This window comes from Mercurialis annua, linkage group LG2 (genome assembly GCF_937616625.2).
Source record: "Mercurialis annua linkage group LG2, ddMerAnnu1.2, whole genome shotgun sequence".
Taxonomy (NCBI): Eukaryota; Viridiplantae; Streptophyta; class Magnoliopsida; order Malpighiales; family Euphorbiaceae; genus Mercurialis; species Mercurialis annua.
Genome location: NC_065571.1, coordinates 4,613,042 through 4,685,130, shown reverse-complemented (window position 1 = coordinate 4,685,130; position 72,089 = coordinate 4,613,042). Strand labels below are relative to the sequence as shown.

Sequence of the window (72,089 nt, the reverse complement as noted above, 5' to 3'; positions counted from 1 at the left end):
CCGAATTAAACATCCATGATAACAAACTCTGACAGTTTCCCCTGACACTTAAGAAGATTCTATGCGACGCATATCTCACTCGACAAACGAGACGTACCAAAAAGAAACCACGTCAGGTAACCGATTTTGTGGGGACCAAAAGAAGAGCAGGGATCCACTATGGAACACACGTGCCAGGTAAACCTATATAAACCACCTTATCAAAAATCCTAAAGGTACTCTTTTTTCTCACTCTACACTCTTTTCTCTTCTTTTCTCTTCTTCTTTCTTCTTCCCCAAGTAAATACTGACTTGATCGTCGGAGCGAATTACCGGTGACCTCCACCGGTTCTTCGTCTGACTTTCTGTGTTCTTGTTCTTTCAGGTTCATCTGATCGGTCCAGGCGTTGGTGATTCATCACTTACATATATATTTTTATTAAAATTATAGATAATAGAGTTAATTACATATAAAATCACCATTTTTACACGAAATCTTAAAAATAACACGACTAGTAAAACGCGTCAATTCAAATATTTTATAAAATAGTAATATATTCAAATACCATTTGATGAAATAACTACCTGTATATTTATTATCGATCAATAAATGCTATATTTTTATAATATTAAGATATTATATTAATAAAATGTAAATTTTTATAATACAAATTTTATAAAAAAAAATTATTTGTTAGCCATTATTATAATTTGTTATATAAATATAATATTTATTTTTATGATGAATAGATAATTTGAATTATTAAATTTTTTATCTAGATGATAAATAAATAATTGTTTGATGATGGTCTAAACTGGTTTCAAAGAATAAATTACTAAATCAAACCCAACTAATTTTGATGGTTTATAATATGACTGGTTTGATATTCCAAAGACCATATAACGTATCCGAAAGTTATGCTTAAGAACTGAACACCAACCAATATTTATGTTGTACAAAAACTACCACTCTCCATTATTATTCCGAGCAATGCCATCAGATGATGCTTCATCAGATGGCATCTAGATAGCTATGTCAGAGTTGAATTTGAGCCAACCTGGGGAAGTAGGTTCCAACAAATCAAACATACAATCTTGATGCCCAGAATTGGAGTAGCGAGCTGAATATAATCCTCAGCTTTAAGCGTATTACTGACCATAACCAAACAATCAGTATCGTAACTCTTAACATTGAGATTGGTTGGTCTTTTTTTTACGTCGACATGAGTTGATATTACATTTAGTAATTAGAATAGAAAATAACGAAATTGAGTTTGTTTAATGGTAGTATGAATTTCTAGTTTTTTAAGCTCATTTTTTTTTCATTTTCTATTCTAATTACTAAATATAAAATCAACTCATCTCGACATAAAAAAAAATCAAAAAGAACAAATGATCTCAATGTCAAAAATACCACGCTGATTATTCGGCTTAAGGTTGAATCGAGCTTGTTTTACTAAGGTTATAAACAAGTCTTGAATATTTCCGAATTCAAACCGCAAATCAAATTAAAAGTATCTAAAATCAGAGACAGAGCCATGACTAAATTAAATATAAAATAATATGTAATGCTAGTAGTATTCATTATAAATTATCCCAACTCGTTTGAATAAAATCTTCTTATTGGATCTTACCGAGATAATAGAGATAAATTAAATTTTAAAATGGCTATTATAATTCCATTTTAGAAAATATTAATTTTTAATTCATCACCGAAGGATTGATTAAATTTTTGGCTTTTCAAAGTTTGCCCAGCCTTATTTAATACTGAGATAATTATACAACATAACGGTTGTGCCACATTATTCGTGCAACAAGTCAATGAGGCGTTAGCCTTGTGCTAATATTTAATGATAAAAAAAATTAAAAATTCTCTATCGCAAATGTTCCTTAATTATAGAAGAAACTTTCAAGTGATCGAGTTTCTCCTAGTTATAGGTTTCTTCTTTTTATACTTATTTTTCCTATTTCTCGTCCTAAACTCCAATGGATCTTCGGAACCTAGTGTCCATTTTTTATTCTATATTGATTTGTTGTAAAAAGTACGTGATAAAATTGTTGCATTATAAACACTTTTAATATTGATCAGCCAGGTAAAATAAGTCCAATGCAATGCCATGCATGAGAAGATCTCAATATAACTTGTTGGATGTTAGCGCGCGGTGCCTTCTCTCAATTTTAAAGATAACAAGATCTAGCTATGACAGATAGAAGGAGTTTATCTTTTTTCTCAATTTCGAACGTAAGGGATGTGATCTTCAACTTTTAGCCGCATATCAATGGTTGTTAACTTGTTTATTTTTAGGTCTAATGTTTTAAAAAATTCCGATCTTTTATCCCCTTTTTAATCCTACACTGACGTTGAAAATCAGTCAATTTTACTCTATTTTGCATTTTTTTCATATCAATTGTACCCTAAAACATAAAATTGACCTTTTTTATTTGGCAAAAATTTAAAAAAATTATCTATTTTGCATTAAATTAATTTTTTATATTAAATTTACCATTTTTGAAGAATTTTTTTAAAACTTTTGTCAAATAAATAAAAGCCAATTTTATATTTCAGGGTACAATTGAAATGAAAAAATGCAAAATAGGGTAAAATTGACAAATTATCAACGTCAGGGTAGGATTGAAAAAGGGATGAAAGGTCGGGGTTTTTTAAGGCATTAAGCCTTATTTTTATGATCTTTGAATAGATTACTCTGTTTATTGGAGATTTGTGTTTTTTTAGTGTTTTTATTGGAAATGCAGTTGTGTGCAGATTTCTGAATCGTTCAAGCTTTTTTATCGTTTGTTCAAATTTTAGATTCAAATTTTTAAAAATTCACAATTTTTTTGTATGTATATTAGCAGCAGAATAATAGATAAATAGAAATTATGAAAATTGGCGTCAGAGATTCTCAATACTTCAATTCATCATGTTTAATTACACTTGTAAAATTTGTATCTTTAAATTTCTATTGTTGTTTCGTTTATATATGTAGATTGATTATAGCGTTTCAGTTTGTTTTTTATTTTTTTATAATTTTAATATACGATGTACTTTGACGATTTAGATTATCTATTTTTTTTATATAAAATCTGTCTTTAATAAAAACACATAATCTTTAGGAGATCAGAAAATATTAATTTTAAAAAATATTTATAAAAGAAGAGTAACCATAAGCAAAGCACCTTCCTTATGGTGTAAAAAGCCCAGATGAGAACCATAAGATGCTGGGCTTAGTACTACACTTTGGACATGTTTGACAGCACCATTTTGAAATATCTAAATCCATTTTGAAGTTCTTAAATTATACAAATTTTAATTATCTTCATCTTTAATTTTATATTTTTCGGTGTTTAAATCTTTATCTTTTGGTCAATTGCATCCTTCTAAGGGATTAGAGAATGACACACTTGCTGGAAAATTTATATTAATTATCATTAATTTTTTCAAAATTTAAAAACTTAACAAAATTAATACATAATTAATTTAATTAAAAAAAATTCAGATTTTTTTTTCCAAAAAAAGAGCCCGACTACTCCTTCAAATCTGCTCCTGGAGGAGGAGCAGCTCCTCCTCCATGGAAGGAAGGAGCCGCTGCTCCTTCCTTTCATGAAGGAAGGAGCAGCTGCTCCTTTCTTGAAGGAAAGAGCTGCATAGAAGGAAGGAGCAGCTGCTCCTTTCTTGAAGGAAAGAGTTGCGTGCTCATGGAAGGAAAGAGCAGCGGCTCCTTCCTTCCATGGAAAGAAGAAGCACAAAAACTAAAAAATTATTTTTTTTTAAATATTTAATGACGGGTTTTTAAATTGAAGAAGTATTATGGTAGATCAGATTTTTTTTATAAATAATTTAATTTTTTAAATAATGATTAGGATTTATTTAAATATTTTAAAAGTTAAAAGATCTATTTGTATTTTTTCAAATAAGAGAAAAGATGATATAATTCTTCTATTTGTTGTTATTAATATTTTTATCCATAAATTATTCAAATTATCAATTGTACCCTTAATGGGGGTAGAGTTGAAAATGAAAAACCCGAAATAGGGTATAATTGAAGATTTTCCTACGTCGGGATATAAACGAAAAAAAAGTTCAAGATGGGGTGTTTTTAAGTAATTAGACTTTTTAGAAAATCCATCTTTCAGTATAATGTTTTAAATATGTTTCAAGTGCTTCATTAAAACTGCAATATATTTTCTAATTGAGATAACTTATCTTATTGTTATACTTAGAATCCTAGAAGCAATCAAAATATGAAAGTTAAAATAATAAAATAATTATTTCTGACCAAGTTCAGTTAACCATATAGGATTGAAAATGATACATCTTATCTATTAAACAAAAATCATATGATTATAAGACTTTGTTTGACAAAATTAACATTGACCAGACCTTTAATCTTGAATCCATTTAAAAAAAAAATTAAAAATCACGTAATAATTAAAATTATTGCTATAATTTATATGGTGACATTATTGTTATTCATTTTAATTTTTGTAGACTGGATTTAGTTAGAGCTTAACTATACTACTTTGGCCAAGTCCCGGAAAAATACTAAATTTTTGCAACATTTTTCAGTTATGGCCAAGACTTTTAAAATTATTAGAAGTAACCGGTTTTTGCATATTACATTTCTTTCATAGCCCATTTTAAACCGGTTTAGAGCTCGATTTGCTATCCGTAATTGTTTTTTGTTTATTTAATTAATTTTTAAATTCTTATTTAGAGAGTCCATATTTGACATGATCTAAAACTGATTTTTTTAGTTGTTTAAAATTATGCTACACGATTTTTGACTAAGTATTTTAGCATGTTTTGTTTATCACACCCACCATCTCTAGCACATTTGATTTTAAGTTGCCAAAATATTTTTTATCCTTTGTTTAAACTTTGAAAGCTGGATTAGTTTAGATATGTTTTTGATCGTATCAAATATTAAACAAAATGATGCTCCTGCTTCTAATATTATATAATGAAGAGCTTGTTGTATTCTGGAGAATACACTAATTTTAGTAAAATATTCTTAAGGCAGTGACATTCACGCCTTATGCTCTTTTATTTCGATACATTGAGCTACGAACAACAATCGAATTAAGAAATTTAGCTATAACTGACATAATACGCTAAGATATGGTATGATTAACACATCATGCAAAATTTTGATATTTTATTGTGATTAAACTTTTTTGAATGTTGTTTTATTATTTTTTGTTGTTTTATTATATTATACTATATATTATATATTTATAATTTTAATTAAATATATATTTTATAGTTTGTAATTTATTTATTTTTAAATCATAAATCGTATCATATTTTTATAATGAATAATTTCAGGTAAAATATGAACTGAGTCTAATATTTTTAAATCTCTTTTTCTGTTTTCAATTTTATTAGGACTCATTATTTCAAAAATGGTTTTTTTCTTCTAAAACTAAGAACTTTGTTTCCTTTGTATCTTTTTGAATTCAACATGTGCGTATTGATTCTTCAAACTTTATTACTAATAAGAATTGTTTCTAGTAAAGTTCCCTGCCCATACAGTGAAATTTGTAAAGTTTGGCACATAGATATAAATTTACTATAAGTAAATTTAACTGAACCAAAAGACAAAATTAATACTTTCTGATCCCATTTTTTTTAAAAAAAACTATGCATGTCTTTTTCTTTTTTTATGGATGTCTCATTTACTTTATTTATATTTTTAATAATACTTTAGATTAAAACTATTCTTTATTATATTTTTAAATAAAATATTATTAATTAAAATATGATTTATCAGAAAATTATTAATTAAAATAAATAAACGATAATGTAAATCTATATTTTTAAAATATTTAACAAAAAATAATATTTCAAAAATGATTAAAGAGGAATAGTCTTTTAAGTTTCAAATTAAAAAGCGGTTGGCTTCAATTTACCTGTCAAATTCAAAGTCTATAATGCTAAAGAAATACAGTTAAAAGATTTTGTATAAAAAAGTATTATTCTGGTATAGAGTAGTAACCTATGTTTGATTTATAATATGGCTAAGAAATCATTAGTTGTTCTATATGGAATGACAATTTGTTTATTTTGATTTATGAAATGGTAAATGTTTTTATAATTATTGTTTTATAATTTTGTGGAATATGTATTTTTTTTCAAAAACCAAGACATAATTATTTTATTCATTTAAAATTACATTTTTATTCTACGTGTATTAATTTCTTTTCATAAATCAAATCTATTCTTAAGGTTAATTGTAAATAAATATGTAATGTTCAGTGTGTATAATAATTTAATCACTAAGCAGACCTCGACTAAACTGTACCGCATGTGACAATCCAATTTACGACTACGGGACATTGATCAAAGGTGGCGTTTAGCCTCCTATATTTGCTTGTGAGATAGACTTGCCTGTCTGATCATCATTTTTGAGACCAATCGCGTAATTTATTAAATTAAGCAAATTAATCACTAACCTTTGTAATTTTTGCAATTCAATTTATTCAAAAAGTAGGTGGTAAAATTCTACTGATGTGGCACGCTGAAATACTTCTGAAACGGTAATTTTTACTGTACATAACACCGCCAATTGGTCTGATGCATTAAATTGTAAAAATACAAAGATTAGTAATTAATTTGTTAAAATTTCAAAGACATTATTAAAGCGCCAAAGGTTAAGCATTTTTGTATAGTTAACCTTAGATTATATTGCTTCATCATACTTGAAAAATGTAGTTTATTTCATTAAAAATCACTACTTTCTTCTTCTACTTCTTTTAATTTCACAAGGTAGAGTACTACCAAGCCACTACATAAGAAAGAGGAAAAAAGCACAGTAAAAGTTATGACTATAGTGTTTGAAAGATATTGCAGGGCAAAAGGGATGCTTAAATAAATAGCAAAAATTTATAAATAATCATCATTGATCATAAAAATAAATTTTAAAATATCACTTCTAAAGTTTGATGTATGTATATTTTTATTTATTATAGCGTATGCAAAAAAATTATTTTTGTATCAATAATAACTATAAATAAAACATGTGACATTAACTGATCTTTCATTCCACTCATAAGGGACCAAATATATACAAGCTCGGAAGAAAAATACTCAACTAATCATGGTTTTAAGGCTATTAATCAATCATGGCGTCTGTTTAACCCTTTTTATCACAGAATCTCCTAAAAAGAACATCACTAACTCCTTTAAATTTTACCTGATGGGTCAATAAACCTCTTTACCCAAAACCGTCCAAACCTTAAAAACGACCAAAATACTCCTAAAATTAATTAAAAAATTAAATAACCCAATCTAAAATCACCCATCCAACCAAATCAAACATAAACCATTCATTCATTCAAATCAAACCTAAACCACCAATTCATCCAACTAAAACAAACCATTCAACCGGAAACCACCGGCGCTACCTTTTTCTGGCCGCCGCCATACATCCATTGCAGTCTCAATTGCTGAAAAAAATTTCCGACCAAAAATTAAATTAAAAATAAATAAAATAATCTTTTTTAAAAAAATTCATCAATGATGAACTGTCTGCGGTTTGTTCATCGTTGATTAATAGACCACCATGGGTCTGTTCATCAATGATGAACAACCCATGGTTTGGGCCTTCGTCATTAATAAATAGAAGGGTTCATCAACGATGAACCTAGGTCTGCTCATGGCGTTGATTAACAGACCTAGGTTCATCATTGATGAACTCATGAGAAGACGGACATATTCATCTTGTTCGTCTTTTCCGATTAAAAAATTAAAAAATTAAAAAAATATTTTGAAAATTAAATAATTATTTATTTAATTATTTAAATTGTAAAAGAATCATTTTAATTTTTGGACGATTTTTTTTCCGGCGGTGGATGGGGGTGGTGGCCTGAAAAATATGGCGGCAGTGGGTGGGGATTTTCGATTTGACTCATATAGATTTAATTTGGTTGGATGGATTGTTTATGTTTAATTTGGTTGGATTGAATTAGTTTGAATTTTTATTGATTTTAGGGGTATTTTGGTAATTTTTAGGGTTGGGACGGTTTGTTGGGGCGGTTTTGGGGTAAAAAGGGTTTAGTGGCCCATAAGGTAAAACCTAGTGGGTTTAGTGATGTTTTTTTAGGGAGTTTTGTGACTGGGGGGGGGGGGGGACTAAACTCAGGTGTCATGGTTGATTAATTAAATGATCAATTTGATTAAAAAACTGACTGATTCAATTAAAATAAAAAGATTAAATTATTTTGTCTCTTTAATTGAACTAATCAAATAAATTGAATTAAACAAAACGGATTAAAAGGGAACTAGTCGATTTAAACGCTTAATTTGGTTAATTTGGCTAAATCGATAAAACAATAACGATTAAATAATAAAAAAATAGTTTGTTAATTCAGTTAATCAAATATTTAAAACACTTAACTGAAAACTTAATCAATTTCTTTTTATCAATCTATACTTCAAAACCGAATCAATTTATACATAAGCATGAGATTTGCCGCCAAATCGACACTGCTAAATCCTACCATATATGGATGAAAAAAGAAAACCCACAAATGATTACTAATCAATTTAATTAATTGACCAACAATTAGCATTCTGATTATGATCAGAGGACGTAATTAAAAGCTGTTCCAAATAATCAGCACCTAAATCTTCCAAAACCACAACATTATTATTATTATTATTATTATTTTCTTTCTTATTCCTGCTCATCATTTTTCTTCTCATCGAATGTTTTCTTTTCAGAGCAACCACCGGCGAACACCCATCTTCTTCGTCACCGTCACCATTACTATACTCAATATCTTTAAGCGACTCTTCAACTTTCTCCACCGGAAAATTAAGAATCGCGCCGGAGCCTCTCATGGAAAACGCCGCTTGATCATACGCCATTGCGGCTGCTTCTGCACTGTCGAATGTCCCTAACCATACTCTGACTCCATGCCGTGTTGAATCTCGTATCTCCGCCGCGAATTTCCCCCACGGCCGCCTCCTTACGCCTCTGTATGACTTTTGTTTCTTGGAATTTTGTCTAGTTTCTGAGCTGATTTCTTCTTGTTTGATTGAGTAGTTTAATTTCATTGATGTTTCTTGAGTAGCAGTGGCCTCTGTGATGAGTTCATAGAGAAGCATTTCCTCTGAATCATTTTCGTTGAAGGGTAAGGAATTTTGGTTGCTGTAAAAGGATTCCGGCGACCCGAATGAAGATTCCGATGAGAAATCTGAATTTGGGGAGTCAAAGTTGAAGGGATTCATGTGAAGTTCTGGTTTGGATTCGAAGTTTTTTTTGGTTCTGTTTTATGTTTCAGAGTAAGGTTTTTGAAGGTGGCTGTCCCGTTATATATAGGCAGCAAGAAGTTTCACTGACAGTATTTGACGGGTAATTGATATCTGGAGCACCAAAACTTTTTTTTCTTTCAATTTTAATTTATTTCTTTTTTTGTTACTAATTTTTTATTTGATTTCACTGAGAAAGATATTTGGTCAACAAAACAAAAAAGTGATATAAATTAAGTCTAGTAACCAAAATAATTCATTATTGTTCAAATAAAATTAAAGTTTAGTTATAAAAAAATATAGTTATCAAATTATTACAATTTGAAAAGTCTAGGTACTTTTGGAATCAATTATCCATATTTGACAGTAAAAAGAAAAGTGAGTTAAATTACAGTGACAGGATGGATGGGGTATAAACAAAATAGGATAACAGTCGAAGAAAGTGGTACGGCATTTTATGGGAAAAGTTCATTTTCCCCATGATGTTAATGCCGAAGTATGAATAAATTTTTGATGACAAATTTATTTAAAATGTGTTTTCAAATTTTTAAAAACAACTTAGTTATGTCCTTTCATACAGTGTTATCTCTCTATTTCAGAAGGGCATAAACTGTCCATTTAAAAACTTTAAAGATATATTTAAGACAAATATGTCACAGCGAGTATATTTATTTCTCTGATAAACTTTTGAGGCATATTCAAATATATTTTTAATAATATTTAAAATTTTAAGTAAAGATAATATATTTATATTATTCATTTAAAATAAGTAAAATTTTTAATTTTTAAATAATTTTAAAAAGTATACTTTTAAATTTTAAATAATTTTTATAACACAAATAATAATAAATATTTTACATAAAAAAATTAATTGCAATTTTATATACTTCTAAAATAATTAATACTTGCAAGAAAATCACTATTAATTATTTAGAGTGAAAAAAAATTATAAACTAAAAAGTATTAATTTTTTTAGTAAGTAAAAATATTTTTATTCTAAACTTACACTCCATAATATAAATATACCATAATTCTAAATTACAAACTCTAATCCTCAAATTCATGAGCCTAAAAACTATTATAAACCCTAATATCTAAAGTCACCAAGTCTAAATTCCAAACTCTAAATTTTAAATTCTAAAATCTAAACCTTAAATCGTAGGCGATAGAAAAACAAATTACAATGAACATTAGAATGTATAATATAACTGATGTTATATTATATAAATTGTTAAATAAAAAATTATAATTTAATTACGTAATTACATAGTGATGAATCATCAAATGAAACTGATCTGCTGAGGCCTGCAAACACCAGCAAACAGAGGTCAGATGGAACTTCCGGTGGGGTCACCGGATGTTAGCTCCGACGCTCAAGTAAGATTTCTGTGAGAGGAAGAAGAAGAAGAGAAAAGAGTTAGATTTTTTAGAGAATAAAAGAAGTTACCTAGGGTTTGCTCTTAAACCCCTTTTTATAGTTAGGGTTTAGGAGCAAACCTTGCCTTGCTGGCAGGCTGTCCTTCACGTGGTCCCTGAATTCAGTTATGCTTATGTGAAGAATATCCCCCGTATGGAGCGCAGTTTGTTGGGTGTGTCAGGTTGAGGGAACATTTCTCACGCACCTGTCAGAGGATCTTCTGTGATCCCAAGATCTGGTACACGTGAGTGTGCTTTGGCTAGATCTTGGAGCTCGAACAAAGCTTGGAGCCCGGATTGCCGGAGCCGAACTCACATGCTTCCAGTTCCAGAGTTTGAGCGTATCTCGAAGCTCGGGTTGTCAATATCGGGCTTTCATGCCTCCAGTCTGGAAGCTCGGACAGGATCTTCGATCCGATCTTGTTAGAAGCACGCGTCTCGGATGATGCTCGAATGTTCATTGATCTGGTGACCCCCCAGGTCGCGCGGTCTATGATATAGGAAATGGTCGGATATCGACGCCAGGTCGGTAAAATGCTTGACTTAGCGATGTTCGTTCTTGGCGAGGTTGCTTCGCCCCTACTAAATGTACTACGTTATCACATAGTGAAAATTATTATATAAAATAAATCTAAATAATGAGATTAAGTTATTTGAGCTTTTTTCAGCCTTTACTTATATATATTTAGAAATAAATTTATTTTCATCCTAAATTATTAATAGTTATATTATTTGATAATAAAAGATATTATATATAATGAATTTCTTGTGATAATCAAGCATTATAAATTTTATAAAAGTACAAATTAATTATATTGATAAAAATATTAATTATTATTTGTGCCGTATAAATTTATTAAAAAATTTAAATTATAGTTTTTACAATTATTTTCATGAAAAATTATATATTCTACTTATATTATATGAAGTAAAATAAGTGTATTATTTTTATATCAAATTTTAAATATTGTTAGAGAAATATGTAAATTTCTTCTAATATTTATTTGAATAGTAAATATGTTCCTTATAATATATTTGTTTTAAAAATCTTTTAATTTTTTTAAAGAGGAATATGTTGAGTTGTTTTTATAATTTTAAGGGTATGTTTTAGATAATTTGTTACGAGGGGTTTATCCATACTTCGGCATAAACATCAAAGGCAAAATTGAACTTTTTTTTTCTTATTTTTTTAATTTTAGGTTGATGTAGGGTCCACAAATAGAAGAATGATTGACACATGGTCAACTGAAAACATGGCGGCCAAGTCAGAAGAGAGTGACGTCAGCTACTATGATCTCAAATTCTCTAAGAAATGGAAGTAAAATTCGATTGGGCATTTGTCCACTCTTCATGCCACGTGTACAAGTTTGATTTTTCTTTTTTTACTTCCTTTATCAGGACAAATCAGCTTGGTTTAATTGCCACATTAATTGTTTAAATTATTTTTCCTCCTCCTTTCTAATCCGATCAATGTAGCATTTCAACTAGCATGAATATTTTTTTTCAGTAAAAGGTTATGTGAAATGTTCTCAACGAACTTTTATTATGAAATGGCTCTGTTAATTATTATTTTTTTCATTCAAATTAATTTTCATTTTATTTGAATTGGATAGGTCTCGTGCGAGAGACAAATTTTTAATTTTAAACAGTACATGAATACGGTTTGAACATAAGACTTTATTTAAGTTATGAAAGTGTTTTGTCAATTTATATGCGCTTTGTAGATAACAAGCGTGAAGCTTTAATTTTTAAAAACGCTCAGATATGTATATAGCTAAGAAACATAATATGAGACTTATAAACTGAGTCTCATTGTATGTATAACTAAGTGTATCAATTTGCTAGAGTTTGATATATAGATTTGATTCATAAATTAAATAGTTAATGTCCAAGTGATTGTCCAAGTTAAAATTCAAACATTAATTATATAATTTTTCTAAAATTTAATTCTGATTCTAACAAAACGTTATCGTAGTTTGTTTTCTCCTCTTTCACATTATACTATCAATAAAAATTCATTTTGAACCAGAATTTGGCACAAAAATCAATTAAGGTTAAGTTTATAGATTTACAAAAAAAAAACACTCTGAATTTGATAGTTTGGCTTGTTTTTTCCCCTTGGTATGAATATTGTCTAATAATATTGTGTCAATATATATTGATGCTGATTGAAACAAATATATATTATCCTATATGCGTATGGGGCCTATGATGAGCCAGAACTTTTTTGAAAAATGAAAAGGATGGTGCTTAACAAGGTCTAAATACATGCCCCCTTGAAGCTCAAGAAAATATATTTCAAAGTCACCAAATTTGGAAGATAAAAACTGTTCAATCTTGGAAAATCCTCAAAAGGAAAAAATGGATATTATTAATTTTCAGACAGTTACATCAGGGCATCTTTGATTTTTAATATTTTCTTTCATATTAGAAGAATGTAGCTTCTAGGAAACTCATTTGAAGTAAATTTAAATTTCTCTAATTTTTTTTATGAGATGAAGACAATTATGCCAATTAACTTAGAAATTTATGAGTACTTTTTTTTAAAACTAGAATGAAATATTTTAATTTGATATTTTTATATTTAAAAAATATGTTTATGTCACTTTACTAAATTTGAGGGAATTAATTTGTACATATATAATTAATAATGTCTGAAATTTATAATTATATATTTTATATTGAAATCGCATATTCCAAAATTATCAGAGTTTAAAGAAAGGTTTTAATTTTGAGAAATTTGTAAAGATTAATCATTTAATTAGCTAAATAAAAAATGATTCTATTTTCTTTATATTATTTAATTTTTCTAACTGATATGACTTATGATTAAAATTAATAATTATAAATATAAGTTAATTTGTAGTTTACTCAAAATAATTGGTTGGTATTACGAGACAATTTGAAGATATGTTGTGTGCTTATAATTTAACTACTAATTAATAGACTAATTGTATCTAATATATCAACATTTATAATATAGTTTAACAGTCGTCAAGCAACCCAATAAGAACAATACAATAAAATCGGTTTTAAAAATAAAATCAGTGTCTGGACCAGTTCAACCATCGGTTCTCGATTCATCCAGTTCAACTGATTAAATAAATTCTAGACGTGTTCTATGATCTTTTAAATCGCCGATTCAACTGAATCAATTACCGATTCAATTGGCGATTTAATCCGATCTAATTCGGTAGGACTAAATTTCTAAATTTTAACATTAATTAGACCGAACAGTTTGTTGGTTTTCTGTTCAACCTGCTGATCCTGCTTTTTAATCACTATATATGTGTGTAAAGGAAACACAAGTAAATTTTCACTTGAGATCCCTTGTTAGTTTTACTGTGTCCATTATGATAATCAAGATATTGACCCTTTATTCTCTTTAATTAGTTTACCGGTTGCTTAAAAATTGAATTATCAAATTTTGATTATTAAGTTTATTTTTAAAAAGAAAAATAAATTTAAATATTTATAATAAAATTGATAAATATATCATGAATAATAATTGAAAAGATCACAAAAATACCACAAAAATAGCTCAACATTTCACACATTGTCACCTAACTCCCTTATTTATCATTCCTACCACAAAAGCAAAAAAGTTTACAACAAACACCATTCCATTAAATAGGTGACACATGGCAAGCATAATACCATTTTAATAAAAAGGAAACACAACAACTAGCACATGTGATTTTCGTGTCAGAGCGCGTCAGCGCGCGTCATAACGCGTCAGCACGTCAGAGCGCGTCAGCGCGTCAGCACCTATAGCAAGCAAGCATTAACAAATTATAGACACAGTTTTGTAATATCATATGATACATCTCTGATACATCTCTGAGACATCATTTCAAAAAAAAAATTGATAGTAATCTATTTATTTTTTAAAAATATATACTGATTATTTATAGTATTTTATTATTTCTGTACATTTACAAATATAAAAATAATCCACAAAACTATTCAAAATAATATTTACAAAAAGTAAAAAATTAGTTTAATTAACTAACAATAAATAATTGTGTATCAATGATGTATCAAACAAATATAATATTGATATATATCGGACACGGGTCCGATGCATGAATAATATATTTTTCATGTATAAATTATGTATCGAAGATTTATCAAATATGTACTAAAAATAATTTTATTAATTATTATCGAATATATTGTTCATACATACCGAACACGGGTCTAATGCATGAATAATATATTTCTCATGTATTAATTATGTATCGAATATGTATCAAACATATATTAAAATAAATATATAATACATGTAATAAAAAATTTGATACGTCGCAAAATGTATCAAATAAGTGTAAAAAATAAGTGTAATAAAACTGTATATATCATGTATCTATTTAAATATATATATCGTGAATAAATTTAGTAAAAATGTATCTATCATGTATATATTTAAATATATTTAAAAATATATCTATCGTGTATAAATTATGTATCAGTGATGTATCTATTAAGTACATTTAAAAAATATATCTATCATGTTTAATATTTTTTTATAAATACCACGTATAAATTATGTATCGAAAATGTATCACGTATGTATCCAAGATGCATTAAATATATATCGGAGATGTATCAAATATTTATCGAATATTTTGCACTTATACTCGTCTTTCTCATTTCTTCCACCTTGGGACTTTCAGTTAAATAATGAAAACAAACTGATCAAATATATATAAAACAATAAATATAATAATATTAATTATAAGCTTTTTTAAATTAAAAAACGAACCAATTAAATTAGTCAGTTAATTCAATTAATGTATCAAATATGTATCTATAATGTATAAATTGTGTATCAGAGATGTATTAAAAATATATTCGAGTTACAATTAAATATAGTCGATTAGAATTAAATAAAATATGTATCGGAGATGTATCCATTTTTTAAAATATAATAACAAACGGATCTGATTAGTCGGTTGATTTAATAAAATCGATAAAAAAATAAAAAAATGTCTAAACGATCTAAATTATATATCAGAGATGTATCAAATATGTATCGAATATGTATCCAAATATGTATCAAAAATATTCACTAGCAAATTAAGGGTTACTTTTCCAATAGTTGTAAAATAATAAGAATAAAAAAAAGTAACATCATCATTCTCATATTCACTAGCAAAGTAATAATTATTTTCAACAAAAATATTAATTATTAACTAAAATTTACCAACTCTAAATATTATAAATATGCACCAAACAACAAATATGTATCGGAATATATATATTTAAAATATGTAACAGAAGTAAAAAAATTATAAAATTAATTTGATAATAGTCTATTCAAATATCTCGAACTTAAAATTAATATTTTTAAAATTTTATATAAAATAAACTATTTTAATATGTTATATTTATAAAATATAAAAATAAATTAATGATTTTTTTTAAATATTTAATATAAATATTTAACATTTAAATAAATATTTATATAAATATATATTATATATTTAATAAACAATATATGGGGACCTTTGGGAAAAAAGGTCCCCTTTTATATACTATATGGGTAACAGGTGCACCATGCACCTGTTCCCAAACAATTGTGATGACAGGTGTAGGTGCACCTGTTTCACGCTCAGCAGGCCTGACGCGCGTCAGGCCTGCTGAAAAGGGGAGAATTTTTTTTTTAAAAAAAAAAAATTAAATTAGGGTTTATTTATAGGACACGTGATGTTAATAGGAAAAGGTCGTGGTGGATGAAATAAAATACCCATATTTGATAACAAAGTAAACAAATTTAATAAAGTTGTATTGTGTGAAAAGTGAAGCCTTTTTTCTTGCTTTCTTGTTATTTTCTCATAATAATTTATAATAGTTTGGCCCTTTTTCTTACACTAATACACTATAAGTCAATTTTATATATACATATACAATAGATAAAAAGGATGAAAAATGTAATCGATAAATATAGATACAGTTTGAGTTCAATATCCTAAATTACTTTTTATGATAATTTAGTTCACATTTAGGAAAAGAAACTATCGTAACAAGAAAATGTATTAAAATCCGATCAAATGTGATATATTATTTTTAAATTTTTACGAGTTTTACTCTAATTATGCAATAATTTATTAAGAAAATAAGCTGGGAGACCTAAAAGTTATTTCGATTTTAATTTAATGGAGCCAAAAAGATAAATCTTTTGACTAATTATAAATTTATTCAAAAAAAACTTCTAAAATTTACAAATCTATTCCAATTTGATAATTTTGTTGCAATTTAATCCAAATTATCTCAATCAATTTAATTGTTTTATTTTTTTTTTCAATTTTATGCTAACTCATTACTTAGCAAAACTCATTTTTTTCAGATTTCCAAAATTTAATTTTTAATCCAAGAAAAATCAAAATCAATGTCAAAATTTAATTCTGAATCATTTGACCTTCGATAGTTTAAGTAAAAACAAAAAAGTCACATTTAAGCTAAACATGTTGAAAAAGGAAAAATAAGACAAATAAATTTTATATATAGGTGAATGATTGACATATTAAAATGATTAAAAAAATTGAATAGAATTGCAACAAAATTTTCAATTGCGATTGATTTGCACACTTTGAAAACTTAGGAGTTTTTTAGCACCATTAAACCTTTAAAATTACCGAATAAGTTTTTTATTTTTTTATTTGAATATAGTTGACACAAATTTTATTAAATTAATGGACTGATTTGATAATTTTTATTTATACATTTGTCAATTCCATTAGAATTTTGAAAATACTAATACAATTCGGGTAATAGCTTGCTAAATTGATTTTTAATTAGCATTGAAAAACAATTTTGAAATATACAATATAAATCAAGATCGAAATTCAAAAAAATTTCAATAATGCAAAAAATTAGTTGAAGTAGTACTTGAGGATTAATTTTTTTTCTAATTTTCCATTTTCATGGCTCTCATTATCTCTTTTAAGGGGACAATAATGGTCGCATTAAATTTACTTGATCTAGAAAATAAATTAAATTGTGGAAATATAGAGAGAAAAAAAAATTGAAAGACAAAATCAAAATAAACAACTATGCCTGGGTTCTTTTAGTCACGACCATAAAACTATAGGTCAAAATTTTGTATACTTGTCTGCATTTATTTTTCCTCACGTGTTCAGACTTCAGATAGTGGGAGTACCTTGGTTATTATGCAATATAGTGGTCCATACTCATTATTAGTCATATTTTAAAATCTATTATCACACTAATCCTAAATTTATGTTTGATATAAATTTCTTGTGCATTGGCCTAGCGGCCAAACCCCTTAAATTTTTGTTTAGTTGTCCATCCGGTTTCCGGCGCTTTACCCTAACTAATCCGGATTCAATCCGCGTCGCGTAGCCGATATGATAGGTGAGTCTGCCAACGAAATTTTTCTACATTTATAAAACTCAAACTTGAGACCCTATTTAAGCGATATTAAGCCACTTACCATTTGAAACAACTATCGGTTCCAACCCCTTAATATATAGTTGCATGAGATTGGAACCAAATATTAATAGCAATTAATTTTTGCTAACTGTACTAAATAATAATTAATATAAACTAGATTTATTTTTAATAAAAAATTATAAATTTATTAATAAAATCAGTTGATTAATTAATTGACCTGGTTTACTAGGACACATCATATTAGTTTTAAATATTTTTTTTTAAAAATATATAATTAACTTTGTTATGTCTAAAATTATCTTTTATTTTTTTATTAATCTCTCATACCAAACTTGAAAACATAATTTGACAAATGTTTTTCATTTCATATTGAAAAATACTATAAGTTAATTTTTAATATATTAATTATATATGAATTAATATAAACTGAAGATAAATTGAACACTAAATTGTTCTTTATTTATATTAAATAAGTTATTTAACTGATTTTACAAATATACTTGGATATTTTTCGCCACAGATATATTTCAAATTTTCAAGTCAACTGATGGTTTATGATAAAAAAAAATTCACTGAATTATTTATGTCAAAAATCAAAATAATTTAATAATTTAATTAACTTAAGTTTTTTGATTTTTATTCAATTATAATTAAACCTCTAATCCTGTGTCATCTATCTTTACTAGTTCCCTATTCATTTACCAATAACAAACAAAATTAATAGAAACATCAAGAACATTAAAAAGACCAAATTGAGGCATGAAATACCATTTTGACTAATCTGTTAGGCAATCTTTGATGCCTACAGATTCATGGTACATAGTCCATTTCTAATGTTTTCATTTTTTATTTTCTCCAAGTACTTTAGCTTAGATAACTAATATAAAAAATGAATAAAATGACTAAAAATTATGATAAATGTGATAGATGTAAAAATAATTTGTGTTTCTTAATGGCACTCATTGATCAAAAGGGCTTGAACTTAAGATGCGCATGCTAAATGTCTGAATGTGACCTCAATCAGAGAAAAAGAACCTCGTTGATGAATACTATATTGAAAAAAAAACTATAAATTTTATATCTGTAAATTAAATCAATAGATTTGATTTTTTTTTTAATAATATTATAAAAAAAGTCTAATCTTTCACCTATTTAAAAATTTAAACACAATGTTTTGAAAATTGACACCTCATAACTTCACTTTTTATTTGATTTAGCATTTGATATAAAAGTATCTTTTCTTCACCAAACGATGTTGTTTTTGACGATTTTCAACAAATAAAACAACATCGAGAAATAATATTGAGCTATATTTGTAAAAGGCCAATTTTTAAATGTTATAAATCTCTGAAAAATAAAAAGTTAAAATTTTATTTAAAAATAACCTATAATTAAACTAACAAATACAATTGCTTGGCCTTTGTCCATAGGCAAAAATACTAGATAAAAAAAGAGCAAATTATTTTGAGGTATATTATAATTAACAGTTTGATATCTTTTATTTCAATAGTTTACTTAATGGTCGCCCAGTTTCAATTCTTTTAACTATTAAACTCCTCTGTTAATTTCCACGTTTACTCTCAAACAATTTGGTACTCCATCTTTATTTTTGTGAACGGTTTGCTTCCTCACTTTTAATTTTATTAAATAATTTGCTACCTCATTTTGAAACGATTTGATCCCTCAATTTTAGTTCCGTTAAACGATTTAGTCCCTCAACTTAATGGAAGGGTCTCTCAATTAATGAAATTAAAACTTAAAAACTATTAAATAGATTTTAAAATAAGAAATATCAAACTATTACTTATGATATATCTCAAAACTTTAAATGTAATTTGTTCATAAAAATAATTCGGTCACAATTGTTTGACTTTAACTAGGCATTCGCATGAATATCATAAAAAAATAAAGCCTCATCATTTGGTGAAGCACCAAGGAAAAATAACATTCATAAGATCCAAAACCATGACTGCAAAATAAAAAACTTATATTAGAGTTTACTAGATTACGGAATGATGTAACAAGATTTGCCCACATAAATTATAATGCTCAGTAAGCATATACTTAAATGCATGCATTTAATTTGCAATGGTAGGTTACATCCACGCACGGCCTAGCTAGAAATCAAAACTAAAAAAAAATATACTACTTTCATTAATAATAGAATTAATTACATATAAAATCACCACCTTTACACGAATTTTCAAAAATAACACGACCTTTAAAACGTGTCAATTCAGGGCATCACCTTTCATTTCTTTTAAAAAACAACATGGGCACGTTTTTTGATAAAATTTTGCTGACTTGGACACTCACGTGTCACGCCACGTCAACAAAAATGCCACTAAAAATGTGCCCGTGTTATTTTTGAAAAGAAATGAAAGGTGGTGCCCTGAATTGCCACGTTTTAAAGGTCGTGTTATTTTTGCAATTTCGTGTAAAGGTGGTGATTTTATATGTAATTAACCCTTAATAATACATAAAATTTAAAATTCACCAAAATTAAGGAGGTCAATACATAATATTTTATAAGTAACTAATACAAATAAAAATTAATTTTATATGAAAAATTGTATGTTTTGAAAAAATAAAAGGAGTAAATGCCCCTCTTATCATGCATGTAGCTTCGCCACTGCATCCAGGACGGAACTATCCTAAAAGTAGGATAACTTCAACTCGGGCTGATGCCAATTTTTTGAAAAAAGATTCAGTTTATGGGTTAAAGAAAAGTGAAGTTCGGATTAGTAAAAAAATAAAAATAAACTTAATATTAAATCCAGACTGATAAAATATTTCAGATTAGCCACTCATTAACGTCGAACTACGATGATATGGGATCTCATTTTCTACTGAAGGAACAAGATCGATGGCAGTTTATAATGCCATCTTTAAAATAGGGTATTAATATGATTTTTTTTATTTAGGAAGTTTCTGATTCTGTAGGTCTAGAAATTAGACTACATTCCATGGTTAATTAAAATAGACCAATAAACATTGTTAGCATATTAAAATTTAAAAGCAAGAATCTAACTAATTAAGAGAAAAAAGAAGTAGAAAATCCTATATTTGTATTGGTTAACATAATTATTGATTTTTCTACTACATTTTTAACTGCATTCTGCTGCTGCAAGCTTCAACCTGTTGCTGCAAGCTTCAAAGTCAAACATCAAGCTTCAAGGTCAAACATCACATGTTTTTTTATGTTTGTAGCTTGTTTGTACAACTCATGTCAGCTTAGTACAGTTTGGCATTTCACAAAACTTTCTCGATTTTGGACAAAAATGGATTATTTGGTTTCACAAAAATCCTGACCTTTTAATATATGTGCATGTCACGTAGGCGGCACATAACAAATTGAAATCAAATTGAGAGTTGGCCACAATTGAAACCAAATAATCTGTTTTTGGCAAAATTGACAAAATTGAAAGGTCATGACTTTTGTGAAACTTTTATGAAAGGTTTGACCTTTTTACGACAATTGGCCTAAATTTTAAAGGATCTCAAATTTCAATGTGTCCGATGCAGATCTGTATATGGGTCGGGCTCGGACTGGACCCGCCGAGCTTTTTAATTTTTTTTATATAGCTCCAAAATCGGCCCGAGTCCGAATCAGAATTCATATTTCCTATCCAAACTTGCCCTTAGCACTATATCTTTATGGGCTCAAACCGGCTTTAGGCGGACTTACATATAAATCTTATAAAAATGAAATGGGCCGGGCTTGCAACGAAAAATCATTACCTTGGAATTACTGTAGGAAAAAAACTTCTCAGGAGCTAAACTAGTCAGTACATCTATGTTTTTCTCCTGCAAACTCACTAAATCATCAGCCCAACCTTTAGATGATGTTACATCATATACAAAGTTTTTTTGGCGAACTTTTATATTTCACTACTACATGGTCTAATCTATCATTTGCAGTACAACTTTCATTTATGGACTGTCCCACAACTGTACACATGTATGCCATTCGCCGTATATTTCAATACCTTAAAGATACTCTTGGATCGGGACTTCAATTTCCAGTTGCAAATAACTTGCAATTGAAGGTCTTCTCATATTTTGATTGGCTTCTTGCCCTTATACTCGCAAATCTGTCACATAGTTTTATGTCTTTCTTGGGTCAGCACTAATCTTTTGAAAGTTAAGAAGCAACAAACAATGTCTCGTTCCTCATCAGAATATGAGTATTGTACCTTAGCATCTATTAACTGTGAAATTCAGTGGTTGCAATACGTCTTGAAAGACTTGAAACTATCTTCTTCAAAAGCTCATAACTTAAATGCCATCAAAATTGCATAAAATCTTTTTCATAAGCGTACTAAACACATAAGAATCAATTGCCACTTGATATGTTAGAAGATACGAGATGAGTGGATTCTTCTTCTCCAGTTCCATCAAACAATCAACTAGCAGCGATTCAAACCAACATTATAAAAGCAAAATAAGAAAAAACAAAAAAAAACTGAAAACTGAACAAAACATCTAGCACTACTTTGGCACCAACTTTATGTATGTCACGACCCGATTTCTCGAGTCGCGACCGGCGCTAGGGAATGGGAATTTTGGTTCCAAAACCCGTAGCAAGCCTAAAATTTACTTAAAAATTTTTCGCGTTTATAAATTGTTTTAAAACTTAAGTATTTCATTTTCAAAAATTTGGCAGTATAACGGTTGTACTTTTAACTAACCAACACCTGTAAAATCTCAAACCACGTCGCACAACAGACTTGTACAACCGCACACACATATATATAAATATCGCTAAGTATCATTCTAAGCATTTACAAAATACATATATTAAGCGTTTTAAACTAAAGCTACCTCTGATGTTTGTTTGTTAATCAGAAAACGAGGCCTAACAAAAGGATATAGACATGAGCGGTTACTAAACCAAAATACAATAAACCGCTAATAGGACCTCGACAAAAGTATACGTCTGAACTACTGCAGCGCTAGAGAGTCAGAAGCTGTACACGCAAAAAGTAAGGAGCCTTCCGAAACAAGGAGTGGAGGCTCGACCTGATCGCTATCTACTGAACGCCTGAAAAATTTAGAAATCAACGGGTCAGACATAGCTGAGTGAGTTCACAATTTACTATCGCTATTATAATTAAAACCGAGGTCGCATTACTAAACAAATACATTTTTCTTTATAACCAATCGAAAACTCACAATAAACATAACTTGGTAATAAACGTAAATTAAACATATTTTAATAACAACGATAGATTAAACATATTTTGATAATAAACTTAAAAATATAGTTTAATGACTTCCAATATCGGATCCGTATCGAAACCCTAAACCCAAGTGCTACGGACTTATTGGACATAATTGATAATAATCACTTTTCAATTATATCGTCCGAGTGGCCGGGTCCCGAGATAATTCGACCGAGTTACCCGCTACCACGTGGCATAGTCCCGAGATAATTCGACCGAGTTACATCATGCCACTACTTAATCCCAAGTTGTGGGTCCCGAGATAATTCGACCGAGTTACCCACGAGACACAGGTCCCGAGATAGTTCGACCGAGTTACCTGGTGTCTCAATTTTCTTTTTGTCCTCCTTAATCCATTAATCGATCGATATTCATAATTAACCATTTCAAGATATTGACCATAGACGCCTAGACTCGTATCAATTCTGGTGATCACACAGCCTATTGACGCCCAATAGGTAGCTCGTTTCCCCACGGATCACTTATTGGGTCTAATAAAACTTCACGTAATAAATATATATTTAAATAAAACTATTAAGGTAACAAGTACTTTATTAAGCGTTTATAAACTTCTTGTATAAATAAACATTCTTTATTATACGCCCCATACTAATTAAAACAATATGCATCTTTTCGAAGGCGTAACTACAATATGGCACTAATTGTTTTTACTCATAATACTCTTAAATAAATCAATGAACATAATAATTCGATAACAAAGTAGAACGTAAAATATTAAAATTTCAACTTTATTCGTATGCGACCCTTTTATACGATATAATGTACTTTAAGTGTTTATAGGATAAAATAGGTTATTAATAAAAAATTATAACTTATACTTTTGAAACTACACTAATGAAGTCTTAATAATACTAGAATTATTTTTATAAGTAAATATGTAGGTTCTTGAATTAAAGCGTTCAATAATTAAATTCATGTAACCATATTCATATAAAATAACAATAACGAGAGTAAATCGCGAACTCACCTTGATCGCTTAATCCAAATTTTCCAAATGTAAAATATAATATAGCCCGTTGCTTAACTCCAATTCCTCTAATTCTCCAATCCGATAAAGCGTAGAATCTATAATACGAACAAGTGCTAAATTAACATTTTAACTCATAAAACTATTTCACTTTTACAAACTTTCGCTTTTCTATTCAAGCGCTTACGCTTGACTTGGCTCTAAATCCATCCATTTTTATTCTTGCCTTCTTAATATCCTATTTAACCAAGTCGACTTACTACGTAATAAATCTTGTAATCAAACATTTTCAATCCCTACATATTAAACACTTAAGCTAAATCCCAACTTACTTTATTTTATACTTTAAATTCTACATTCAAGCACTTAGGCTTGATTTTAATTTATGTCATAATCCACATAAATCCCCAAATTCTAAAATCATTCTTTAAACCTCCTCACTTAAATTAAATTTGCTTAGACATTACAAACCTCATCCTTTTAAAGTTTTACATTTAATAACAATTTTATGATATAATCCATTTAACTTCCATTTGAAAATTATATATCAAACTTATTAAAATTTTCAATTTCAACTCTACATTAACGCTTAAATTAACCTTTTTAAAATTCAGAAAATACCCCAATTACGGAAAATTTCCGGCGGCACGCAGGTCCGGAGCGACCGGCTGGTCTGCCCATTGAGCAGACCAGCTGGTCTGCTCCTTAAGAGCAGCCGGTCTGCTCTTTTTGAGCAGACCAGGTCTGCTCTTTTAGAGCAGACACAGGCCTGCTCTTTTAGAGCAGACCTCGCCTGCTCTTGTTGAGCAGACTTGGGTCTGCTCAACAGAGCAGACGGGTCAGGCCGCCACGGCCTGACCGGTCTCTCACCGGCCACCATGCCTCCGTCAAAACCCGACTCCAATTTCCGGTTTTCAAAAATCATAATTTTGTGATAATTAGAAAATTTCCAGCTTTTGAAAATCATGAGTTCTCTAATACTAATTGATTAAGACTCATCCCAATTCAATTTTTTATTAGATTAATCTAATCCAACTTTTTAATCCCTATCAATACTTGTTTAACCATAATATCATTACTTAAACCCAAAATTTCCAGCCCTCAATTCACAATTTTACTAGCCTCAAACTTAGTAATTCATCATCTAATGTTAATTCTTAACACATGCAACTAGAAACCCAATTGAACACTTATAAAATTTTAACATAAAATCTTGATTTTCATCCATGGATTAAGGATTCTTACCTCTAATTTCAGCTTCAATTGGATGCTAGATGACCAATTTAATCCTTCTTAGAAGTGGGTCCTTAAGTTTGAAACTAAATCATGAACCCTATTTTCTCCATGTTCTTGAATGTAGAAGGTTGAAGATGAATGTTATGAGAGATTGAAGCTTTTGGAAATGCTATGTGTCTAGACTTTAGACTTCAAAGAAAAGAGATTGGGCTTACTATTTCAAATGGGCTCTTTTAATCCAATCCTCAAACTTAACCCAAATCACTTAATCTCTTATTTCCACTTATTTATAATTTAAGATCCATAATAATTAATCTTATTAATTAATCACGTCGCTAACTTTCTCGGGCTAATTCCAAACTTTGTTCGATTATAAATTATACGGACTATATTTTTTTTTTCTTTTATTCCAAAATATTAATTGTCGCCTTATCCTCAAAATCTATTGTTTAGCCGTATAATTTATTAGCCACGCTTAAACCCGTATTTTAAAATAATATTCCAAATATTTTTGGATTCTCTTTGAATAATCCAAATGACAAAATTTACGGATATTATTTAAATATCCATTTTAAAATTATTTATTTCATTTAATGGGAATTTTCTCCAATTTTCCCATTAAATCTCAATATGCTTATCTCGATATCCAAATACGAGATAAAATTTAATTCCAACTAACTTTATCTAATATATAGTCCAACTTTATTAAAATTAATCCCTCGTCAAAACGCCACTTTCCGCCTCCTTTACGGAAATTCCCTCATTTTAGCTCCCTTTGGCTTAAATAATATATTTAATCCAATTAAACATTTCTCCAAAAATGCGGGGCATTACATTCTTCCCCCCTAAAAAAAAATTCGTCCTCGAATTTTCTTATAATGCTTATCATCCAATTATTTTAATATCAACTTTTCCTTTGGTAGTGCTCACTACTTCCGCCATTCCCTTAAGGCACAATCTCATAAAATATTTTATTCTACGATTTTCTAAAACTTATACTTATTTTGTATTATGTAATCCATGCATCACGTAGTTAGTTTTCCAAACTAACTAAAATTCACTTTTTCTTAATTTTGTAAACTTTAGGTTTTTAGCCCACTTCAGGCCACAAAACCAACATTTAAAATCTATCCAAATTTTAATCTATCACTTGAAACTCATTCTATGTAACACCGTCTACAACTTTCATTTTGGTCCCAAGTCCGAAATAACGCTTCTTGGGATCGGAAATTGATCCAGAATTGGCTTTCCTATGTAGGTTTTAAACTTAGGTTTCCTTTAACTTATAGGCTTACTTAAGGGTATATGTTTGCCTGCTTGCCTAAGGCAGGTCTCGCTTTCTGAAATCGATATGGGTTTGTCGTTATCCTTTACGACATACCCCCCTTGGCGTGTCATTAATAGGTTTTACGAAAAATCTCGACGAGCACGCCCAAAATTGCTTCCAAAGAAGCTGTCTTAGTCTCTTATTTAAATTTTCCTTTTTCTTTTCTTAAATTTAATAACTCCCTTCTTAATAGTAACTTTAATAGTAACTTTTAACTATTAAATAAATCACTTAAAATTACCTATTGTTTATTATATTCTTTAAATACACACTTTACACTTCATTTCTATTTTCCACTTTTCGTTTTGACTTAATTTAAATTTGACACATTTGATGCGTCAGACATTATTTATGTATTGTCAGCCTTTAGCTCCAAAACTTTCTTGAACTTTCCCTCGTCCATTATAACTTTCATGATTAGCCACTTTGCTCATACTATCTTTTGTTCTCATCGATTTTATTTCCTATTTCATTTTATTATAATTAACAATTCGTAATTTATTTTATGTCAAGTTCTAAAAAAAAAATTCCGTACATTCTTAGAGGCTCCATCCTATTTGATTCTAAATATTTGTTCTTTCGAATTTACTAATCATAGTTATTATCGTCACAGAGTCTTTTGTCCGAATTAGCTTACACATTTTGAAATAGCTCAAACACTTTCACTTTGCCGGCAATTTCAACTTTTCTCTTCAAAATCATCGTAAATCACTTTATCGATATTGAAAATTTTTTAGTACAATTGCGCCACAGAGTGATGACACCTCTCATCACTAAAGAGTTGCAATTTCAAATCACTTTTCTTTGGAATATGCATATGTATGATGCATGATCTATTGTTTTTAAAAAAAAATTGTTTTATATATAAAATATATATACATATACTAATGTCAATATGACTTTATGGTGATTTGAATGACATGCCTCATGCAGGGTCTGCGCACAATTGTACCACTAAAAATCGTAAAATAGTTTTATAACAACAAACTTGTAAGTCCTCCAGACTAAAACTCCGTGACGTTCCTATTTTTGTTTACTTATACCAACTAAATGAGTTATGCTTAACTCCCTCGCCTAAGCATTATATTATTCAATTTGTCAAATTATGGCTTATTAGATTTTCATTATTGGCCGTTTGTTATTCTTTAACATAAAGCTATAATTTATCTCATTATTTTCGTTTTAATTTTAAAATAAATCCCACTATGCCATTCTTGTACGATTTACTTTACTATCTATTATTCGTACTATAATCCTAATCATATTTTATTTAATAAATTATGCGATTCTTAGCTTTAGTAATTTTTTATGCTAAGTTTAATTCTACTAACTGAATTTCCTTCTTTAAGGCAACATACTTAAGGGTTCTACTTAATTAAAATTCCTTTCAATTCACGCTTTTTTATTTACGCATCATTTTACTTGTCCTATCTATTAACATTTATCATAAACATAAGTTATGCACATATTTAAATAATACCTGGTGCGGCTTGACCAGGTGCCCTACGTCCTCGACGCACTACCCTCATCCTAGGTCCTCTAGCTCGCCTTGGAGCGTTAACTCCCCTAGCTACCGATCCGGAAGCTTCATCTCTATGGACCGGAGACACTGGCCTCTCACGAGGGAAGTAAAAAGGCTGGACAGGATTATCATTCCACTCACGCTCACTTACTATTTCCGCAGCCCTACTAGCTAATGATCCCATATGTTCATCTGTGAAATCAAACAACTCAGCAAAGTCCGGTCCTAAGCCTCTAACTTAGCGACGGTTCACTTCCTCATTATCCCTACCAGTTTGCGGAACCGCTTGCATCATACGAAGAAACTCACTAGTGTAAGTTTCTATAGAGAGCACACCCCTAGAATAGGTGTTCAACATTGCTCTGAGGCTATTCAAACTTGCCTCCGCCTGATTGGCCCTCAAAGCCGCTACTTCTCTATGATCACGATACCTATGAGTCTCGGACCAAAACTGCCCGCTCCTAAACACCTCAACGTCAGAGTCTTCAGAAGGATCTTCCGATGGATCCTCTTCTTGTTCACTTTCCTCACTAGGCTCTTCCTCCTCCTCTACAGGTAACTCTTCGGGTGTTACTGATCTAACCCGAGCTTCAACTCTTCCATTTCCATTATTCATAACCCCATTCTGATGGATTTCTGGCGATCCTTCGCCATCAGCTAAAAACCCATTTTGATGGACTTCAGGTGGCCCACCATTGCCTAGCCTAACTTGTTGAGCAGGAGGCGCTTCCTCCTCATCAGACATTGCATAAACTCGTGCTCTCCTATATCCAGGCATACTACAATATAAACAATTTCACGATAAGATACTATACACATTCTAAATCGTTATTCACACACAATATGCATAATTTAATATGTTATACCTAGCACTAGTCTATATTAATATTTCATACCTAAAACACATTAAGAATTTATAACAATAACGATTTCAAAACAAGACATGACACAAACCCTATGCTGCAGTAGTTTCCTAGGTAGACTCTCCTAAAGCAGTGGTATCCGGGACCAACTGCTCTGATACCAACTTTGTCACGACCCGATTTCTCGAGTCGCGACCGGCGCTAGGGAATGGGAATTTTGGTTCCAAAACCCGTAGCAAGCCTAAAATTTACTTAAAAAATTTTCGCGTTTATAAATTGTTTTAAAACTTAAGTATTTCATTTTCAAAAATTTGGCAGTATAACGGTTGTACTTTTAACTAACCAACACCTGTAAAATCTCAAACCACGTCGCACAACAGACTTGTACAACCGCACACACATATATATAAATATCGCTAAGTATCATTCTAAGCATTTACAAAATACATATATTAAGCGTTTTAAACTAAAGCTACCTCTGATGTTTGTTTGTTAATCAGAAAACGAGGCCTAACAAAAGGATATAGACATGAGCGGTTACTAAACCAAAATACAATAAACCGCTAATAGGACCTCGACAAAAGTATACGTCTGAACTACTGCAGCGCTAGAGAGTCAGAAGCTGTACACGCAAAACGTAAGGAGCCTTCCGAAACAAGGAGTGGAGGCTCGACCTGATCGCTATCTACTGAACGCCTGAAAAATTTAGAAATCAACGGGTCAGACATAGTTGAGTGAGTTCACAATTTACTATCGCTATTATAATTAAAACCGAGGTCGCATTACTAAACAAATACATTTTTCTTTATAACCAATCGAAAACTCACAATAAACATAACTTGGTAATAAACGTAAATTAAACATATTTTAATAACAACGATAGATTAAACATATTTTGATAATAAACTTAAAAATATAGTTTAATGACTTCCAATATCGGATCCGTATCGAAACCCTAAACCCAAGTGCTACGGACTTATTGGACATAATTGATAATAATCACTTTTCAATTATATCGTCCGAGTGGCCGGGTCCCGAGATAATTCGACCGAGTTACCCGCTACCACGTGGCATAGTCCCGAGATAATTCGACCGAGTTACATCATGCCACTACTTAATCCCAAGTTGTGGGTCCCGAGATAATTCGACCGAGTTACCCACGAGACACAGGTCCCGAGATAGTTCGACCGAGTTACCTGGTGTCTCAATTTTCTTTTTGTCCTCCTTAATCCATTAATCGATCGATATTCATAATTAACCATTTCAAGATATTGACCATAGACGCCTAGACTCGTATCAATTCTGGTGATCACACAGCCTATTGACGCCCAATAGGTAGCTCGTTTCCCCACGGATCACTTATTGGGTCTAATAAAACTTCACGTAATAAATATATATTTAAATAAAACTATTAAGGTAACAAGTACTTTATTAAGCGTTTATAAACTTCTTGTATAAATAAACATTCTTTATTATACGCCCCATACTAATTAAAACAATATGCATCTTTTCGAAGGCGTAACTACAATATGGCACTAATTGTTTTTACTCATAATACTCTTAAATAAATCAATGAACATAATAATTCGATAACAAAGTAGAACGTAAAATATTAAAATTTCAACTTTATTCGTATGCGACCCTTTTATACGATATAATGTACTTTAAGTGTTTATAGGATAAAATAGGTTATTAATAAAAAATTATAACTTATACTTTTGAAACTACACTAATGAAGTCTTAATAATACTAGAATTATTTTTATAAGTAAATATGTAGGTTCTTGAATTAAAGCGTTCAATAATTAAATTCATGTAACCATATTCATATAAAATAACAATAACGAGAGTAAATCGCGAACTCACCTTGATCGCTTAATCCAAATTTTCCAAATGTAAAATATAATATAGCCCGTTGCTTAACTCCAATTCCTCTAATTCTCCAATCCGATAAAGCGTAGAATCTATAATACGAACAAGTGCTAAATTAACATTTTAACTCATAAAACTATTTCACTTTTACAAACTTTCGCTTTTCTATTCAAGCGCTTACGCTTGACTTGGCTCTAAATCCATCCATTTTTATTCTTGCCTTCTTAATATCCTATTTAACCAAGTCGACTTACTACGTAATAAATCTTGTAATCAAACATTTTCAATCCCTACATATTAAACACTTAAGCTAAATCCCAACTTACTTTATTTTATACTTTAAATTCTACATTCAAGCACTTAGGCTTGATTTTAATTTATGTCATAATCCACATAAATCCCCAAATTCTAAAATCATTCTTTAAACCTCCTCACTTAAATTAAATTTGCTTAGACATTACAAACCTCATCCTTTTAAAGTTTTACATTTAATAACAATTTTATGATATAATCCATTTAACTTCCATTTGAAAATTATATATCAAACTTATTAAAATTTTCAATTTCAACTCTACATTAACGCTTAAATTAACCTTTTTAAAATTCAGAAAATACCCCAATTACGGAAAATTTCCGGCGGCACGCAGGTCCGGAGCGACCGGCTGGTCTGCCCATTGAGCAGACCAGCTGGTCTGCTCCTTAAGAGCAGCCGGTCTGCTCTTTTTGAGCAGACCAGGTCTGCTCTTTTAGAGCAGACACAGGCCTGCTCTTTTAGAGCAGACCTCGCCTGCTCTTGTTGAGCAGACTTGGGTCTGCTCAACAGAGCAGACGGGTCAGGCCGCCACGGCCTGACCGGTCTCTCACCGGCCACCATGCCTCCGTCAAAACCCGACTCCAATTTCCGGTTTTCAAAAATCATAATTTTGTGATAATTAGAAAATTTCCAGCTTTTGAAAATCATGAGTTCTCTAATACTAATTGATTAAGACTCATCCCAATTCAATTTTTTATTAGATTAATCTAATCCAACTTTTTAATCCCTATCAATACTTGTTTAACCATAATATCATTACTTAAACCCAAAATTTCCAGCCCTCAATTCACAATTTTACTAGCCTCAAACTTAGTAATTCATCATCTAATGTTAATTCTTAACACATGCAACTAGAAACCCAATTGAACACTTATAAAATTTTAACATAAAATCTTGATTTTCATCCATGGATTAAGGATTCTTACCTCTAATTTCAGCTTCAATTGGATGCTAGATGACCAATTTAATCCTTCTTAGAAGTGGGTCCTTAAGTTTGAAACTAAATCATGAACCCTATTTTCTCCATGTTCTTGAATGTAGAAGGTTGAAGATGAATGTTATGAGAGATTGAAGCTTTTGGAAATGCTATGTGTCTAGACTTTAGACTTCAAAGAAAAGATATTGGGCTTACTATTTCAAATGGGCTCTTTTAATCCAATCCTCAAACTTAACCCAAATCACTTAATCTCTTATTTCCACTTATTTATAATTTAAGATCCATAATAATTAATCTTATTAATTAATCACGTCGCTAACTTTCTCGGGCTAATTCCAAACTTTGTTCGATTATAAATTATACGGACTATATTTTTTTTTTTCTTTTATTCCAAAATATTAATTGTCGCCTTATCCTCAAAATCTATTGTTTAGCCGTATAATTTATTAGCCACGCTTAAACCCGTATTTTAAAATAATATTCCAAATATTTTTGGATTCTCTTTGAATAATCCAAATGACAAAATTTACGGATATTATTTAAATATCCATTTTAAAATTATTTATTTCATTTAATGGGAATTTTCTCCAATTTTCCCATTAAATCTCAATATGCTTATCTCGATATCCAAATACGAGATAAAATTTAATTCCAACTAACTTTATCTAATATATAGTCCAACTTTATTAAAATTAATCCCTCGTCAAAACGCCACTTTCCGCCTCCTTTACGGAAATTCCCTCATTTTAGCTCCCTTTGGCTTAAATAATATATTTAATCCAATTAAACATTTCTCCAAAAATGCGGGGCATTACATTCTTCCCCCCTAAAAAAAAATTCGTCCTCGAATTTTCTTATAATGCTTATCATCCAATTATTTTAATATCAACTTTTCCTTTGGTAGTGCTCACTACTTCCGCCATTCCCTTAAGGCACAATCTCATAAAATATTTTATTCTACGATTTTCTAAAACTTATACTTATTTTGTATTATGTAATCCATGCATCACGTAGTTAGTTTTCCAAACTAACTAAAATTCACTTTTTCTTAATTTTGTAAACTTTAGGTTTTTAGCCCACTTCAGGCCACAAAACCAACATTTAAAATCTATCCAAATTTTAATCTATCACTTGAAACTCATTCTATGTAACACCGTCTACAACTTTCATTTTGGTCCCAAGTCCGAAATAACGCCTCTTGGGATCGGAAATTGATCCAGAATTGGCTTTCCTATGTAGGTTTTAAACTTAGGTTTCCTTTAACTTATAGGCTTACTTAAGGGTATATGTTTGCCTGCTTGCCTAAGGCAGGTCTCGCTTTCTGAAATCGATATGGGTTTGTCGTTATCCTTTACGACATACCCCCCTTGGCGTGTCATTAATAGGTTTTACGAAAAATCTCGACGAGCACGCCCAAAATTGCTTCCAAAGAAGCTGTCTTAGTCTCTTATTTAAATTTTCCTTTTTCTTTTCTTAAATTTAATAACTCCCTTCTTAATAGTAACTTTAATAGTAACTTTTAACTATTAAATAAATCACTTAAAATTACCTATTGTTTATTATATTCTTTAAATACACACTTTACACTTCATTTCTATTTTCCACTTTTCGTTTTGACTTAATTTAAATTTGACACATTTGATGCGTCAGACATTATTTATGTATTGTCAGCCTTTAGCTCCAAAACTTTCTTGAACTTTCCCTCGTCCATTATAACTTTCATGATTAGCCACTTTGCTCATACTATCTTTTGTTCTCATCGATTTTATTTCCTATTTCATTTTATTATAATTAACAATTCGTAATTTATTTTATGTCAAGTTCTAAAAAAAAAATTCCGTACATTCTTAGAGGCTCCATCCTATTTGATTCTAAATATTTGTTCTTTCGAATTTACTAATCATAGTTATTATCGTCACAGAGTCTTTTGTCCGAATTAGCTTACACATTTTGAAATAGCTCAAACACTTTCACTTTGCCGGCAATTTCAACTTTTCTCTTCAAAATCATCGTAAATCACTTTATCGATATTGAAAATTTTTTAGTACAATTGCGCCACAGAGTGATGACACCTCTCATCACTAAAGAGTTGCAATTTCAAATCACTTTTCTTTGGAATATGCATATGTATGATGCATGATCTATTGTTTTTAAAAAAAATTGTTTTATATATAAAATATATATACATATACTAATGTCAATATGACTTTATGGTGATTTGAATGACATGCCTCATGCAGGGTCTGCGCACAATTGTACCACTAAAAATCGTAAAATAGTTTTATAATAACAAACTTGTAAGTCCTCCAGACTAAAACTCCGTGACGTTCCTATTTTTGTTTACTTATACCAACTAAATGAGTTATGCTTAACTCCCTCGCCTAAGCATTATATTATTCAATTTGTCAAATTATGGCTTATTAGATTTTCATTATTGGCCGTTTGTTATTCTTTAACATAAAGCTATAATTTATCTCATTATTTTCGTTTTAATTTTAAAATAAATCCCACTATGCCATTCTTGTACGATTTACTTTACTATCTATTATTCGTACTATAATCCTAATCATATTTTATTTAATAAATTATGCGATTCTTAGCTTTAGTAATTTTTTATGCTAAGTTTAATTCTACTAACTGAATTTCCTTCTTTAAGGCAACATACTTAAGGGTTCTACTTAATTAAAATTCCTTTCAATTCACGCTTTTTTATTTACGCATCATTTTACTTGTCCTATCTATTAACATTTATCATAAACATAAGTTATGCACATATTTAAATAATACCTGGTGCGGCTTGACCAGGTGCCCTACGTCCTCGACGCACTACCCTCATCCTAGGTCCTCTAGCTCGCCTTGGAGCGTTAACTCCCCTAGCTACCGATCCGGAAGCTTCATCTCTATGGACCGGAGACACTGGCCTCTCACGAGGGAAGTAAAAAGGCTGGACAGGATTATCATTCCACTCACGCTCACTTACTATTTCCGCAGCCCTACTAGCTAATGATCCCATATGTTCATCTGTGAAATCAAACAACTCAGCAAAGTCCGGTCCTAAGCCTCTAACTTAGCGACGGTTCACTTCCTCATTATCCCTACCAGTTTGCGGAACCGCTTGCATCATACGAAGAAACTCACTAGTGTAAGTTTCTATAGAGAGCACACCCCTAGAATAGGTGTTCAACATTGCTCTGAGGCTATTCAAACTTGCCTCCGCCTGATTGGCCCTCAAAGCCGCTACTTCTCTATGATCACGATACCTATGAGTCTCGGACCAAAACTGCCCGCTCCTAAACACCTCAACGTCAGAGTCTTCAGAAGGATCTTCCGATGGATCCTCTTCTTGTTCACTTTCCTCACTAGGCTCTTCCTCCTCCTCTACAGGTAACTCTTCAGGTGTTACTGATCTAACCCGAGCTTCAACTCTTCCATTTCCATTATTCATAACCCCATTCTGATGGATTTCTGGCGATCCTTCGCCATCAGCTAAAAACCCATTTTGATGGACTTCAGGTGGCCCACCATTGCCTAGCCTAACTTGTTGAGCAGGAGGCGCTTCCTCCTCATCAGACATTGCATAAACTCGTGCTCTCCTATATCCAGGCATACTACAATATAAACAATTTCACGATAAGATACTATACACATTCTAAATCGTTATTCACACACAATATGCATAATTTAATATGTTATACCTAGCACTAGTCTATATTAATATTTCATACCTAAAACACATTAAGAATTTATAACAATAACGATTTCAAAACAAGACATGACACAAACCCTATGCTGCAGTAGTTTCCTAGGTAGACTCTCCTAAAGCAGTGGTATCCGGGACCAACTGCTCTGATACCAACTTTGTCACGACCCGATTTCTCGAGTCGCGACCGGCGCTAGGGAATGGGAATTTTGGTTCCAAAACCCGTAGCAAGCCTAAAATTTACTTAAAAATTTTTCGCGTTTATAAATTGTTTTAAAACTTAAGTATTTCATTTTCAAAAATTTGGCAGTATAACGGTTGTACTTTTAACTAACCAACACCTGTAAAATCTCAAACCACGTCGCACAACAGACTTGTACAACCGCACACACATATATATAAATATCGCTAAGTATCATTCTAAGCATTTACAAAATACATATATTAAGCGTTTTAAACTAAAGCTACCTCTGATGTTTGTTTGTTAATCAGAAAACGAGGCCTAACAAAAGGATATAGACATGAGCGGTTACTAAACCAAAATACAATAAACCGCTAATAGGACCTCGACAAAAGTATACGTCTGAACTACTGCAGCGCTAGAGAGTCAGAAGCTGTACACGCAAAAAGTAAGGAGCCTTCCGAAACAAGGAGTGGAGGCTCGACCTGATCGCTATCTACTGAACGCCTGAAAAATTTAGAAATCAACGGGTCAGACATAGCTGAGTGAGTTCACAATTTACTATCGCTATTATAATTAAAACCGAGGTCGCATTACTAAACAAATACATTTTTCTTTATAACCAATCGAAAACTCACAATAAACATAACTTGGTAATAAACGTAAATTAAACATATTTTAATAACAACGATAGATTAAACATATTTTGATAATAAACTTAAAAATATAGTTTAATGACTTCCAATATCGGATCCGTATCGAAACCCTAAACCCAAGTGCTACGGACTTATTGGACATAATTGATAATAATCACTTTTCAATTATATCGTCCGAGTGGCCGGGTCCCGAGATAATTCGACCGAGTTACCCGCTACCACGTGGCATAGTCCCGAGATAATTCGACCGAGTTACATCATGCCACTACTTAATCCCAAGTTGTGGGTCCCGAGATAATTCGACCGAGTTACCCACGAGACACAGGTCCCGAGATAGTTCGACCGAGTTACCTGGTGTCTCAATTTTCTTTTTGTCCTCCTTAATCCATTAATCGATCGATATTCATAATTAACCATTTCAAGATATTGACCATAGACGCCTAGACTCGTATCAATTCTGGTGATCACACAGCCTATTGACGCCCAATAGGTAGCTCGTTTCCCCACGGATCACTTATTGGGTCTAATAAAACTTCACGTAATAAATATATATTTAAATAAAACTATTAAGGTAACAAGTACTTTATTAAGCGTTTATAAACTTCTTGTATAAATAAACATTCTTTATTATACGCCCCATACTAATTAAAACAATATGCATCTTTTCGAAGGCGTAACTACAATATGGCACTAATTGTTTTTACTCATAATACTCTTAAATAAATCAATGAACATAATAATTCGATAACAAAGTAGAACGTAAAATATTAAAATTTCAACTTTATTCGTATGCGACCCTTTTATACGATATAATGTACTTTAAGTGTTTATAGGATAAAATAGGTTATTAATAAAAAATTATAACTTATACTTTTGAAACTACACTAATGAAGTCTTAATAATACTAGAATTATTTTTATAAGTAAATATGTAGGTTCTTGAATTAAAGCGTTCAATAATTAAATTCATGTAACCATATTCATATAAAATAACAATAACGAGAGTAAATCGCGAACTCACCTTGATCGCTTAATCCAAATTTTCCAAATGTAAAATATAATATAGCCCGTTGCTTAACTCCAATTCCTCTAATTCTCCAATCCGATAAAGCGTAGAATCTATAATACGAACAAGTGCTAAATTAACATTTTAACTCATAAAACTATTTCACTTTTACAAACTTTCGCTTTTCTATTCAAGCGCTTACGCTTGACTTGGCTCTAAATCCATCCATTTTTATTCTTGCCTTCTTAATATCCTATTTAACCAAGTCGACTTACTACGTAATAAATCTTGTAATCAAACATTTTCAATCCCTACATATTAAACACTTAAGCTAAATCCCAACTTACTTTATTTTATACTTTAAATTCTACATTCAAGCACTTAGGCTTGATTTTAATTTATGTCATAATCCACATAAATCCCCAAATTCTAAAATCATTCTTTAAACCTCCTCACTTAAATTAAATTTGCTTAGACATTACAAACCTCATCCTTTTAAAGTTTTACATTTAATAACAATTTTATGATATAATCCATTTAACTTCCATTTGAAAATTATATATCAAACTTATTAAAATTTTCAATTTCAACTCTACATTAACGCTTAAATTAACCTTTTTAAAATTCAGAAAATACCCCAATTACGGAAAATTTCCGGCGGCACGCAGGTCCGGAGCGACCGGCTGGTCTGCCCATTGAGCAGACCAGCTGGTCTGCTCCTTAAGAGCAGCCGGTCTGCTCTTTTTGAGCAGACCAGGTCTGCTCTTTTAGAGCAGACACAGGCCTGCTCTTTTAGAGCAGACCTCGCCTGCTCTTGTTGAGCAGACTTGGGTCTGCTCAACAGAGCAGACGGGTCAGGCCGCCACGGCCTGACCGGTCTCTCACCGGCCACCATGCCTCCGTCAAAACCCGACTCCAATTTCCGGTTTTCAAAAATCATAATTTTGTGATAATTAGAAAATTTCCAGCTTTTGAAAATCATGAGTTCTCTAATACTAATTGATTAAGACTCATCCCAATTCAATTTTTTATTAGATTAATCTAATCCAACTTTTTAATCCCTATCAATACTTGTTTAACCATAATATCATTACTTAAACCCAAAATTTCCAGCCCTCAATTCACAATTTTACTAGCCTCAAACTTAGTAATTCATCATCTAATGTTAATTCTTAACACATGCAACTAGAAACCCAATTGAACACTTATAAAATTTTAACATAAAATCTTGATTTTCATCCATGGATTAAGGATTCTTACCTCTAATTTCAGCTTCAATTGGATGCTAGATGACCAATTTAATCCTTCTTAGAAGTGGGTCCTTAAGTTTGAAACTAAATCATGAACCCTATTTTCTCCATGTTCTTGAATGTAGAAGGTTGAAGATGAATGTTATGAGAGATTGAAGCTTTTGGAAATGCTATGTGTCTAGACTTTAGACTTCAAAGAAAAGATATTGGGCTTACTATTTCAAATGGGCTCTTTTAATCCAATCCTCAAACTTAACCCAAATCACTTAATCTCTTATTTCCACTTATTTATAATTTAAGATCCATAATAATTAATCTTATTAATTAATCACGTCGCTAACTTTCTCGGGCTAATTCCAAACTTTGTTCGATTATAAATTATACGGACTATATTTTTTTTTTTCTTTTATTCCAAAATATTAATTGTCGCCTTATCCTCAAAATCTATTGTTTAGCCGTATAATTTATTAGCCACGCTTAAACCCGTATTTTAAAATAATATTCCAAATATTTTTGGATTCTCTTTGAATAATCCAAATGACAAAATTTACGGATATTATTTAAATATCCATTTTAAAATTATTTATTTCATTTAATGGGAATTTTCTCCAATTTTCCCATTAAATCTCAATATGCTTATCTCGATATCCAAATACGAGATAAAATTTAATTCCAACTAACTTTATCTAATATATAGTCCAACTTTATTAAAATTAATCCCTCGTCAAAACGCCACTTTCCGCCTCATTTACGGAAATTTCCTTATTTTAGCTCCAATTGGCTAAAATAATATAATTAACCCAACTAAACATTTCTCCAAAAATGCGGGCATTACATTCTTCCCCCCTAAAAAAAAATTCGTCCTCGAATTTTCTTATAATGCTTATCATCCAATTATTTTAATATCAACTTTTCCTTTGGTAGTGCTCACTACTTCCGCCATTCCCTTAAGGCACAATCTCATAAAATATTTTATTCTACGATTTTCTAAAACTTATACTTATTTTGTATTATGTAATCCATGCATCACGTAGTTAGTTTTCCAAACTAACTAAAATTCACTTTTTCTTAATTTTGTAAACTTTAGGTTTTTAGCCCACTTCAGGCCACAAAACCAACATTTAAAATCTATCCAAATTTTAATCTATCACTTGAAACTCATTCTATGTAACACCGTCTACAACTTTCATTTTGGTCCCAAGTCCGAAATAACGCCTCTTGGGATCGGAAATTGATCCAGAATTGGCTTTCCTATGTAGGTTTTAAACTTAGGTTTCCTTTAACTTATAGGCTTACTTAAGGGTATATGTTTGCCTGCTTGCCTAAGGCAGGTCTCGCTTTCTGAAATCGATATGGGTTTGTCGTTATCCTTTACGACATACCCCCCTTGGCGTGTCATTAATAGGTTTTACGAAAAATCTCGACGAGCACGCCCAAAATTGCTTCCAAAGAAGCTGTCTTAGTCTCTTATTTAAATTTTCCTTTTTCTTTTCTTAAATTTAATAACTCCCTTCTTAATAGTAACTTTAATAGTAACTTTTAACTATTAAATAAATCACTTAAAATTACCTATTGTTTATTATATTCTTTAAATACACACTTTACACTTCATTTCTATTTTCCACTTTTCGTTTTGACTTAATTTAAATTTGACACATTTGATGCGTCAGACATTATTTATGTATTGTCAGCCTTTAGCTCCAAAACTTTCTTGAACTTTCCCTCGTCCATTATAACTTTCATGATTAGCCACTTTGCTCATACTATCTTTTGTTCTCATCGATTTTATTTCCTATTTCATTTTATTATAATTAACAATTCGTAATTTATTTTATGTCAAGTTCTAAAAAAAAAATTCCGTACATTCTTAGAGGCTCCATCCTATTTGATTCTAAATATTTGTTCTTTCGAATTTACTAATCATAGTTATTATCGTCACAGAGTCTTTTGTCCGAATTAGCTTACACATTTTGAAATAGCTCAAACACTTTCACTTTGCCGGCAATTTCAACTTTTCTCTTCAAAATCATCGTAAATCACTTTATCGATATTGAAAATTTTTTAGTACAATTGCGCCACAGAGTGATGACACCTCTCATCACTAAAGAGTTGCAATTTCAAATCACTTTTCTTTGGAATATGCATATGTATGATGCATGATCTATTGTTTTTAAAAAAAATTGTTTTATATATAAAATATATATACATATACTAATGTCAATATGACTTTATGGTGATTTGAATGACATGCCTCATGCAGGGTCTGCGCACAATTGTACCACTAAAAATCGTAAAATAGTTTTATAACAACAAACTTGTAAGTCCTCCAGACTAAAACTCCGTGACGTTCCTATTTTTGTTTACTTATACCAACTAAATGAGTTATGCTTAACTCCCTCGCCTAAGCATTATATTATTCAATTTGTCAAATTATGGCTTATTAGATTTTCATTATTGGCCGTTTGTTATTCTTTAACATAAAGCTATAATTTATCTCATTATTTTCGTTTTAATTTTAAAATAAATCCCACTATGCCATTCTTGTACGATTTACTTTACTATCTATTATTCGTACTATAATCCTAATCATATTTTATTTAATAAATTATGCGATTCTTAGCTTTAGTAATTTTTTATGCTAAGTTTAATTCTACTAACTGAATTTCCTTCTTTAAGGCAACATACTTAAGGGTTCTACTTAATTAAAATTCCTTTCAATTCACGCTTTTTTATTTACGCATCATTTTACTTGTCCTATCTATTAACATTTATCATAAACATAAGTTATGCACATATTTAAATAATACCTGGTGCGGCTTGACCAGGTGCCCTACGTCCTCGACGCACTACCCTCATCCTAGGTCCTCTAGCTCGCCTTGGAGCGTTAACTCCCCTAGCTACCGATCCGGAAGCTTCATCTCTATGGACCGGAGACACTGGCCTCTCACGAGGGAAGTAAAAAGGCTGGACAGGATTATCATTCCACTCACGCTCACTTACTATTTCCGCAGCCCTACTAGCTAATGATCCCATATGTTCATCTGTGAAATCAAACAACTCAGCAAAGTCCGGTCCTAAGCCTCTAACTTAGCGACGGTTCACTTCCTCATTATCCCTACCAGTTTGCGGAACCGCTTGCATCATACGAAGAAACTCACTAGTGTAAGTTTCTATAGAGAGCACACCCCTAGAATAGGTGTTCAACATTGCTCTGAGGCTATTCAAACTTGCCTCCGCCTGATTGGCCCTCAAAGCCGCTACTTCTCTATGATCACGATACCTATGAGTCTCGGACCAAAACTGCCCGCTCCTAAACACCTCAACGTCAGAGTCTTCAGAAGGATCTTCCGATGGATCCTCTTCTTGTTCACTTTCCTCACTAGGCTCTTCCTCCTCCTCTACAGGTAACTCTTCAGGTGTTACTGATCTAACCCGAGCTTCAACTCTTCCATTTCCATTATTCATAACCCCATTCTGATGGATTTCTGGCGATCCTTCGCCATCAGCTAAAAACCCATTTTGATGGACTTCAGGTGGCCCACCATTGCCTAGCCTAACTTGTTGAGCAGGAGGCGCTTCCTCCTCATCAGACATTGCATAAACTCGTGCTCTCCTATATCCAGGCATACTACAATATAAACAATTTCACGATAAGATACTATACACATTCTAAATCGTTATTCACACACAATATGCATAATTTAATATGTTATACCTAGCACTAGTCTATATTAATATTTCATACCTAAAACACATTAAGAATTTATAACAATAACGATTTCAAAACAAGACATGACACAAACCCTATGCTGCAGTAGTTTCCTAGGTAGACTCTCCTAAAGCAGTGGTATCCGGGACCAACTGCTCTGATACCAACTTTGTCACGACCCGATTTCTCGAGTCGCGACCGGCGCTAGGGAATGGGAATTTTGGTTCCAAAACCCGTAGCAAGCCTAAAATTTACTTAAAAATTTTTCGCGTTTATAAATTGTTTTAAAACTTAAGTATTTCATTTTCAAAAATTTGGCAGTATAACGGTTGTACTTTTAACTAACCAACACCTGTAAAATCTCAAACCACGTCGCACAACAGACTTGTACAACCGCACACACATATATATAAATATCGCTAAGTATCATTCTAAGCATTTACAAAATACATATATTAAGCGTTTTAAACTAAAGCTACCTCTGATGTTTGTTTGTTAATCAGAAAACGAGGCCTAACAAAAGGATATAGACATGAGCGGTTACTAAACCAAAATACAATAAACCGCTAATAGGACCTCGACAAAAGTATACGTCTGAACTACTGCAGCGCTAGAGAGTCAGAAGCTGTACACGCAAAACGTAAGGAGCCTTCCGAAACAAGGAGTGGAGGCTCGACCTGATCGCTATCTACTGAACGCCTGAAAAATTTAGAAATCAACGGGTCAGACATAGTTGAGTGAGTTCACAATTTACTATCGCTATTATAATTAAAACCGAGGTCGCATTACTAAACAAATACATTTTTCTTTATAACCAATCGAAAACTCACAATAAACATAACTTGGTAATAAACGTAAATTAAACATATTTTAATAACAACGATAGATTAAACATATTTTGATAATAAACTTAAAAATATAGTTTAATGACTTCCAATATCGGATCCGTATCGAAACCCTAAACCCAAGTGCTACGGACTTATTGGACATAATTGATAATAATCACTTTTCAATTATATCGTCCGAGTGGCCGGGTCCCGAGATAATTCGACCGAGTTACCCGCTACCACGTGGCATAGTCCCGAGATAATTCGACCGAGTTACATCATGCCACTACTTAATCCCAAGTTGTGGGTCCCGAGATAATTCGACCGAGTTACCCACGAGACACAGGTCCCGAGATAGTTCGACCGAGTTACCTGGTGTCTCAATTTTCTTTTTGTCCTCCTTAATCCATTAATCGATCGATATTCATAATTAACCATTTCAAGATATTGACCATAGACGCCTAGACTCGTATCAATTCTGGTGATCACACAGCCTATTGACGCCCAATAGGTAGCTCGTTTCCCCACGGATCACTTATTGGGTCTAATAAAACTTCACATAATAAATATATATTTAAATAAAACTATTAAGGTAACAAGTACTTTATTAAGCGTTTATAAACTTCTTGTATAAATAAACATTCTTTATTATACGCCCCATACTAATTAAAACAATATGCATCTTTTCGAAGGCGTAACTACAATATGGCACTAATTGTTTTTACTCATAATACTCTTAAATAAATCAATGAACATAATAATTCGATAACAAAGTAGAACGTAAAATATTAAAATTTCAACTTTATTCGTATGCGACCCTTTTATACGATATAATGTACTTTAAGTGTTTATAGGATAAAATAGGTTATTAATAAAAAATTATAACTTATACTTTTGAAACTACACTAATGAAGTCTTAATAATACTAGAATTATTTTTATAAGTAAATATGTAGGTTCTTGAATTAAAGCGTTCAATAATTAAATTCATGTAACCATATTCATATAAAATAACAATAACGAGAGTAAATCGCGAACTCACCTTGATCGCTTAATCCAAATTTTCCAAATGTAAAATATAATATAGCCCGTTGCTTAACTCCAATTCCTCTAATTCTCCAATCCGATAAAGCGTAGAATCTATAATACGAACAAGTGCTAAATTAACATTTTAACTCATAAAACTATTTCACTTTTACAAACTTTCGCTTTTCTATTCAAGCGCTTACGCTTGACTTGGCTCTAAATCCATCCATTTTTATTCTTGCCTTCTTAATATCCTATTTAACCAAGTCGACTTACTACGTAATAAATCTTGTAATCAAACATTTTCAATCCCTACATATTAAACACTTAAGCTAAATCCCAACTTACTTTATTTTATACTTTAAATTCTACATTCAAGCACTTAGGCTTGATTTTAATTTATGTCATAATCCACATAAATCCCCAAATTCTAAAATCATTCTTTAAACCTCCTCACTTAAATTAAATTTGCTTAGACATTACAAACCTCATCCTTTTAAAGTTTTACATTTAATAACAATTTTATGATATAATCCATTTAACTTCCATTTGAAAATTATATATCAAACTTATTAAAATTTTCAATTTCAACTCTACATTAACGCTTAAATTAACCTTTTTAAAATTCAGAAAATACCCCAATTACGGAAAATTTCCGGCGGCACGCAGGTCCGGAGCGACCGGCTGGTCTGCCCATTGAGCAGACCAGCTGGTCTGCTCCTTAAGAGCAGCCGGTCTGCTCTTTTTGAGCAGACCAGGTCTGCTCTTTTAGAGCAGACACAGGCCTGCTCTTTTAGAGCAGACCTCGCCTGCTCTTGTTGAGCAGACTTGGGTCTGCTCAACAGAGCAGACGGGTCAGGCCGCCACGGCCTGACCGGTCTCTCACCGGCCACCATGCCTCCGTCAAAACCCGACTCCAATTTCCGGTTTTCAAAAATCATAATTTTGTGATAATTAGAAAATTTCCAGCTTTTGAAAATCATGAGTTCTCTAATACTAATTGATTAAGACTCATCCCAATTCAATTTTTTATTAGATTAATCTAATCCAACTTTTTAATCCCTATCAATACTTGTTTAACCATAATATCATTACTTAAACCCAAAATTTCCAGCCCTCAATTCACAATTTTACTAGCCTCAAACTTAGTAATTCATCATCTAATGTTAATTCTTAACACATGCAACTAGAAACCCAATTGAACACTTATAAAATTTTAACATAAAATCTTGATTTTCATCCATGGATTAAGGATTCTTACCTCTAATTTCAGCTTCAATTGGATGCTAGATGACCAATTTAATCCTTCTTAGAAGTGGGTCCTTAAGTTTGAAACTAAATCATGAACCCTATTTTCTCCATGTTCTTGAATGTAGAAGGTTGAAGATGAATGTTATGAGAGATTGAAGCTTTTGGAAATGCTATGTGTCTAGACTTTAGACTTCAAAGAAAAGATATTGGGCTTACTATTTCAAATGGGCTCTTTTAATCCAATCCTCAAACTTAACCCAAATCACTTAATCTCTTATTTCCACTTATTTATAATTTAAGATCCATAATAATTAATCTTATTAATTAATCACGTCGCTAACTTTCTCGGGCTAATTCCAAACTTTGTTCGATTATAAATTATACGGACTATATTTTTTTTTTTCTTTTATTCCAAAATATTAATTGTCGCCTTATCCTCAAAATCTATTGTTTAGCCGTATAATTTATTAGCCACGCTTAAACCCGTATTTTAAAATAATATTCCAAATATTTTTGGATTCTCTTTGAATAATCCAAATGACAAAATTTACGGATATTATTTAAATATCCATTTTAAAATTATTTATTTCATTTAATGGGAATTTTCTCCAATTTTCCCATTAAATCTCAATATGCTTATCTCGATATCCAAATACGAGATAAAATTTAATTCCAACTAACTTTATCTAATATATAGTCCAACTTTATTAAAATTAATCCCTCGTCAAAACGCCACTTTCCGCCTCCTTTACGGAAATTCCCTCATTTTAGCTCCCTTTGGCTTAAATAATATATTTAATCCAATTAAACATTTCTCCAAAAATGCGGGGCATTACATTCTTCCCCCCTAAAAAAAAATTCGTCCTCGAATTTTCTTATAATGCTTATCATCCAATTATTTTAATATCAACTTTTCCTTTGGTAGTGCTCACTACTTCCGCCATTCCCTTAAGGCACAATCTCATAAAATATTTTATTCTACGATTTTCTAAAACTTATACTTATTTTGTATTATGTAATCCATGCATCACGTAGTTAGTTTTCCAAACTAACTAAAATTCACTTTTTCTTAATTTTGTAAACTTTAGGTTTTTAGCCCACTTCAGGCCACAAAACCAACATTTAAAATCTATCCAAATTTTAATCTATCACTTGAAACTCATTCTATGTAACACCGTCTACAACTTTCATTTTGGTCCCAAGTCCGAAATAACGCCTCTTGGGATCGGAAATTGATCCAGAATTGGCTTTCCTATGTAGGTTTTAAACTTAGGTTTCCTTTAACTTATAGGCTTACTTAAGGGTATATGTTTGCCTGCTTGCCTAAGGCAGGTCTCGCTTTCTGAAATCGATATGGGTTTGTCGTTATCCTTTACGACATACCCCCCTTGGCGTGTCATTAATAGGTTTTACGAAAAATCTCGACGAGCACGCCCAAAATTGCTTCCAAAGAAGCTGTCTTAGTCTCTTATTTAAATTTTCCTTTTTCTTTTCTTAAATTTAATAACTCCCTTCTTAATAGTAACTTTAATAGTAACTTTTAACTATTAAATAAATCACTTAAAATTACCTATTGTTTATTATATTCTTTAAATACACACTTTACACTTCATTTCTATTTTCCACTTTTCGTTTTGACTTAATTTAAATTTGACACATTTGATGCGTCAGACATTATTTATGTATTGTCAGCCTTTAGCTCCAAAACTTTCTTGAACTTTCCCTCGTCCATTATAACTTTCATGATTAGCCACTTTGCTCATACTATCTTTTGTTCTCATCGATTTTATTTCCTATTTCATTTTATTATAATTAACAATTCGTAATTTATTTTATGTCAAGTTCTAAAAAAAAAATTCCGTACATTCTTAGAGGCTCCATCCTATTTGATTCTAAATATTTGTTCTTTCGAATTTACTAATCATAGTTATTATCGTCACAGAGTCTTTTGTCCGAATTAGCTTACACATTTTGAAATAGCTCAAACACTTTCACTTTGCCGGCAATTTCAACTTTTCTCTTCAAAATCATCGTAAATCACTTTATCGATATTGAAAATTTTTTAGTACAATTGCGCCACAGAGTGATGACACCTCTCATCACTAAAGAGTTGCAATTTCAAATCACTTTTCTTTGGAATATGCATATGTATGATGCATGATCTATTGTTTTTAAAAAAAATTGTTTTATATATAAAATATATATACATATACTAATGTCAATATGACTTTATGGTGATTTGAATGACATGCCTCATGCAGGGTCTGCGCACAATTGTACCATTAAAAATCGTAAAATAGTTTTATAATAACAAACTTGTAAGTCCTCCAGACTAAAACTCCGTGACGTTCCTATTTTTGTTTACTTATACCAACTAAATGAGTTATGCTTAACTCCCTCGCCTAAGCATTATATTATTCAATTTGTCAAATTATGGCTTATTAGATTTTCATTATTGGCCGTTTGTTATTCTTTAACATAAAGCTATAATTTATCTCATTATTTTCGTTTTAATTTTAAAATAAATCCCACTATGCCATTCTTGTACGATTTACTTTACTATCTATTATTCGTACTATAATCCTAATCATATTTTATTTAATAAATTATGCGATTCTTAGCTTTAGTAATTTTTTATGCTAAGTTTAATTCTACTAACTGAATTTCCTTCTTTAAGGCAACATACTTAAGGGTTCTACTTAATTAAAATTCCTTTCAATTCACGCTTTTTTATTTACGCATCATTTTACTTGTCCTATCTATTAACATTTATCATAAACATAAGTTATGCACATATTTAAATAATACCTGGTGCGGCTTGACCAGGTGCCCTACGTCCTCGACGCACTACCCTCATCCTAGGTCCTCTAGCTCGCCTTGGAGCGTTAACTCCCCTAGCTACCGATCCGGAAGCTTCATCTCTATGGACCGGAGACACTGGCCTCTCACGAGGGAAGTAAAAAGGCTGGACAGGATTATCATTCCACTCACGCTCACTTACTATTTCCGCAGCCCTACTAGCTAATGATCCCATATGTTCATCTGTGAAATCAAACAACTCAGCAAAGTCCGGTCCTAAGCCTCTAACTTAGCGACGGTTCACTTCCTCATTATCCCTACCAGTTTGCGGAACCGCTTGCATCATACGAAGAAACTCACTAGTGTAAGTTTCTATAGAGAGCACACCCCTAGAATAGGTGTTCAACATTGCTCTGAGGCTATTCAAACTTGCCTCCGCCTGATTGGCCCTCAAAGCCGCTACTTCTCTATGATCACGATACCTATGAGTCTCGGACCAAAACTGCCCGCTCCTAAACACCTCAACGTCAGAGTCTTCAGAAGGATCTTCCGATGGATCCTCTTCTTGTTCACTTTCCTCACTAGGCTCTTCCTCCTCCTCTACAGGTAACTCTTCAGGTGTTACTGATCTAACCCGAGCTTCAACTCTTCCATTTCCATTATTCATAACCCCATTCTGATGGATTTCTGGCGATCCTTCGCCATCAGCTAAAAACCCATTTTGATGGACTTCAGGTGGCCCACCATTGCCTAGCCTAACTTGTTGAGCAGGAGGCGCTTCCTCCTCATCAGACATTGCATAAACTCGTGCTCTCCTATATCCAGGCATACTACAATATAAACAATTTCACGATAAGATACTATACACATTCTAAATCGTTATTCACACACAATATGCATAATTTAATATGTTATACCTAGCACTAGTCTATATTAATATTTCATACCTAAAACACATTAAGAATTTATAACAATAACGATTTCAAAACAAGACATGACACAAACCCTATGCTGCAGTAGTTTCCTAGGTAGACTCTCCTAAAGCAGTGGTATCCGGGACCAACTGCTCTGATACCAACTTTGTCACGACCCGATTTCTCGAGTCGCGACCGGCGCTAGGGAATGGGAATTTTGGTTCCAAAACCCGTAGCAAGCCTAAAATTTACTTAAAAAATTTTCGCGTTTATAAATCATTTTAAAACTTAAGTATTTCATTTTCAAAAATTTGGCAGTATAACGGATGTACTTTTAACTAACCAACACCTGTAAAATCTCAAACCACGTCGCACAACAGACTTGTACAACCGCACACACATATATATAAATATCGCTAAGTATCATTCTAAGCATTTACAAAATACATATATTAAGCGTTTTAAACTAAAGCTACCTCTGATGTTTGTTTGTTAATCAGAAAACGAGGCCTAACAAAAGGATATAGACATGAGCGGTTACTAAACCAAAATACAATAAACCGCTAATAGGACCTCGACAAAAGTATACGTCTGAACTACTGCAGCGCTAGAGAGTCAGAAGCTGTACACGCAAAAAGTAAGGAGCCTTCCGAAACAAGGAGTGGAGGCTCGACCTGATCGCTATCTACTGAACGCCTGAAAAATTTAGAAATCAACGGGTCAGACATAGCTGAGTGAGTTCACAATTTACTATCGCTATTATAATTAAAACCGAGGTCGCATTACTAAACAAATACATTTTTCTTTATAACCAATCGAAAACTCACAATAAACATAACTTGGTAATAAACGTAAATTAAACATATTTTAATAACAACGATAGATTAAACATATTTTGATAATAAACTTAAAAATATAGTTTAATGACTTCCAATATCGGATCCGTATCGAAACCCTAAACCCAAGTGCTACGGACTTATTGGACATAATTGATAATAATCACTTTTCAATTATATCGTCCGAGTGGCCGGGTCCCGAGATAATTCGACCGAGTTACCCGCTACCACGTGGCATAGTCCCGAGATAATTCGACCGAGTTACATCATGCCACTACTTAATCCCAAGTTGTGGGTCCCGAGATAATTCGACCGAGTTACCCACGAGACACAGGTCCCGAGATAGTTCGACCGAGTTACCTGGTGTCTCAATTTTCTTTTTGTCCTCCTTAATCCATTAATCGATCGATATTCATAATTAACCATTTCAAGATATTGACCATAGACGCCTAGACTCGTATCAATTCTGGTGATCACACAGCCTATTGACGCCCAATAGGTAGCTCGTTTCCCCACGGATCACTTATTGGGTCTAATAAAACTTCACGTAATAAATATATATTTAAATAAAACTATTAAGGTAACAAGTACTTTATTAAGCGTTTATAAACTTCTTGTATAAATAAACATTCTTTATTATACGCCCCATACTAATTAAAACAATATGCATCTTTTCGAAGGCGTAACTACAATATGGCACTAATTGTTTTTACTCATAATACTCTTAAATAAATCAATGAACATAATAATTCGATAACAAAGTAGAACGTAAAATATTAAAATTTCAACTTTATTCGTATGCGACCCTTTTATACGATATAATGTACTTTAAGTGTTTATAGGATAAAATAGGTTATTAATAAAAAATTATAACTTATACTTTTGAAACTACACTAATGAAGTCTTAATAATACTAGAATTATTTTTATAAGTAAATATGTAGGTTCTTGAATTAAAGCGTTCAATAATTAAATTCATGTAACCATATTCATATAAAATAACAATAACGAGAGTAAATCGCGAACTCACCTTGATCGCTTAATCCAAATTTTCCAAATGTAAAATATAATATAGCCCGTTGCTTAACTCCAATTCCTCTAATTCTCCAATCCGATAAAGCGTAGAATCTATAATACGAACAAGTGCTAAATTAACATTTTAACTCATAAAACTATTTCACTTTTACAAACTTTCGCTTTTCTATTCAAGCGCTTACGCTTGACTTGGCTCTAAATCCATCCATTTTTATTCTTGCCTTCTTAATATCCTATTTAACCAAGTCGACTTACTACGTAATAAATCTTGTAATCAAACATTTTCAATCCCTACATATTAAACACTTAAGCTAAATCCCAACTTACTTTATTTTATACTTTAAATTCTACATTCAAGCACTTAGGCTTGATTTTAATTTATGTCATAATCCACATAAATCCCCAAATTCTAAAATCATTCTTTAAACCTCCTCACTTAAATTAAATTTGCTTAGACATTACAAACCTCATCCTTTTAAAGTTTTACATTTAATAACAATTTTATGATATAATCCATTTAACTTCCATTTGAAAATTATATATCAAACTTATTAAAATTTTCAATTTCAACTCTACATTAACGCTTAAATTAACCTTTTTAAAATTCAGAAAATACCCCAATTACGGAAAATTTCCGGCGGCACGCAGGTCCGGAGCGACCGGCTGGTCTGCCCATTGAGCAGACCAGCTGGTCTGCTCCTTAAGAGCAGCCGGTCTGCTCTTTTTGAGCAGACCAGGTCTGCTCTTTTAGAGCAGACACAGGCCTGCTCTTTTAGAGCAGACCTCGCCTGCTCTTGTTGAGCAGACTTGGGTCTGCTCAACAGAGCAGACGGGTCAGGCCGCCACGGCCTGACCGGTCTCTCACCGGCCACCATGCCTCCGTCAAAACCCGACTCCAATTTCCGGTTTTCAAAAATCATAATTTTGTGATAATTAGAAAATTTCCAGCTTTTGAAAATCATGAGTTCTCTAATACTAATTGATTAAGACTCATCCCAATTCAATTTTTTATTAGATTAATCTAATCCAACTTTTTAATCCCTATCAATACTTGTTTAACCATAATATCATTACTTAAACCCAAAATTTCCAGCCCTCAATTCACAATTTTACTAGCCTCAAACTTAGTAATTCATCATCTAATGTTAATTCTTAACACATGCAACTAGAAACCCAATTGAACACTTATAAAATTTTAACATAAAATCTTGATTTTCATCCATGGATTAAGGATTCTTACCTCTAATTTCAGCTTCAATTGGATGCTAGATGACCAATTTAATCCTTCTTAGAAGTGGGTCCTTAAGTTTGAAACTAAATCATGAACCCTATTTTCTCCATGTTCTTGAATGTAGAAGGTTGCAGATGAATGTTATGAGAGATTGAAGCTTCTGGAAATGCTATGTGTCTAGACTTTAGACTTCAAAGAAAAGAGATTGGGCTTACTATTTCAAATGGGCTCTTTTAATCCAATCCTCAAACTTAACCCAAATCACTTAATCTCTTATTTCCACTTATTTATAATTTAAGATCCATAATAATTAATCTTATTAATTAATCACGTCGCTAACTTTCTCGGGCTAATTCCAAACTTTGTTCGATTATAAATTATACGGACTATATTTTTTTTTTCTTTTATTCCAAAATATTAATTGTCGCCTTATCCTCAAAATCTATTGTTTAGCCGTATAATTTATTAGTCACGCTTAAACCCGTATTTTAAAATAATATTCCAAATATTTTTGGATTCTCTTTGAATAATCCAAATGACAAAATTTACGGATATTATTTAAATATCCATTTTAAAATTATTTATTTCATTTAATGGGAATTTTCTCCAATTTTCCCATTAAATCTCAATATGCTTATCTCGATATCCAAATACGAGATAAAATTTAATTCCAACTAACTTTATCTAATATATAGTCCAACTTTATTAAAATTAATCCCTCGTCAAAACGCCACTTTCCGCCTCCTTTACGGAAATTCCCTCATTTTAGCTCCCTTTGGCTTAAATAATATATTTAATCCAATTAAACATTTCTCCAAAAATGCGGGGCATTACAATGTATCTTAAATTTTATTTTCTAGTAAGTATTACTAAGTGTCAACAAAAATCGGAGCAATCCTTAAAATAACTAAGTGTTACTAACACTACAAGAAACTTGATTTTTGAAAACGTGAATTGTCGTTGTGAAAACCTAAAATATGGTTGTTAAAAGTTTTTAACAACGACAAATGTGGTTGTGCGTGTTGGCGTAATGTAATTTTTTTATAACGACTTTTTTAAATAATGGTCGTTGCTATAGGTTTTACAAAATCTATAAGATTTGTTGTTAAAAGTTATTAGTAACTATAAAAAGTCGTTGTCAAAACATTATAATATTGATTATTATTTTAATATGTTATATAATTTTATAATTTTATAATTTTTATAATTTAAAATACAATTATTATTAAAATTTAATATTTTTTATTTTTTGATTGATATATTACAACAAAAGTAAAAATTATTTATATAGTAAAGGGTGGATTTCTTTTATAGTGAGAATGCATCATTCTCATTTCACTTATTTTTAATGTGGGATTTTAACTATTTCTTCTTTCTTTTAGCAACGAAATTATTTGTCGTTGTGAAATGATAATATTTAAAAACGACACATATTAAATCGTTGGTAAAGCAAATAATTTACAATGACATGATTAGTCGTTGTAAAATAATTATCTTTAAAAACGATATAAATTAAGTCGTTGCTAAAAGTATAACTTTTAATAACGATTTTATTAGGCATCGTAAAATAATTATATTTAGAAACGACATTAAAATAATCGTTATAAAAGGTATATGTATTGTAACGATTTTTATGGTCGTTGTAATAGACCGTTGCTAAAACTCACTTTTCTTATAGTGTAAGTGTCAATAAAAATTGAAGCAATCCGTTAAATAACTAAGTGGCACCAACTTTAAGTATTACTAAGTGTCAGCAAAAATCGAAGAAATCGAAGCAATCCGTAATTTATATATATGTGTGTGTGTGTGTGTGTATTATATTTAACTTATACATGAAACGAACAAATTATTACTTCCGCACTTTACTTCTGTATTTTAATTTTTTTTTTCAAATAACTATTTTTTTCAATAATTTTTTTAATTATTTTAAAAAATAATTGTTTAAGAAATAATTATTTGGAAAAAGTAATTATAAAAATATTTTTTTATAATTCATTCTTGATAAGTAATTTTTTCATTTTTTTTGAATTAATTAATTTTTAGCGACTAATATGTAATCTGTCTGAATTGAGTGGCGCGTTTTGAATCCGCCGCTAAATGTGCGAAAGAAATTGGCGGGTGTTATCCCGCCATTCGCCGTAAAATATTATTTGGTACATTTAGCGACAAATTCAAAATACATCGCTCAATTTAGACGTATTACATATCTGTCACTAAAAATTAATTATTGTTTGCGTTTTCTTCTGATTTTGTTCTTAATTTTGAACTTACTGGTGCATATGACTACTCGTTTTTTTAAGATTAATTCTGCTTTGACGAAGACTATTAGATAACTCCATTTAAAAAAAATAATAGAATTGGTTATATATTTATATCAAATAAATTAATTTATAAATGAAATAAAATTTAAAACAAATTTGAGCCAAATAAAATATAATTTTAAATATAATATTTTGGTACACATCATTAATTAATTTTAATTTTTATTATCCACTAATTTTACAAATCCTAAAATTCTGATATTGTTATTCCTTAAACACAGTTTGCTATTGAACCCATTGTGTTTAAGTTTTTTTTTTATATATTTATTTGATAATATATTTTTAAAAACGCTCCTTTTCTCCAATAATAATAAGAGAATTTGTAAAAATATTATATTTTTAATTTTATTTATAAAGAATATTTCAATTTTTAAAATTTATTTTTTTACTATTTTTTAAAATATTATTTTTTACTCTATCGATTTATGAAAATATTTTATTTTTAGTAATTGTTTTAGAAACGGTTGCAAAATAAATTTTTTAATTTTTTTGATAAATATAATTATAAGTTGTGCTTTTAAAAATTGTTTGAGAAATATTTTTCTCGAAAATGGTCGCAATTGTGTACCTAGAAATCGTTTGAAACAGTAATGTGCGCGTAATGTGTGCGTGAGTAAAAAAGTAGACATTTCAGATTAAATTTAACAAATATTGTTTTGAGGAAATTACACCATTTACTAAAAAAAATAAAAATAATTACAAAAGTATATGTTGACTTTTTTCATTTACAAAAATATTAATAATATTTACAAAAGTACAAAAAAATAAAAAATAATATCAAACATGTCACGACCCGATTTCTCGAGTCGCGACCGGCGCTAGGGAATGGGAATTTTGGTTCCAAAACCCGTAGCAAGCCTAAAATTTACTTAAAAAATTTTCGCGTTTATAAATTATTTTAAACCAATCGATAACTTACAATAAACATAACTTGGTAATAAACGTAAATTAAACATATTTTAATAACAACGATAGAATAAACATATTTTGATAATAAACTTAAAAATATAGTTTAATGACTTCCAATGTCGGATCCGTATCGAAACCCTAAACCCAAGTGCTACGGACTTATTGGACATAATTGATAATAATCACTTTTCAATTATATCGTCCGAGTGGCCGGGTCCCGAGATAATTCGACCGAGTTACCCGCTACCACGTGGCATAGTCCCGGGATAATTCGACCGAGTTACATCATGCCACTACTTAATCCCAAGTTGTGGGTCCCGAGATAATTCGACCGAGTTACCCACGAGACACAGGTCCCGAGATAATTCGACCGAGTTACCTGGTGTCTCAATTTTATTTTTGTCCTCCTTAATCCATTAATCGATCGATATTCATAATTACCCATTTCAAGATATTGACCATAGACGCCTAGACTCGTATCAATTCTGGTGATCACACAGCCTATTGACGCCCAATAGGTAGCTCGTTTCCCCACGGATCACATATTGGGTCTAATAAAACTTCACGTAATATATATAAATAAAACTATTAAGGTAACAAGTACTTTATTAAGCGTTTAAAACTTCTTGTATAAATAAACATTCTTTATTTTACGCCTCATACTAATTAAAACAATATGCATCTTTTCGAAGGCGTAACTACAATATGGCACTAATTGTTTTTAATCATAATACTCTTAAATAAGTCAATGAACATAATAATTCGATAACAAAGTAGAACGTAAAATGTTAAAATTTCAACTTTATTCGTATGCGACCCTTTTATACGATATAATGTACTTTAAGTGTTTATAGGATAAAATAGGTTATTAATAAAAATTATAACTTATACTTTTGAAACTACACTAATGAAGTTTTAATAATACTAGAGTTAGTTTTATAAGTAAATATATAGGTTCTTGAATTAAACATTCAATTCATATAAAATAATAATAATAACGAGAGTAAATAGCGAACTCACCTCAATCGCTTAAATCCAAATTTTCCAATTGCAAAATATAAACTAGCCCGTTGATTAACTCCAATTCTTCTAATTCTCCAATCCGATAAAGCGTAGAATCTATAATACGAACAAGTGCTAAATTAACATTTTAACTCATAAAACTATTTCACTTTTACAAACTTTCGCTTTTCTATTCAAGCGCTTACGCTTGACTTGGCTCTAAATCCATCCATTTTTTATTCTTGCCTTCTTAATATCCTATTTAACCAAGTCGACTTACTACGCAACACATCCCGTAATCAAACATTTTCAACCCCTACATATTAAACACTTAAGCTAAATCCCAACTTACTTTATATTATACTTTAAATTCTACATTCAAGCACTTAGGCTTGATTTTAATTTATGTCATAATCCACATAAATCCCCAAATTCTAAAATCATTCTTTAAACCTCCTCACTTAAATTAAATTTGCTTAGACATTACAAACCTCATCCTTTTAAAGCTTTAAGTTTGATAACAATTTTATGATATAATCCTTTAACTTCCATTTGAAAATTTATATATCAAACTTATTAAAATTTTCAATTTCAGCTCTACATTAACACTTAAATTAACCTTTTTAAAATTCAGAAAATACCCCAATTACGGAAAATTTCCGGTGGCACGCAGGTCCGGAGCGACCGGCTGGTCTGCCCATTGAGCAGACCAGCTGGTCTGCTCCTTAAGAGCAGCCGGTCTGCTCTTTTTGAGCAGACCAGGTCTGCTCTTTTAGAGCAGACACAGGTCTGCTCTTTTTAGAGCAGACGGGTCAGGCCGCCACGGCCTGACCGGTCTCTCACCGGCCACCATGCTTCCGTCAAAACCCGACTCCAATTTCCGGTTCTCAAAAAATCATAATTTTGTGATAATTAGAAAATTTCCAGCTTTTAAAAATCATGAGTTTTCTAATACTAATTGATTAAGACTCATCCCAATTCAATTTTTTTTTATTAGATTAATCTAATCCAACTTTTTAATCCCTATCAATACTTGTTTAACCATAATATCATTACTTAAACCCAAAATTTCCAGCCCTCAATTCCCAATTTTACTAGCCTCAAACTTAGTAATTCATCATCTAATGTTAATTCTTAACACATGCAACTAGAAACCCAATTGAACACTTATAAAATTTTAACACAAAATCTTGATTTTCATCCATGGATTAAGGATTCTTACCTCAATTTCAGCTTCAATTGGATGCTAGATGACCAATTTAATCCTTCTTAGAAGTGGGTCCTTAAGTTTGAAACTAAATCATGAACCCTATTTTCTCCATGTTCTTGAATGTAGAAGGTTGAAGATGAATGTTATGAGAGATTGAAGCTTCTGGAAATGCTATGTGTCTAGATTTCAAAGAAAAGAGATTGGGCTTACTATTTCAAATGGGCTCTTTTAATCCAATCCTCAAACTTAACCCAAATCACTTAATCTCTTATTTCCACTTATTTATAATTTAAGATCCATAATAATTAATCTTATTAGTTAATCACGTCGCTAACCTTCTCGGGCTAATTCCAAACTTTGTTCGATTATAAATTATACGGACTATTTTTTTTTTTTTTTATTCCAAAATATTAATTGTCGCCTTATCCTCAAAATCTATTGTTTAGCCGTATAATTTATTAGCCACGCTTAAACCCGTATTTTAAAATAATATTCCAAATATTTTTGGATTCTCTTTGAATAATCCAAATGACAAAATTTACGGATATTATTTAAATATCCATTTTAAAATTATTTATTTTATTTAATGGGAATTTTCTCCAATTTTCCCATTAAATCTCAATATGCTTATCTCGATATTCAAATACGAGATAAAATTTAATTCCAACTAACTTTATCTAATATATAGTCCAACTTTATTAAAATTGATCCCTCGTCAAAACGCCACTTTCCGCCTCCTTTACGGAAATTCCCTCATTTTAGCTCCCTTTGGCTTAAAATAATATATTTATTCCAATTAAACATTTCTCCAAAAATGCGGGGCATTACATTCTTCCCCCCTTAAAAAAAATTTGTCCTCGAATTTTCTTATAATGCTTATCATCCAATTATTTTAATATTAACTTTTTCTTTGGTAGTGCTCATTACTTCCGCCATTCCCTTAAGGCACAATCTCGTAAAATATTTTATGCTACGATTTTCTAAAACTTATACTTATTTTGTATTATGTAATCCATGCATCACATAGTTAGTTTTCCAAACTAACTAAAATTCACTTTTTCTTAATTTTGTAAACTTTAGGTTTTTAGCCCACTTCAGGCCACAAAACCAACATTTAAAATCTATCCAATTTTTAATCTATCACTTGAAACTCATTCTATGTAACACCGTCTACAACTTTCATTTTGGTCCTAAGTTCGAAATAACACTCCTTGGGATCGGAAATTGATCCAGAATTAGCTTGCTAATGTAGGTTTTAAACTTAAGTTTCCTTTAACTTGTAGGCTTACTTAAGGGTATATATTTGCCTGCTTGTCTAAGGCAGGTCTTGCTTTCTGAAATCGATATGGGTTTGTCGTTATCCTTTCCGACATACCCCCCCTGGCGTGTCATTAATAGGTTTTACGAAAAATCTCGGCGAGCACGCCCAAAATTGCTTCTAAAGAAGCTGTCTTAGTCTCTTACTTCAATTTTCCTTTTTCTTTTCTTAAATTTAATAACTTCCCTTTTTTTTTTTTTTTTTAAATCAATACAGTTCCAAAATTTGGGGTATTTAATGGTAATTTTTTAACTATTAAATAAATTACTTAAAATTACCTATTGTTTATTATATTCTTTAAATATACACTTTATACTTCATTTCTATTTTCCATTTTTTTCGTTTTGACTAAATTTAAATTTGACACATTTGATGCGTCAGACATTATTTATGTATTGTCAGCCTTTAGCTCCAAACCTTTCTTGAACTTTCCCCCGTCCATTATAACTTTCATGATTTAGCCAATTTGCTCATACCATCTTTTTGATCTCATCGGTTTTATTTCCTATTCCATTTTATTATAATTAACAATTCGTAATTTATTTTATGTCAAGTTCTAAAAAATTCCTTACATTCTTAGAGGCTCCATCCTATTTGATTCTAAATATTTGTCCTTTCAAATTTACTAATCATAATTATTATCGTCACAGAGTCTTTTGTCCGAATTAGCTTACACATTTTTGAAATAGTTCAAACACTTTCGCTTTGCCGGCAATTTCAACTTTTCTCTTCAAAATCATCGTAAATCACTTTATCGATATTGAAAATTTTTAGTACAATTGCGCCACAGAGTGATGACACCTCTCATCACTAAAGAGTTGCAATTTCAAATCACTTTTCTTTGGAATATGCATATGTATGATGCGTGATCTACTGCTTTTTTTTAAAAAAAAATGTTTTATATACAAAATATATATACATATACTAATGTCAATATGACTTTATGGTGATTTGAATGACATGCCTCATGCAGGGTCTGCGCACAATTGTACCACTAAAAATCGTAAAATAACTTTATAATAACAAACTTGTAAGTCCTCCAGACTAAAACTCCGTGACGTTCCTATTTTTGTTTACTTATACCAACTAAATGAGTTATGCTTAACTCCCTCGCCTAAGCATTATATTATTCAATTTGTCAAAATATGGCTTATTAGATTTTCATTATTGACCGTTTGTTATTCTTTAACATAAAGCTATAATTTATCTCATTATTTTCGTTTTAATTTTAAATTAAATTTCACCATGCCATTCTTGTACGATTTACTTTACTATTTGTTATTCGTACTATAACCCTAATCATAATTTATTTAATAAATTATGCGATTCTTAGCTTTAGTAATTTTTTTTTTTTATGCTAAGTTTAATTCTACTAGCTGAATTTTTTTCTTTAAGGCAACATACTTAAGGGTTCTACTTAATTAAAATTCCTTTCAATTCACGCTTTTTATTTACGCATCATTTTACTTGTCCTATCTATTAACATTTATTATAAACATAAGTTATGCACATATTTAAATAATACCTGGTGCGGCTTGACCAGGTGCCCTACGTCCTCGACGCACTACCCTCATCCTAGGTCCTCTAGCTCGCCTTGGAGCGTTAACTCCCCTAGCTACCGATCCGGAAGCTTCATCTCTATGGACCGGAGACACTGGCCTCTCACGAGGGAAATAAAAAGGCTGGACAGGATTATCATTCCACTCACGCTCACTTACTATTTCCGCGGCCCTACTAGCTATTGATCCCATATGTTCATCTGTGAAATCAAACAACTCAGCAAAGTCCGGTCCCAAGCCTCTAACATAGCGACGGTTCACTTCCTCATTATCCCTACCAGTTTGCGGAACCGCTTGCATCATACGAAGAAACTCACTAGTGTAAGTTTCTATAGAGAGCACACCCCTAGAATAGGTGTTCAACATTGCTCTGAGGCTATTCAAACTTGCCTCCGCCTGATTGGCCCTCAAAGCAGCTACTTCTCTATGATCACGGTACCTATGAGTCTCGGACCAAAACTGCCCGCTCCTAAACACCTCAACGTCAGAGTCTTCTGAAGGATCTTCCGATGGATCCTCTTCTTGTTCACTTTCCTCACTAGGCTCTTCTTCCTCCCCTACAGGTAACTCTTCGGGTGTTACTGATCTAACCCGAGCTTCAACTCTTCCATTTCCCTTATTCATGACCCCATTCTGATGGATTTCTGGCGATCCTTCGCCATCAGCTAAAAACCCATTTTGATGGACTTCAGGTGGCCCACCATTGCCTAGCCTAACTTGTTGAGCAGGAGGCGCTTCCTCCTCATCAAACAGTGCATAAACTCGTGCTCTCCTATATCCAGGCATACTACAATATAAACAATTTCATGATAAGATACTTTACACATTCTAATTCGTTATTCACACACAATATGCATAATTTAATATGTTATACCTAGCACTAGTCTATATTAATATTTCATACCTAAAACACATTAAGAATTTATAACAATAACGATTTCAAAACAAGACATGACACAAACCCTATGCTGCAGTAGTTTCCTAGGTACACTCTCCTAAAGCAGTGGTATCCGGGACCAACTGCTCCGATACCAACTTTGTCACGACCCGATTTCTCGAGTCGCGACCGGCGCTAGGGAATGGGAATTTTGGTTCCAAAACCCGTAGCAAGCCTAAAATTTACTTAAAAAATTTTCGCGTTTATAAATTATTTTAAACCAATCGATAACTTACAATAAACATAACTTGGTAATAAACGTAAATTAAACATATTTTAATAACAACGATAGAATAAACATATTTTGATAATAAACTTAAAAATATAGTTTAATGACTTCCAATGTCGGATCCGTATCGAAACCCTAAACCCAAGTGCTACGGACTTATTGGACATAATTGATAATAATCACTTTTCAATTATATCGTCCGAGTGGCCGGGTCCCGAGATAATTCGACCGAGTTACCCGCTACCACGTGGCATAGTCCCGGGATAATTCGACCGAGTTACATCATGCCACTACTTAATCCCAAGTTGTGGGTCCCGAGATAATTCGACCGAGTTACCCACGAGACACAGGTCCCGAGATAATTCGACCGAGTTACCTGGTGTCTCAATTTTATTTTTATCCTCCTTAATCCATTAATCGATCGATATTCATAATTACCCATTTCAAGATATTGACCATAGACGCCTAGACTCGTATCAATTCTGGTGATCACACAACCTATTGACGCCCAATAGGTAGCTCGTTTCCCCACGGATCACATATTGGGTCTAATAAAACTTCACGTAATATATATAAATAAAACTATTAAGTTAACAAGTACTTTATTAAGCGTTTAAAACTTCTTGTATAAATAAACATTCTTTATTTTACGCCTCATACTAATTAAAACAATATGCATCTTTTCGAAGGCGTAACTACAATATGGCACTAATTGTTTTTAATCATAATACTCTTAAATAAGTCAATGAACATAATAATTCGATAACAAAGTAGAACGTAAAATGTTAAAATTTCAACTTTATTCGTATGCGACCCTTTTATACGATATAATGTACTTTAAGTGTTTATAGGATAAAATAGGTTATTAATAAAAATTATAACTTATACTTTTGAAACTACACTAATGAAGTTTTAATAATACTAGAGTTAGTTTTATAAGTAAATATATAGGTTCTTGAATTAAACATTCAATTCATATAAAATAATAATAATAACGAGAGTAAATAGCGAACTCACCTCAATCGCTTAAATCCAAATTTTCCAATTGCAAAATATAAACTAGCCCGTTGATTAACTCCAATTCTTCTAATTCTCCAATCCGATAAAGCGTAGAATCTATAATACGAACAAGTGCTAAATTAACATTTTAACTCATAAAACTATTTCACTTTTACAAACTTTCACTTTTCTATTCAAGCGCTTACGCTTGACTTGGCTCTAAATCCATCCATTTTTTATTCTTGCCTTCTTAATATCCTATTTAACCAAGTCGACTTACTACGCAACACATCCCGTAATCAAACATTTTCAACCCCTACATATTAAACACTTAAGCTAAATCCCAACTTACTTTATATTATACTTTAAATTCTACATTCAAGCACTTAGGCTTGATTTTAATTTATGTCATAATCCACATAAATCCCCAAATTCTAAAATCATTCTTTAAACCTCCTCACTTAAATTAAATTTGCTTAGACATTACAAACCTCATCCTTTTAAAGCTTTAAGTTTGATAACAATTTTATGATATAATCCTTTAACTTCCATTTGAAAATTTATATATCAAACTTATTAAAATTTTCAATTTCAGCTCTACATTAACACTTAAATTAACCTTTTTAAAATTCAGAAAATACCCCAATTACGGAAAATTTCCGGTGGCACGCAGGTCCGGAGCGACCGGCTGGTCTGCCCATTGAGCAGACCAGCTGGTCTGCTCCTTAAGAGCAGCCGGTCTGCTCTTTTTGAGCAGACCAGGTCTGCTCTTTTAGAGCAGACACAGGTCTGCTCTTTTAGAGCAGACACAGGTCTGCTCTTTTTAGAGCAGACCTCGCCTGCTCTTGTTGAGCAGACTTGGGTCTGCTCAACAGAGCAGACGGGTCAGGCCGCCACGGCCTGACCGGTCTCTCACCGGCCACCATGCTTCCGTCAAAACCCGACTCCAATTTCCGGTTCTCAAAAAATCATAATTTTGTGATAATTAGAAAATTTCCAGCTTTTAAAAATCATGAGTTTTCTAATACTAATTGATTAAGACTCATCCCAATTCAATTTTTTTTTTTATTAGATTAATCTAATCCAACTTTTTAATCCCTATCAATACTTGTTTAACCATAATATCATTACTTAAACCCAAAATTTCCAGCCCTCAATTCCCAATTTTACTAGCCTCAAACTTAGTAATTCATCATCTAATGTTAATTCTTAACACATGCAACTAGAAACCCAATTGAACACTTATAAAATTTTAACACAAAATCTTGATTTTCATCCATGGATTAAGGATTCTTACCTCAATTTCAGCTTCAATTGGATGCTAGATGACCAATTTAATCCTTCTTAGAAGTGGGTCCTTAAGTTTGAAACTAAATCATGAACCCTATTTTCTCCATGTTCTTGAATGTAGAAGGTTGAAGATGAATGTTATGAGAGATTGAAGCTTCTGGAAATGCTATGTGTCTAGATTTCAAAGAAAAGAGATTGGGCTTACTATTTCAAATGGGCTCTTTTAATCCAATCCTCAAACTTAACCCAAATCACTTAATCTCTTATTTCCACTTATTTATAATTTAAGATCCATAATAATTAATCTTATTAGTTAATCACGTCGCTAACCTTCTCGGGCTAATTCCAAACTTTGTTCGATTATAAATTATACGGACTATTTTTTTTTTTTTATTCCAAAATATTAATTGTCGCCTTATCCTCAAAATCTATTGTTTAGCCGTATAATTTATTAGCCACGCTTAAACCCGTATTTTAAAATAATATTCCAAATATTTTTGGATTCTCTTTGAATAATCCAAATGACAAAATTTACGGATATTATTTAAATATCCATTTTAAAATTATTTATTTTATTTAATGGGAATTTTCTCCAATTTTCCCATTAAATCTCAATATGCTTATCTCGATATTCAAATACGAGATAAAATTTAATTCCAACTAACTTTATCTAATATATAGTCCAACTTTATTAAAATTGATCCCTCGTCAAAACGCCACTTTCCGCCTCCTTTACGGAAATTCCCTCGTTTTAGCTCCCTTTGGCTTAAAATAATATATTTATTCCAATTAAACATTTCTCCAAAAATGCGGGGCATTACAAAACATACGGTGTATACTGTGGGTATAATGTTAGTATACTAATAAACTAACATTATATCAACATTGTACCAAAACTATACCAACATTATACATACTGAGATTTTATTAATATTAAATAAAAATTTACCAAAATTACATCAAATCGTTTACTGAAAATTAAATTAGTAATATACCAAAATTATACCATCAGTATACCAAGAGTACAAATTTTTTTTTTCATTACCAACTATAGTGAAAAATACACATAAAAAAAAATACATGTTATCAACTAGAAAATATATATAAAAATTTATAATCAATATACCAAAAATATACTGAAATTATACCAATAATAAACCAAATATTATTTTTAAATTATCTGATTTATAGTTTTAATATTCCAAAATTATACCATAATTATACCGACATTATACAAATCGTACTTTTGTAATTAATTTTCATTTTTTGATACTTTTGTAATTAATTTTAAATCAGTCGTATTTTTGTAAATAAAAAAAGTTTACAGATACTTTTGTAAATATTTTTAAAATTTTAGGTACTTTTGTCATCGTCCCTATTGTTTTTAGGTATTTTTATAAAGATTCCCCTTAATAATATTATTAATTGAAATTGCTAAACATATATGAAGCATTTGAAGATAAATTGAAGCCCATCTTCGCTATAACGGTCCATCTTAGGCCCGTGTTTCTTAAAATTTACACAGGCCCACCATTTTGCAAACGGGTGTTTACATAAATATTAAAAAATAAGAAATATTTATTAAAAAATACAAAATACAAATTTTTATATTTATAATAGTATAATAATTTTTTAAAAACAATTTTAAAAATATGATTTCTTTTAATATTAAATTCTGAATTTTTAAGTTTTGTATATATTAATTATACATTTTGTATATATCTGAATAATAAATGTATATTTTTTTAATTTTGTATATATTTATTATAGTTAATACAAATTTGAAAAATACATTAAAATTTTATTCAAACCGAATAAAATCTCAATTAGCCGTAGAAAACCCGTCTTGTATTTTCAAGAAACTGAAGGGCATAGAATTGTACGGTTCGTAAAAATGATGTCTATGTAATTCGATCACGGAAAACATATATGCATAAGTACGGTAGAAAAAAAATTGGTAGTATTTTCTGGCGTATAATTTCTTGGCGCTTATTTAATATATGATTCATAACGCTATTTCCTCTTGGATTATTTTGATAGTTTTATCTAGCATATATTATGTAATGCACGTGCAGAACTATGTCGGTAGGCTGCCAAATATTTTTCTCGAATTACAAAGCGCCAGTTATGCGAATGCGATAGGATTCTACCGAGTTTAACCGAATGCAAAGTTTACAGACATGATAGGTGGATACCAGCCACAACGGGTACTTCCAAAAGAAGGACTAATGAGCCTTATAAAAATACATTATTTTTCTATAACTCCGAGACTACATACGCTGTACGCTTCAAAAGCTATAGTTAAACATATAAAGTGGCATATGATATAGAGAATAGTATGATTAGTCATTCGTCTGACTCGCCAGTTTGGAAACACTTGAATGAACTACACAAAAAATTTGCAGCTAATGTCTCAAAAATCAGAGTGGGGTTATGTACCGATGGGTTTCAACCATTTGGTTGCTTTGGGCAACAATACCCATCATATATGACATTTAATTATGTCCCGTGTCACGCATTTAATGAATGATTTATAATCCTACATGGCAAATTAGGTTCACACAAGAATTTCTCGTCCAACTGAGGGGTTTGAATTTCAGGTTACGCTAACGTAAATGTCCATCTTGAGGCTCGAAATACATTAAAGGAGTATCAAGAGATTCGGTTACACTAGGGTTTTTTTTGAGCATTTTCCCAGTTATCTTTAACACTCTCCCTCAAGTATAACCGGAATTGGACATCGGTTGCACTTGAAATGGAAACTCCTCCTCAAATTGTAATTGTGATTTAATACGCACGTCGGTCGGGGCCACTGGAACTGGACATCCAGACGGATAACCGAATAATTAAAAATCCGAGTCAGACACATACTATATTAGAACTATTATTTAATTAATCAGTAAGAATAATTAATTTTATATAAGTGAGAATGTGACAACCCACATGCTTATGAAATGTGTCTAAATTTAACCATGACCTAATAATTAATACTAGTTAATAGGTGGTTAAACCTTCGCAGTTATAAATCCATTTATATATCCTAATTAAGGAGAGATTATATTCTGAAAAACTAAAATCTAAAAAGTTATAAATTTGAAGGAAAAAAATTAATCTGTTACACACAAACTTTAATTATAACCCACATTACCCACAATTTACAAACAGTAACTCCTCCTCTTTTTAACAATAAGATACTTAAAATCCACGTTATTATTTATTATAATTGTAAGTTTTAATTATATTTAAATTACTTTATTATTTATGTATTTATTATTATTTATAAATTTATAATATTTAGTTTTTATAATTTTTTTTATTATTTACACGTTTCTCCTAATACTTTTCTATTTTTTATATTTTGAAAGAATACGTTTCGCTGTTTTTATTTTGTTTTATTTGCATACAACATAGTCAGTTGATGCACATTATACTCATACTGTATATTTTTATGAGTATGTTGAATTACATATTCATTTATGAGTATGATCGGATACATATATATTTGCTTGGAAGATAATATTCAGATGTACATTATACTCATGCTTTTTTTATATATAAAAATATTTTTTCATTTTTTCATTTATAATATGGATTATTCTAAAAGAAAGTCATATGTCTATCACTGCTCATACCCCTTTGAAGGCATTGTGTCTTTATATTGTTGATCTATCCAAAATGTTGTCATTTCCACTTTACTCCTGTAGTCATTCGAACTTTATGTATCCAAAATGTGCATATCGGCCATGTTAATACAATGACCGAATATATATTATATAAAGAATAAAATGACATTATGCATGAATGGTCGTCGAAATACCTTAACATTTTGAAATAATATAATAATCCACGTGATAATTTAGGGCGTTTCATAATATGATGAAGTAATCAAATATAGGTATTGACATTTGCTAGTGACATACACTGTTACTTGAGCATCAACCGTCAAGATCATATATATTCTCACATTAAAGAAATATAGAATCAGAAACCACATTTTAAAAATATTTAATTAATTTCTTTTTCCCTCCATCATTTTAAAATGGTAGTTTTCTGGTCAATCACTATACATTTATATAGTCAAATCCACAGAATTGAAAGAATTAAAATCAACAGAAACTTTTATTCCAGAATCCAAATATACATTATATATAAGCTATCAAACTCTCATTTTTAGAGCAACCAAATTTAAAAATAATAAGAAAAGACATTGTCTATCAAAAGTAGGTTTGAATATGGAAGGCCCTAACGACAGGAAGGAGATAGAAGCAGTGCGATATCGAGGTGTTCGAAGACGGCCATGGGGAAAATACGCGGCGGAGATTAGAGACCCGTCGAGACATGGAACAAGACTGTGGCTAGGAACATTTGATACTGCGGAGGAGGCGGCTCGTGCATACGATAGGGCAGCATTCAACTTGAGAGGTCATCTTGCGGTTCTTAATTTTCCGAATGAGTATTACTCTCAAATTTCAGGGTATTGTCCTCGTCCTCGGACTCAACAAACCGGAAGTTCTTCGTCGTCTAGAGGGCAAGAAAGGCAAGTTTTCGAGTTTGAGTGTTTGGATGATGCGGTGTTGGATGAGCTTCTTCAATCAGATGATGATGAGAAGAAAAAATAAATAAACACAAGATTCAGCATTTTTATGTCTAGGGTTTTTCACCTTTGACTTGCTTGCTTCTTGGATTACTCTAGCTATCATAAGGCTAGCTTTTATGTATACATATATCCATTAGATTTTAATCTGATGAGTGCTAGATTTTAGTTTTGGATGTTCGCCCTGCTAAAATATATATATGAGATGAATAAGATTTTCAAGAAATTTACAGTTTAAGATTTTCTATATGATTATGCATGCATTATCTACATGCATATTATTTTTGATAATGAGAAAGCGCTTATCTGAGTAGAACCTACATTGACAAAATGTTGTCTAACTCGTATACCATCTGAGTTATAAGTCATCGGTCACATGCATATTTTGGGTATTTATTTTATATGGATTTTTTTAGAATTATATAGTTTAAAATATTAAACTAGAAAAAATAGAATAGTTCATTTTATTTTTTTTCATTGAAGTTTCAATGAATTTGTGCTTCATTGAGAAATAGTTTATTTTTTCATATTTCTTTCATTCCTAATTACATGTCTTTTTGAAGTGACATACAAATTAAGAAAATGAATAATACATAATAATTTTGCTAGACTATTTTCAAATAGGGTGCATATTAGGGGAGTATTCCTATTTCTTTTATTTGATTTCCTATATTTATAATATTGAGAACAATGTAATAATTGAGTGTGAGGTGCGTTTTGTGTTTTGTGTTTTTAGCTTGTTTTTTAAGTTTTGTCGAATTACATGGCCATAGTGCGTTTCGCTTTGCTTAATTTTAAATTTGTATAATAATGAATCAACCTCAATTTTAATTTTTTTTAACATGATAATGAATTTTAATTATTTATGTAAAAATTTGAAATTTGAAATTTGTGATTATTTGATTATAATTATGGTTTTGTTTATGAGTTAGAATTGTCGTTAGTTTATAAACTTAACAATCTTCCACAAAATATCTTGCTATTTCTAAATTTTAGAACTACCAACTTTTAAAAGTTTATTATGATCTTGGATCATGTTAGGTTGTTTGAACTTAGAATAGAAATTTTGAGTAAAAACCACATTCGAACCTTGCCAGAACACTACACTTGAGATTGTGAGCGTTTTTAGCTTAATATGTATTTATTTTTGAGTGTGCTGCTGGTGATTTTTTTGTTAGAACTTGCAATCTTAATACATTTTCAGACCATATATGATGAATGATAATATGAATATGATTATGGCACTTAGAATAACCATGTTTCTATCCCACTTAAGAAGATAATATTATCATTTAACATATTGATCTTTTAGGTGCATTAATTATTTGATCCTACCGTCACATTCTATTATAAATATCATTGATTACTAGGTATGAGTATTTGATTATAATGAGTTAGAATGTGATAATTCACATGCATATAAATATATTTAGTTCAAATAAGATTTCATAATTAGTACTAGTTAATAGGTGGTTAAACCCTCACAATAAACTCTTTATATATATTTATGTTATTTTAGCAATATGGGGTTATATTAACCCTCCCTCAAGTGCATTTGGGACTAAACAACTGATTGTCACTTGAAATTGAAGCTCGCCCTAAAACCGAAATTTTGATTTAATACGAAGCAGCAACACTGGACTGTGCCGCTGGAATGAACATCTACACAGACAACAGTAAAATTAAAAACTTAGGTCAAACCCGCTCTAAAATCATATTAGAAATATTAATGATCAATAGGTTGAAATATTTAACTATAAATAGGTTAAAATGTAATAATGCACATGCATATAAATGTGCTTAGATTCAATCATAACCTAATAATTAGTTATAGTGAATAGGTAGTTGAACCTTTATACTTATAAACTCCTTATATTTCTGTTACTTACTTTTATACTTATAATAAACTCTCTATATTTGTGTTACTTAACCGATATGGAATTACTATAATGTTCCCTTTCAAGTGTAACTGGTACTGCACGTCCGAATGTCCGATTGTCACTTGAAATTGAAATTTTCCCTGAAACTAAAATTTTGATTATACACAACGGCAACATTAGATTGGGCCGCTGAAAATTAATTTCCAAAAGGACAATCAAGAAATTAATAATTCGAGCCAGACACACTTTGATACCATATTAAAAATATAATTAATTAATATGTATGGATAATTGATTATAAATAAGTTAAAATGTAATAAATTTATACGAATATGAATGTATTTAGTTTCAATCATGATATAATAACTAGTACCAATGGTTTATAAATTCTCTATATGTGTTATTTTAGTGATGTAGGATTATGTTAAACATAGACAGATGAAATTTAAAATTCCACAATAATTAAGTTTGTATCAGAAGAGTTTTGAATAAAAAAGTCAATCATTCAAATATATTCAATTTTGATTTTTTTTATATATTATTTAAAGATGTCAATTTTATCTCATTTTCCAATTTTCGGACTGTACTCATTTTTCCAAATTGAAATTTTTCTAGTTGAAAAAAGTTCAAAAATATATTTCATATATATATATATAGACTCTTATGTATATCAGTACATAGATATAATGAAGTTGCTGTGAGAAGAACTCTGAGCAACTAGGTAATAAATTCCCATGTATATAGGAAAATTAGAGCAAGGTTAAAGGAATTCAGATTAAAGAAGACAAAACGCAAAGAACAGAATCAATAAATTAATGGGCTTATCACATCCGAAAAGGACGGTGATAAGAGATAAATGAAGAAGGTCTTTTCTTGAATTAAATGCATGCTAAGAATATTTAATTATATGCTATACAGCCTATAATTTCGTCAAACTTGTTTTAAAAATGAATCTGATATTTATGTTTTTTCACAGGAAAAAGAAAAGAAAAAAAGGTATTATCATGATAAACAAATTGCAGTTGTTGATAGGTAATGTGGATGCCTATTCCTTCGTCTAAATGCGTATATTTTTGG

At 30.8% G+C, this 72,089-nt stretch overlaps 5 protein-coding genes and 2 long non-coding RNA genes across 12 annotated transcripts; 1 reads left to right on the top strand and 6 right to left on the bottom strand.

The window, feature by feature from the left end:
- Positions 1-8,375: 8,375 nt before the first annotated feature.
- LOC126669542 (ethylene-response factor C3-like) lies at positions 8,376-9,441 on the bottom strand. The gene has a single exon (XM_050363032.1). It carries the CDS (start codon positions 9,209-9,211, stop codon positions 8,525-8,527), a length of 687 nt encoding a protein of 228 aa, XP_050218989.1. The 5' UTR covers positions 9,212-9,441; the 3' UTR covers positions 8,376-8,524.
- Positions 9,442-22,794: 13,353 nt separating this feature from the next.
- Positions 22,795-29,166, bottom strand: LOC130015156 (uncharacterized). 2 transcript variants are annotated; one of them, XR_008790175.1, is made up of 2 exons: positions 25,523-25,664; positions 22,795-23,108 (listed from the first exon to the last, which is right to left on the bottom strand). XR_008790175.1 is itself a non-coding variant. In XM_056104802.1 (2 exons), the coding sequence occupies exon 1, from the start codon at positions 29,138-29,140 to the stop codon at positions 28,601-28,603; it is 540 nt and encodes a 179-aa protein (XP_055960777.1). In that variant the 5' UTR covers positions 29,141-29,166; the 3' UTR covers positions 22,795-23,108; positions 28,321-28,600. The 2 variants fall into 2 exon arrangements, 1 of the variants encoding a protein (XP_055960777.1); XM_056104802.1 differs by lacking the exon at positions 25,523-25,664 and adding an exon at positions 28,321-29,166.
- Positions 29,167-29,607: 441 nt separating this feature from the next.
- On the bottom strand, positions 29,608-32,459 carry LOC130015174 (uncharacterized). The gene is made up of 2 exons (XR_008790195.1): positions 32,336-32,459; positions 29,608-29,921 (listed from the first exon to the last, which is right to left on the bottom strand). It is a non-coding gene; the product is annotated as an uncharacterized LOC130015174 (long non-coding RNA).
- Positions 32,460-36,420: 3,961 nt separating this feature from the next.
- On the bottom strand, positions 36,421-42,791 carry LOC130015158 (uncharacterized). Of its 2 annotated transcripts, none has more exons than XR_008790177.1 (2): positions 39,149-39,290; positions 36,421-36,734 (listed from the first exon to the last, which is right to left on the bottom strand). XR_008790177.1 is itself a non-coding variant. In XM_056104806.1 (2 exons), the coding sequence occupies exon 1, from the start codon at positions 42,763-42,765 to the stop codon at positions 42,226-42,228; it is 540 nt and encodes a 179-aa protein (XP_055960781.1). In that variant the 5' UTR covers positions 42,766-42,791; the 3' UTR covers positions 36,421-36,734; positions 41,946-42,225. The 2 variants fall into 2 exon arrangements, 1 of the variants encoding a protein (XP_055960781.1); XM_056104806.1 differs by lacking the exon at positions 39,149-39,290 and adding an exon at positions 41,946-42,791.
- Positions 42,792-43,232: 441 nt separating this feature from the next.
- LOC130015177 (uncharacterized) lies at positions 43,233-46,084 on the bottom strand. Its single transcript, XR_008790209.1, has 2 exons — positions 45,961-46,084; positions 43,233-43,546 (listed from the first exon to the last, which is right to left on the bottom strand). It is a non-coding gene; the product is annotated as an uncharacterized LOC130015177 (long non-coding RNA).
- Positions 46,085-49,488: 3,404 nt separating this feature from the next.
- LOC126666911 (uncharacterized) lies at positions 49,489-64,686 on the bottom strand. 4 transcript variants are annotated; one of them, XM_050359819.2, is made up of 5 exons: positions 64,546-64,686; positions 63,267-63,365; positions 61,050-61,870; positions 50,338-50,359; positions 49,489-49,579 (listed from the first exon to the last, which is right to left on the bottom strand). In XM_050359819.2, the coding sequence occupies exons 3-4, from the start codon at positions 61,867-61,869 to the stop codon at positions 50,349-50,351; spliced, it is 831 nt and encodes a 276-aa protein (XP_050215776.1). In that variant the 5' UTR covers position 61,870; positions 63,267-63,365; positions 64,546-64,686; the 3' UTR covers positions 49,489-49,579; positions 50,338-50,348. The 4 variants fall into 4 exon arrangements, 2 of the variants coding, with proteins under 2 accessions (XP_050215776.1, XP_050215774.1); XM_050359817.2 differs by lacking the exon at positions 49,489-49,579 and having other exon boundaries at positions 50,046-50,359; XR_008790092.1 differs by lacking the exons at positions 49,489-49,579; positions 61,050-61,870; positions 63,267-63,365; positions 64,546-64,686 and adding exons at positions 57,015-57,113; positions 58,219-58,359 and having other exon boundaries at positions 50,046-50,359.
- Positions 64,687-68,734: 4,048 nt separating this feature from the next.
- LOC126670236 (ethylene-responsive transcription factor ERF098-like) lies at positions 68,735-69,379 on the top strand. The gene has a single exon (XM_050363917.2). The coding sequence runs from the start codon at positions 68,771-68,773 to the stop codon at positions 69,155-69,157; it is 387 nt and encodes a 128-aa protein (XP_050219874.1). The 5' UTR covers positions 68,735-68,770; the 3' UTR covers positions 69,158-69,379.
- The last annotated feature ends 2,710 nt before the right edge of the window (positions 69,380-72,089 follow it).

Excerpts from the sequence above, each read along its gene's own strand:
- LOC130015158 (XM_056104806.1), bottom strand. The coding sequence starts at position 42,765 with ATGCCTGGATATAGGAGAGCACGAGTTTATGCAATGTCTGATGAGGAG.
- LOC126666911 (XM_050359819.2), bottom strand. The coding sequence starts at position 61,869 with ATGCCTGGATATAGGAGAGCACGAGTTTATGCACTGTTTGATGAGGAG.
- LOC130015156 (XM_056104802.1), bottom strand. The coding sequence starts at position 29,140 with ATGCCTGGATATAGGAGAGCACGAGTTTATGCAATGTCTGATGAGGAG.
- LOC126669542 (XM_050363032.1), bottom strand. The coding sequence starts at position 9,211 with ATGAATCCCTTCAACTTTGACTCCCCAAATTCAGATTTCTCATCGGAA.
- LOC126670236 (XM_050363917.2), top strand. The coding sequence starts at position 68,771 with ATGGAAGGCCCTAACGACAGGAAGGAGATAGAAGCAGTGCGATATCGA.